Consider the following 72,089-nt stretch of genomic DNA (forward strand, 5'->3'; position numbering starts at 1 on the left):
GACTCCTGGAGAAAAAAGTGGCTAAGTTGAGCTAGGCCTAAGGCCACTCTATCTCTCGGTAGAGCCTGGCTGTCCAAGCCCTCTGTCCAAAGAGCCTCTACCCTCTCTCTGAGTGCTGAGTCCAACAAGACCCGCTTTGGGATGCGAAGCATCGTTCTCCCACTCCTCTGCCTGTCTGCCACTGTGAGGATCACTGGTGCATGGTCCGAGAAGGATGTCCCTGCCAGGATGCCCACTGATCCCCCCAAGTCACTGAAGTGGTCACTACTGTAGAAGCGATCTATCCGCGATAGATTCACTCCTCCCACTCTGCGGTCCGATCTAGAGAAGGCAAGACTCTCTGGAGGCCTCACAAAGCCAGAATGCTGCCATGTATCCCAGACTCTCAAAGTCATACACAACCTCTCCCAAGATGCTAACTCGACTCCATGCACAGTAGCATGGCTACCACCGATCCTGTCAGAGGGGTCCTCCAACATGTTGAAGTCCCCTCCTACACACCAATGGTCAACCTGTGGCAAAGACTCAACAATTTGTGACCAAAACTCTGCACAAGCACTCGCCACATTGGGCGCATAGATGTTCAAGAAGCCCACAAGGCCACCCTGAACCTGCAAAGTAATCCACTGAGCCCTGCCTAGCACAATAATCCCTCTGCCCACAATCGCCTGCTGCAATGAGTCCGCAATAGTCATACATACCCCACCCTGGATGCCTCCAGGTCCAAAAGCAGCTGACCAAAAGGTATCATAACGTCCACGCAAAATCTGACCACATCGCCGAATGCGGCTCTCAGACAAATGGTGCTCCTGAAGCATAAGGAGATCAATCTCTCCTCCCACAAGGCAACGCTGAATCTCCTGACGCAATCGACCCCATTGTCGCTGAAATTGGGGCCCACCTAATCCCTGCACGTTCCACGAGATGATCCTCATGGGGAGCAAGAGAGAACAGATGCTGCCGCAGTAGCAAGACGGGCTATCTTCGAGGCAGGCTTGGATGGGGAGTAATCCGCATCCGAGCGTCCTCTAGATAGGCGAGCTTGTAGTGAGTGCCTGGACCAAGCCCAAGCAGAGTGAGCCGTGCGTAAAGCAACCTCCTCTGTCGAGGAGTCCTCATGTATGTATACATAGCAAGGCAAACACTGCGTATTAGCAAAAAAGTACACCACAATGTGCCTACATCTTGCTGAGTCTGGGGGTGTCACCGCAAACTTGGCCAGTGGCCACAAAGTCTGCAGCAAATCTGTAATGCCAAGTTCTCCCATGTGGTGAGAGAAATCGAGAACCTGTGTATGCAACCATCCCACCACTGAGTCGAGTGACCACTCTGTCTCGGTCCTACCACAGAGGGGAAAGGAGAAACCAACTGCTAATTCCAAGGCCTCTCTCCCCCTAGCGGCGAGGAACAGAGCGTGGACCCTGAAGCAGGCTGCCTCGTGGTCTGCTGTGGAATCGCCGAGAAAGCGAGTGAATCCGTAATCGAAGAAGTCCCAGCGGCATTGGAGGTCAATGCTCGTCAGACCACGAGGGATAGCTGCAAGGGAAGATGTCTGAATCAGCAGAGGGGGCCGCAAGAAGGGCTGGCCCTCTCTCGCTAGGCAACTCGTGGCAAAAGCGCTGCCAAGAGATCTCCTAGCCGCCGGCGAGGGACCAATCTCTTGAGTCGACTGTGGTACTGAAGCAGGAGGAGGGGGAGAAGGAGCTGGGGGGGGCGGAGGAGAAGAGAAGAGGGGTGGGCCACAGAGACAGGGGGGCGAGGTGGGGAGTGGGCGGGAGCAGAGGGCGGGGGAGGGGATGAGGAGGAAGAGGGGAAATCTGAAGGTGGGGGGGCTGGCGAGGGTGAAGCGGAAGTGGAGGCTGGCATAGAGGGCTCCTCTTGCTCAAGAGGACCAAAGAGGTTCCCCCTCGGAACCCATTTCTACTGAGTAGGCACCTGAGGGGCACTCTGAGTGCCAGGCTATCGCTGTGGCGCATGGCGTCGACGGCCACGGGCCTGCTGCCACCCCTCCTCCGATGGAGCCCTAGGCTCGGAGGGTGGCTCAGAATCTGTGTGCTGTGTCGCTGACTGAGGCTGCGGCCCAGCCTTGGTAGGCTGGGGCTGAGGCTGAGGTGCAGGTCGTGGCCTCCTCCATGGAAAGGCCTTCGCTAGGTGGCCCATCTGCCTGCAAATGAAGCACTGGTTCAGGATACCCGAGTACTCCACACTCTGTCTAAACCAACCCCCACTCACCCGAGGTAGAAGGATGACCTTCAGGAGCGTGTGGGTATCTTTGACCAAAACTCAAACTGAAGGGATGCCGGCCGCCTTGGCAGCTACTGATGCTGCTGTACGAGGTGTCTCCAGAACAGTCCCGATGGCGGAGCCAATCCTGGAGAGAAGTGGAAGGTACTCCCTCCGTAGACCCAGAAAGCAGACTGAGATGGGGATGTCTGCCTCCTCTACTAGCACATCCGAAATCGGGTCAAAACCATGCCACCACTGTTGAAAGTGGGCGCGTGATGCTCGGATAGCCAGTGGACTCATAACTATGACCTTGGAGGCCATCTCCGAAGTCTCGAACTTGATCTGGTAGTACCCCCGTCTGAGGATCTGGACATCCAAAATCTTGCCCACCTCTGCGAGAAGACAGCAGGCCTGGAGAAGGTCTCGCAGCTCTCCTCTGCTAGGACGGGTGTCGAGAACCTTGCAGATGACAAATGTCGCCTGCAAGCGCTCTACCTCTGCGGCAAGGCTCGCTTGCTCTGTCGGTGAAAGAGCAAGTCAAATGGTGGGCTCAGCGGGGTCGGGCAAGGGGGATTCAGGCGAGTCCCTCTGTGGCAGAGCTGGAGCCTCCATTTGTGTTTACTACTGAGTCGAAGAAGCGACGGAGAAGAACAATCTGCAGCCGAGTACGCCGAACACTTTTCAGGGATAATGCGGACTAGGGGGGGGGGGGGGGGGGGGGGATGGTGGGAAGGAAAAAGAGGCGAGCACGGGTACAGAAGGCTGCGGGGGGGGGGGGGGGGGGGGGGGGGGGGAAACAGCCATGGAAAGGGGGGGCAGCGGGCCTGCAAGGGGGCAGTTAGGGGGGAGGGCGGCGGCAGCAAGGGGCAGTAGGTGGCGGGCTGGGCAGGGAGGGGGAAACAGCGCAAAGGCGAGAGGGGGCAGGGGATGCAGCGCGAGGGCGAGGGGCGGGGGCAGCGCGGGGGGGGGCTGGGGGCAACACGAGGACGAGAGAGAGAAGGGGGGTGAGGGGTAGCGATGGCGCAAGGGGGGGAGCGTGTAGCAGTAGCGAGCCGTGGGTCAAGAACTCATTGTCCCAACTTGTTAACAGGTATTTCTATAACAAGGTTCTCATCTAGGTTGGGTTGTGGATCTAAGTGTTCCTCCTCCCCAGTTCCATCCATCTGTGCAAATTGTGGTAGCCCAAACTTCAGTTCTCCATTGAGGAAGGCTCAAAGAGCTGATACTAGCTCAGGGTATTTATATAGTTTGGACATGATGGTGGTTCTAACTTCTGAAGACATGAAATCCATCAATTTCGCAATGTTTAACAACACATTTTGGCCTTGAGTCCCTTGACGTGGGGAAGATGGGATCTCCATTTCTTCGATAGGATCAGGTAGTCCCTCTGTAAACATTCTTTCCATCAAGAAGTGAGTACGTCCACTTTCCCATGACTTTAAGTCACTTTCTTCTTGGATGACACTAGGTATGTCCAAGGGTCTATGGACTTGGTGAGGTTGTTGTTGCGTAGGGAACACGGTGTCTGTAATCTGGATCTTCCTAGGTACTGGTTCTAGATCCCTTTGGGTATCTTCTACCAAACTCCTTAATTGCTTGACTCGCTCAATCTCCTCTATACGGTTTGGATAAGTTCCTATCTTCTTTTTGGATCCTGGCCATTGTGGCTCATGAAGATCTTCCTTGTTGGTTTCTATGTTAGTAGTCGTTTTGGTCTCCATGGTTTCATTTGAATCAGAATCTTCTTCAGCGTCGTTCATATATACGGGGTTGTCACTAGTCCCTTTGTTGGTCTTTGAACTGGGGTCTGACTTCGCAGCTTTTTGCGACCTCTTTCTTCGTGTTTTCTTCTTTTTCTGAGATTGGGCAATTGATGCCATGTCTCTTTCCTCAAGAATATAATTTTGTTTTTGGAGCATCGATCGTGTGAGTACGTTTACTGGTACCACGGGTGTACTTGGTGATGGCTCCTCGGTAACTTCAATCAAGTTTAATGGCATGATCTTCGGTGCATTTGGATTATTTGGAAATTGGGCAATCAGATGATCTATGCCACATCGATTACATATGAGTATTGGCATTGTAGACATGCTCGCTTGATTGGTTTGCATTAGTGTGGCGTTCTTTTGTAGCCTAATAGGACACTCGGCTACACGATGTGGACCTCCACACTCATAGCATGGAAGAGGTGGTCTCTTAGCAGTGTAATTGATATTTTGGCCTCTTGCCGCAAGAGCAGCTACTTGATATACAGGTTTGACTTGTCCCCAATAGTCCTCCATGTAGTATTGTGGACTTTCTTCAAGCACATCCATCCCATAGGAAACATTAGGATCTACATCTTCCTCACAGCCTTCCAAACAAGAAATAGATGACTCACAACCCACTTGATTCACAGAAGTGATTCTCGGATGTGGTGGTTGCGGTCCTAGCACTGGAGGCGGTAAGGGTGTTGTTTGAACAACATTTTGGGCCCTAGGGACCATGTGTTGTGATGTTTGTTCAAGAGGTGGGGCCGGCATCAATGCAGGCACTCGAGGTGTGTCTGTCCATGCTAAGGTTGGTCTATTGACCATCGCGCGCATAAATACTATGCAATCCTTAGCTTGATGACCATACCTTCCACATGCATTGTAGTTCCCATTGAATTTTACTTTAAAAGTAGAGCATTCACTGGTACTATGCGGTCCATAGAATACTGAGCACCATTGCTGCTCCCTTCTTGGATACATATGATTGTTTTGCGGAGCACGATTGTCTCTAAGACTCTCTTGAATAGCCTTGGTGAGATCTGCTAAATTTATCTCAGAAATATTTGGCTCCTTAGCAATAGCCTTTAGGGTCATTGGCTGATGCCCTGATGCTTGCGAGCTAATAGATTTAGTCTCAACAGACACTCTTTCTCCTTGAATCATTAAATTATCCTCCAATTGGATCGCATTGGTGGTGACTGCTTCCCAAGTGGTGATACCTCTAATGACTAGGCCATTGTAGATATCCTCATGTCGTAATCCCCTAATGAATCTATCAAGCAATTGGTTATCGTTGAAGTGCTCATTTGGATTACATCGAGAATTCAAATGCTTCAAGCAACTAATAAAGTCTCTCACTGACTCTCCTTCCTCTCGTCGGGCTTTCTGGAGCTGAGAGGCTACACCCCAAAGTACTCCCTCTCGTATGTATTCTTTTAAGAACAGTCTCCTAAGAGTAGGGTAAATCATTTTTTCTTCCACCCTTAGGGTTCTATACCAATCCCCAACCTTTCCACTTAAGGTTAGTCTTAAAGCATTGCTCTTATGTAGGTCATTGTGTTCTCGTAGAGAATCGCATATTTGGTCAAACACTTCGATATGCTTTCTCACATCCCCGTCTCCACTAAATTTTTGTGTGAGCTTGGATATTTGTACTGCCTTACTTCTAGGCTCTCTATCAGGTGCGTATGTTGAGCAAATGTTTGCCAAGTCACCAAAATGAGCAAGCACTGTGGGTGAAGGCGCTCCAGAGACTACATTTGGAGTAGGTATTGGCATTGGGCTTGGCGCATAGGAAGCCCTTGGGTTCCACGTTGGGTACGATGTTGTGCCATGTGGTTGTCCATAGTTCATATGAGTGCCCCTAGGCATAGCAGACGTCGGATGTGACATGCTAATGCTAGCCGGTATAGTCCCATGGAAATAAGAACTAGTGTATTGTGGTTTGTATGTGCCCGGACCGCACATAGCTGCATATGACCACATTAATCACATTGGGAGTGTCTAGCATGTCGTCATGTACCTTCATGTGGGAATAAGCCCTTAGAAGGAGGGGATATCAAGAGGCATAATCAGGAAGGGCTACATGGATATGAAAGGGTGCTCATTATTTCTACATAAGGAGGGGTTTCCTTTGTACGATGTATCGGGCTTTCTCATAATCAAAGGCTATGACATCTGATGTATTCTTATTCTCTCTCTCTCTAATGATGTGTTGTGCTTCTCTCTCTTGCATTTCTATGAGCACAGTCTCGTAATAGGCAGCCACTCCTATTACACTTGGTAACCACGCAGTTGATCGAACCTCCACAACCTTTGGTGATGATGGCCGTGCGAGTAGCAGAGTAAACATCACGAGCAGCCGCAATGTATGCGCTGTCAGGGTGGTACTTGGGACCAAGTCAGAGAAGTTTGTTGGCAGCCTCAGACTCCGTGAGCGACAAAGGATACAACGGGTTGCAGTGCTGCGCCTTGTGGAGCCAAAATGTAAAGTCTGTTGGCGGTTATTTGTGGCCGATGGCTGTTGTATGGCACTGCGATCAAGCGAGGCACTGCTAGCCATGGTGGTGCGGTACAACAAGTGGGCATTGCGGGGTTCCTCCAGCCTGCGCGTGTTGCTGCATTGCGGGGTTCCTCCAGCATGCTTGAACGGAACTGCTGTGGGTTGCAGACCTTTACTATGCAATTTTTGTTGGGTGCAGTGTGCGGCCCAGCAGGTGAGTCAGGGCGAGCCAGTGCGGTATCGTACGCAATGCGTAGCTAGATATGCGGTGCCTATGCAGCCAAGGATAGCAGACGGTCAAATCATTAGCAAAGCTTCAATTGCAGTGCGGGTTCATATGCGTAGCTTTGCCAGACCAATGAGCAAAGCTTGCAAGTTGTGGTTCCTCTATGGTCAAACTCGACACCTGCGACAAGTGCAGGATGGTCGATGACACCGTAATCGTCTTATTATTATCCTGTAGTAGAGGATCCATATCCAGCGAGAGCTTGCAGGCTACTGTTCGCCGCGGAGAAAGAGCCAGGCCATAGCCGCGAGCATGCCAGGGGGGGGGCAATTCTAGCGCCATGCAATACAAGAACTCCGGCAACATGGAAATGGAGAAAAAATCATTGCACTCCAGGGTCAGAAGGAAGGGTTAACTGCATTTTATTTTATTTTTTTAAAGGGCCAACTTGCAAAGTCAGGAGCAATTGCTATTGTATGAGCAATCAAGGAAAGAATTGACTAATACAGTGTAGGATCTCAAAACTAACCTATCAAGTTTAAATTCTGAGCATTCTTGCTCAAAGGACATAACTGATGAACTGAGAAGAATAATTATTGAAAGTAAAGATGTACATGAACAGGCATTAAAAGATTGGGAGATCAAACAACATTTGCTTCAGGAAGAATCCCAAAAGTAGCAACATGAGCTGAATCAATTCTTTTAATTGTACCAAGATTGGTGATGTCCAAGAGATGAAGGTTGACGTGGCATAGGGACATAACGACGAAGAGCGAATGGAGCGCCTATGACCAGGCATCAAATTCATGAAGGGACAACCAAAAGTGTTGCAGTTGCCAATGTACTGCGGCAAAGACATGATTTCCTTTTTTTTCATGATGTTGGAAATATACTTCTTGCACTTGAGGTTCTCTGCCTCGGCTATGCCTAAAAAGATTTGTAAAAAAACAAATTGCACTTGACTTCTAATCAAGGGTCACTTGTGGGTTCGCACAATCCACCGTGCGTGCCAAGTGTATGTGCCCGGACCACACATAGATGCATATGACCGCATTAATCACATTGGGAGTGTTCGGCATGTCTTCATGTACCTTCATGTGGGAATAAGCCCTTAGAAGGAGGGGATCTCAAGAGGCATAATCAGGAAGGGCTACGGGGATATGAAAGGGTGCTCATTATTTCTACATAAGGAGGGGTTTCCTTTGTACGCTGTATCGGGCTTTCTCATAATCAAAGGCTATGGAATCTGATGTATTCTTATTCTCTCTCTCTCTCTAATGTTGTGTTGTGCTTCTCTCTCTTGCATTTCTGTGAGCACAGTCTCGTAATAGGTAGCCACTCCTATTACACTTGGCGACCACGTAGTTGATGGAACCTCCACGACCTTCGGTGATGATGGCCGTGCGAGAAGCAGAGTAAACATCAGGAGCAGCCGCAACGTATGCGCTGTCAGGGTGGTACTTGGGATCAAGTCAGAGAAGTCTGTTGGCAGCCTCAGACTCCGTGAGCGGCAAAGGATACAACGGGTTGCAGTGCTGCGCCTTGTGGAGCCAAAATGTAAAGTCTGTTGGCGGTTATTTGTGGCGGATGGCTGTTGTATGGCATTGCGATCAAGAGAGGCACTGCTGGCCATGGTGGTGCGGTACAACATGTGGGCATTGCAGGGTTCCTCCAGCTTACGGGTGTTGCTGCATTGCGGGGTTCCTCCAGCATGCGGGAATGGAACTGTTGTGGGTTGCAGTCCTTTACTGTGCAATTTTTGTTGGGTGCAGTGTGCGGCCTAGCAGGTGAGTCAGGGCGAGCCAGTGCGGTATCGTACGCAATGCGTAGCCAGATATGCGATGCCTATGCAGCCAAGGATAGCATACGGTCAAATCATTAGCAAAGCTTCAAATGCAGTGCGGGTCCAGATGCGTAGCTTTGCCAGACCAATGAGCAAAGCTTGCAAGTTGCGGTTCCTCTATGGTCAAACCCGACACCTGCGACAAGTAAAGGATGGCCGATGACACCGTAATCGTCTTATTATTATCCTGCAGTAGAGGATCCATATCCAGCGAGAGCTTGCACGCTGCTGTTTGCCGTGGAGAAAGAGCCAGGCCATAGCCGTGAGCATGCCGGGGGGGGGCGATTCTAACGCCATGCAATACAAGAACTCCGGCAACATGGAAATGGAGAAAAACTCATTGCACTCCAGGGTCAGAAGGAAGGGTTAACTGCATTTTATTTTATTTTTTTAGAGGGCCAACTTGCAAAGTCAGGAGCAATTGTATTGTATGAGCACTCAAGGAAAGAATTGACTAATACAGTGCAGGATCTCAAAACCAAGCTATCGAGTTTAAATTCTGAGCATTCTGGCTCAAAGGACACAACTGAGGAACTGAGAAGAATAATTATTGAAAGTAAAGATGTACATGAACAGTCATTAAAAGATTGGGAGATCAAACAACACGTGCTTCAGGAAGAATCCAAAAACTAGCACCATGAGCTGAATCAATTCTTTTAATTGTACCAAGATTGGTGATGTCCAAGAGATGAAGGTTGACGCGGCATAGGGACATATCGACAAAGAGCGAATGGAGCGCCTATGACCAGGCATCGAATTCATGAAGGGACAGCCAAAAGTGTTGCGGTTGCCAATGTACTGCGGAAAAGACATGATTTCCTTTTTTTTTCATGATGTTGGAAATATACTTCTTGCACTTGAGGTTCTCTGCCTCGGCTATGCCTAAAAAGATTTGTAAAAAAACAAATTGCACTTGACTTCTAATCAAGGGTCACTTGTGGGTTCGCACAATCCACCGTGCGTGCCAAGTGTATGTGCCTGGACCACACATAGCTACATATGACCCCATTAATCACATTGGGAGTGTCCGGCATGTCGTCATGTACCTTCATGTGGGAAAAAGCCCTTAGAAGGAGGGATCTCAAGAGGCATAATCAGGAAGGGCTACGGGGATATGAAAGGGTGCTCATTATTTCTACATAAGGAGGGGTTTCCTTTGTACGCTGTATCGGGCTTTCTCATAATTAAAGGCTATGGCATGTGATGTATTCTTATTCTCTCTCTCTCTAATGCTTTGTTGTGCTTTTCTCTCTTACATTTCTGTGAGCACAGTCTCGTAATAGGCAGCCACGCCTATTACATGGTTGTGGAGCATAGGTAGTTGAAACAATGGAAGGGGTAGGGACTACATGAGTGTGATGACCCATAGGTGCATACGATTGGTACACACTTGTAGGTACTGTTGCAGGCATTGAGCTACCATGTAGTGGTGCTTTACTAACAAATGAGGTCCATGGCGTGTTTCTCGGCATGCCCATCATTGGGGTAGGCATGGTAGCCATGGTGTCATCAAGGGAAAGATGAGCTAGACTTGGAAAGGTGAAGCTATCACTTGTGGGCTCAGATTGCACTGAAACCCCTGGAGAAACAACATATGGAGGATCCATTGGACTTACTAAGGGAGTCTCCATTTGTGATAAGGTCGGTTGTTTAGCCTTTCCTGTATCTAAGAATCTGATGAGACCCGTTGAAGGCATGTTGATCCCCTTGTTCTGTCTCTCTAACTCAATGACCCTATGGATGACCTCACAAACTCTTTGTTGTTGATCCTCCACACTAGTAGCACCCATTGTGGATTGTAGGACATCTAACCAACCCACGTGATAGGTGTGACCTGTGTATAGGTTGGTCAGAGTTTCTGTTTGTAATTCGTACTCCTAGTTCTCATTTAAGAACACTCCATCTAGGATTGAGGTGCTAGGGGTGTCCTTTGAGCTAGATGCAATGCTGCTTTCTAGGGGTTGGCCCTTAGCGGTTGCTAAGTCAAGGGCACTCGATTGCTCTCCTAGCAAAGATATTGACATAGACCCTTTCAATTTTAACTCTCTTCATTGCTCCGCCTTGCGTAAGCTCTCAATTTTCTTTTCCCTTGCTGCAAGGATATATCGCTCAACCTCTTGCACTTTGGCAAGGCTTCTACCATCGGGTAATATGACCTCGGAGGGAAATAACTCTGAAGAGTCAGGAGGTGCAGTGAATGAAGTATTCACGTTCACATTATCTAACGATATAGGGTCTACGTTTGTCACGAATGGAGAATTTACTTCCCCACCCCCCTCATTTACATCATTAGCTCCATGTTCGGAGCGAGTGGCTCTACTAAAGGTTTTCTTCAGGTGGCTAAGCACACTCGGCCCGGACCAAGGATCCATGGCATGCATGTCTTGGCTCGAGCTATCGGGATTAGGCATTGGGAAACCCTCCATGATGTCGTAGTCAGAGGAAGAGTCACTAGTAGCCGCTATGTTCGGGTCTTGGTTTGTACTACCTTGGGTCCCCGCCGAGGGTCCGAAACCTAAAGTACGTGGATATTGAGAACTCGCGTAAGCCGAAATTCTCTCTAGTTGCTCCGTCTCTAGCACACGACCAGAGCGCAGATGCATGTGCCTTTGGCACCCTACAAACGTCCGCGAATAACCTCGAAAGTTAACCGCTTACCTTTTTTAAGCGTTCGTTTTAACTCGTGTTTTTTACGTTTTTAATGTTTTTTTAAAGTTTGATCAAAGTGTGTGATAGCTCGAAATGAGCGTACCACTTAGAGGGTCGCTGCGTGCTTTACAAGGAACTGCGTATGTCGCACGTGTCAATGCAAGGAACTTGTCGATACACCGCGTGAGAGCCATAAATGGCTCCAAGCACACAACAAGCCTAAACTAGCAAGCTCAAAGATGGCGTTGGTGTGTCACTCACCGCTCTACGCTTCCTGTCGTGGAGGATTCCTCTCCGCAAAGAAGAGAGAGACGCTGCTACGCTGCACTCAACTGCTTCGCCGTTGTCGTGCCTTTGTAATGCTCGATCGCACACACACACTCCCTCTCTCTCCTTCTCTCACTCTCTCACACATACACACACACACACACAAGGAGATGGAGATGGAGCAAGAGCACTCTTCAATTGCACAAATGAGAGAATGAGTGAATTTTACGTTTAGTTGACTTTTATCTGAGCTTACCCCATTCACACTTGGGCGCCCATGCTTAGCCAACTAATCCCTTGAATGTTCGAGTTAGAGTGCGCCTCTCATCGGCGATCACTCTTACCCTTTTCCTATTGGACCGACAAGCCCGGTACCTGACTCTACCAAGTAAATAATACAATGTCCGTCATAAGTGATAAGGTGTCCGTGAGCCGTGAGGGTTAACAAGTTTTTATAGGTCAACTATATGAGGTTTATCACTTGAAGGATTGGTTTTCTTCTACATGTTTAGCAAGGCCACAATGATGACCTATATAAGGTTTATCACTTGAAGAATTGGTTTTCCTTTAGATGTTTAGCAAGGCCACAACAAACTTTTATAGATATACTGAAGATATACAAGTTTGTATGATGGTCCTTTCACATATATAGTTTTTTGGTACCCTTACCAATATGAAGCAATTGCTAGTTTTTTTATTCAAGTTTCCTGAACTTTTTCATGAACGCTATCCCTTTCTCATCTTTTAGTGTGATTCATGTGCTATCAATGATTTTTCGCTTTGAATGTTGTGTCTTATGTTGTTTTACAAGTTGTCCCCAAGTTGCACCTTGCGATCACACAAGATCTACAGTCACATTTTTGACCCTTTTTCATGAAAAAAGCAAGCACTTCAAGCGTCAATCATGACTTTATATCAATTTACAAGTTACATATGCATACATGGGCATACACACATGTGCACACAAGGTATTGATATAGCCTTGATGAGTAAAACATAGGACAAAGTCTAATCTAAAGAACATCTTGCTTGGCAGAGCTTTGGTTGTCGTGTATTCCAAGTGTGGTGTACTCTTGAAGCACAACCAGTTTTGAATGACAATCTTGATTGACCTTGACATTGCTTTGGTTGAAATTTATGTTAGGTGTGGGACACATGAAACAAGTTGTAGGTCATTGTCATCTGATGCATAGGGATAGACTCTCTCCAAATGCAATTGCATGTTTGTGCTGAGTGTCATGTCCGGGATGTCAGCACTTGGACTACTCTTATTCCATGTCCACCAACATGGGAGGCCAAGAAACTCTAGGTTATTTTAATCGAATATGTAGTTAGGGCCCCTCTCTTAATGCAGTCACGTGCACTTGCATTTTGAAGGCACACGATATAACGCAAGAAGATAAAATGGGTGAGCACATTCATGATGAGATTAGTAGTCAAGGGCTATTGGAAAGTAGCATCATCGTGCTTGGTAGAGCTTTGGTTTTCAAGTTTTTTGTAATGTTGAAAGCACAAGATTTTGACACCGCACTCCCATTTTGAAATGTTGCCTCTTGGATAGGATTGGATGTTGTAGCATATGCTTTTGGAGTGCCCTTTGCCCAGTGAGGGAAACTTGAGGGAAATGTGAGAAAGCTTTGGGTTTTTCTACGGGAGACAATGCCAAGGCTTTGGGATGAGGAAGTTTTGGGATGCTTTTAGACGAGTTGAAGAAAGGGCTTCTTTGTACTGTTGCAACTTAATGGAATTTTCCACTCTGCAAGATTTTGACATGGAGAGATAAATTTATAATGTGATGGTAAGTGGGGCTCCTAGAAGAAAACCTCATTTTTTGACAATGCTTTGGCCAACATGTACGCCAACTGTGGTGATCTTTTGCAACCCATTGATGAGCTCTTATTGCAAAACCTTGTCTCTTGGGTTGCATTGTCTGTTGCAATATATGATCTTCGGTTGCCCTTATTCCAAGCAAGGGAAAGACGAGAGAACAGTGAGAAAGCTATGGGCTCTTTTGAGGGGAGGCAAAGCTAGGGCTTCTCAATTAGCTTTGGGATACTTTCAAAGGAGGAAAAGGAAGGGTTTCTTTCTAAGTCTCATTCCAATGTTTCCTCTAGTATTGCATTGTTTGTCGCACTATATGCTCTTGGATTGTGCTTATGCCAATGAGGGAAACACTGCAAAAAGCTGAGGAAGCTCTTCGCTATTTTTAGGGAAGGAAAAGCAAGGGCTTCTCTTAATATTTAATCAACTATGAACGATGATGAGGAAGGTTTGGGATGATTTCAGAGGAGGTGAAGGGCGGTATTGGCAAGAAGGTTTTATAAGTGTGGCATACTTTTGAAAGTACAATAAGGCTTTGACTTATAGTTTGAGTTTGATCTAGCATCTATTGAACTACATTGACTGCAAGATATGCCCATTACAAGGGCAAGACGAGGAAGATTTATCATAAGCAAATGCAAGAAGATATGCAACATCCAAATCCATTCACCTTTGTTTGTGTCTTGAAGAATCATTCATATGTGTTTGGAATAGTACACGCTATGCAGAACTAAAAACCTTCATAGCTTAAACACCAAGTTTACCATGGCTATACACACTACCTATACACCCTAAAACAATTGTCATCCTAGGAGCTCCAAGTTGTATCTCATGTCCATATCGCTAGCAAACAACATTTGACAATATAAAGAACCATGGGACAATGTAATGGCTTAAAAAATTAGCAATTAATTTTATACTTTAACAATGATAGAAAAATGAGTTGTGCACATGGGTGGCTCTTCATTGGGTTGTCTTTTTGAGAGGTTCTATATGCCACCTCCTACTTCCTACATAAGATCACTATTTAGATGAAGAATCTTATTAGAGCTTTGGATAGGATGATTTATTTTGATAATGACGCACTCAAGATATAATTGGCACTACCTTGTGGATACATAGAGAATGTTTGCACATGTTTTCACCTTGAAGGGGGAGGGGCCTCGAGGAGGGTTACCAAAATTGGGACTTGCTTTTTCTTGGCCGCAACAACGTGCGGGTCCCATACAAGTTTATACTCTATACGGCTTGTCAATAAGAGTAGACATCTAGACACATACGCAAAAGGAGAATTTTTATGTGCCTTCTATGCCCTTTCGCTTTGGTGGCCTGTCTTTTGTACAATTCTTTATTTTGATTCTTTCTCCACCTATCCTTTTAGCTGGCCACCTAATCTGTGCCTTGCGTGATAGGCACACATTACGTTTTATGAAAGCTTGTTGATGTAGACCAAAAAGCTCACCTTAAAAGATCGTTCTTTTATAACATTCACCGGAGTCCGGATTCCCCTCAGTCCGAATTCACACATGGATAATGTTAGGTGTAGTGCTATGGTTGCGGGGAGCATCGAAAAGGGTGTGTTGCAGCTTGTGAGGCTCACATGAGGCGGCATGCACAGGGCAGTTTGGATCATCTCGAGGCTGATCATGTGGATGATTAAGGGGTAGGGAATGGTCCTCAATTGACCATTCCCCATAATCTGTGCGACCACATGGCGACCAGCTCCATTCCCTCCCGTCAAGCGTCCAGGGGAGAGGGGCCACAGAACTGGTCTCTGACACAACTACAAGCAGGTGGAGTCGCACATGCTATCAAGGAGTGATTATGTATGGTGAGGTGTCTTGCAATCATTGGCAATGATTGCCTTGCACCGTATGCATCCTGCAGATTTTCCGCCAGCTAAGGTGTCAGCAGTTGATCGTGTTTCCTTGCGCTGACATGCCCGCGCCTCATTGGATGCATGGGAGTGGGTTCCGGGTGCGGACCTGGCAATCTTCAGACAGTTGCAGGCAGAAATTACGCTCAATAATGGGCAATTGATGGACGCTCCAGATTTCCCGCCCCACGACCCTGGACCTTGACGGGAAAGGGGAGTGGCTCGAGGGGCCAAGGATACCGAGGGAGGGAGGCCCTTGCAATCTTGCCCACCCAGTGTTGGGGAAAACGTGTCTCCGCTTAATATTGTGCCATTTTCAATTCCAAAAAACCCAAAAAAATAACCCAATTTTCCCCTTGACAAATTCAAGGAAAGGACTTTTTGTATGTTTGGAAAATTGATTCTCTCGCATTCTCCAAATTCTTTAGTGATGTCCACCAACCAGTGAGACAGAAAAGCCTCAATAGTGGGGTTAATTTACACAAATGGGGCCTTTGGTACAACTGGTGGTTGGTGGTTGTTGTTCTTGCAAATCATAGTTATTAGTAAGATGGTACGGATGCAACTATGCCAAAATGAGCATAGTTACAAGAGGGCTTGCATAGTTGCATTAAGGATGAGTAAATGGCGCATGTGTGACCATGCATGAGAAACCAATTACTTCAAAAGGTAATTAATAATTATGCATCGCATGAGCACTACATGATGGGGTCGGGAGTGTTGAGGGAACAAAGGAGGAGCATCATTATGCCTCTTGATCAGCTCCAAATCAAACATGTCAATTTTTTAGAAGAGGAGCCCTCATCAGTGTTACAAAAATACCGGGGTCCAGTATATTTTAACCGACTGAAATCCTAAAATCCCGGTTACATTTTGAGCTTGCCTTGAAGAAAACTGGGAAGTTTTCACAAATTTAAGTGTAATTACCGGCAAAAGCTTTAAGTTTTGACCTAAAAACCAAGAGAATTTCAAGCTTGCCCTTATTTTCTTGGGATAGGAAAAATGTATTTTTCTAGCCCTCGCCCTCATGGTAGTTGCAAGTGGTTTTCCTCCTCAAAATGGATAGCTTTTGGCGTCCAGTCAAGATAGAATCTCTCGCTTTGACAACGTTTCCATCACTTAAGTGCATCCTAGAGACTTTTTGCGCCCTTACTACCTATGTCAAAAGTAAAATCATTCTTACTCTTTTGGCATCGATATCTAGAAATGGGCCACCTTATCCATCCTTGGGATGCTTACGTTTTGCGCTTGAATAGAGACTCTCAGGGCTCGACAAAATGATTTCTCGGTGCCCACTTTTGATTCTTTCCACCCTTTATGAGAAGGTGAAAGTTGACAACCATTTACTTTTTTCAAGTAACAATCTTGAAATTTGCATCCGCCAATAGGTTTTGTTGGATAACAATCTTGAAATTTCAAGTAACAATCTTGAAATTAGCATCCCCACCATTGTGAGAGTTCATGGAAAAAGATGTCCTGTTAACTATGCGGTAGGATAAAGGTTTAACCCATTCGGGTGTGTGAGTATGCCTCACCTCAATCCGAGACTAGAAGTATCAATCATCTTTTTGACTTTGGACTTATAAACAGAGAGACAAGACCACATGATAGGTTATAAGTTATCTCTCTCTCTCTCTCTCTCTCTCTCACACACATGAGGAGAGAGAGAGAGAGACATACGCTGAGGTCTCTTTTTTTTTTTTGAGAGAGAGAGAGAGAAACTTACGTTGAGTTTTTTAAAAAAAAACTCATAATCGTAAGTGAATTATACTAACAACCCAAAAGAATCACAAATACTAGTCATGCTAGTGTCGAGCCATGCGTATTCCATCAACCATAATTACATCGGCTAAAAGGAGGGACACCCCTTAGCAAAGACAAGACACATGGCTGAACAAGGAGCATACACGTACCCATGTGGGTCAAACATTGCGGCACTCACCACCTTATTCCACTTATCAGAGTTCCTCCATTTCCCATTGGCAACAATCGCTTCCTTGCTTTCTTGTATGATCTCCGTGAACCTATCTGTTTCAAGAGCACTCTTGAATAGTTGACAGTTCTTGGCCTTCCACACGTGTTTGAAGTAGCAAAATTTGACAATTTGTATACTAATAAGCAATGGTTGGCTCTTGAACACCTTCCCGACCCAGAAAGAGATCATTTTAGAAATATCCAATCTTTCGTGTCATTTGAACCCACTTGCAAATCTTTCCTGCCGCCAGGCCAGAGTTTGTCGGGCATTCGTTAAATAAGTGCCCCAGGGGATATCCTCACTTTCGGTTGAGGTCTTATATCCCTCTATCTCTCTTTTACATGTTTTAAGGGAACTTCACAAGATTATGACTTCATTCGTACAAGAGTTGGTCATGGGTCAAGAGGGAGGCCCACCCTTGTCACTATGATCCCCTTTAGGGGACATGAAGGGCTCAAATTAGGGAGCGTGGAGCGGTTTCAATCTTTGTTTTTTGATCACCACAATGAACTAAGAATGAATTAGGGTGGACTAGGGAGTGAACTAGGAGCAAAAATTGGTGCCCTGAGTTCACTCCAAGCTCACTCCCTTGGTTCATCAATCTCGTGTGGTGAGAGTTGAATTGGAGACCTTACGATTCCCACATGAAATCCATATCACCATGCAATTGCACGCCAGTGACTATGTGGGCTATTGACTAGTCTGGCCCCCATCGCAACCTTTGATGGCAGATTATGGATATGGAAAACGCACCCCTGCAACACCCCCCCCCCCCCCCAATAACACATACAAATGGGCACACACATAGTGGTATAGTTTAAGATTGGGAGGCACAATAGGTGAGATCGTACGTCGCACTATAGGCATATGTCCCAATCTACCCTGCCTATCTCTCAGGGGGGGGGGGGGCAGCATGCCCTAGGTCAAATACCCTATGCTCCCATTGCTTGTTTCTGCATGTGGGGCGAAATGGGTGCCGTGTGGCGCTCAACAGTGTCCACGCCGCTTGGGGCCTTAAACTTTTACAAAAAGTTTCATAAAAAAATTTTGTCAGAGATTTGGACCATTGCCACTTGATGCTCATCGGCTAGGTGACCAAGCCGTAGACTCCCAACAAAAGCCAGGAACCTTGACTCCAGTCTTCCCAGCCCCCGTACTTTTGGTCTCATTGGGCCCGTAAACTGATCCATCCAAAAAACAAAAAATTTTATATGGCATTGCTCTGCAGTCAATTGGCATAAACTTTCACATGCAATATCTTGGCCCTCAGGACTCCATTCAATGAGTCGTCAATTTTGGCTAATCGCATATACTGCACATGACATTCTAGAACTTGGTTGAGGCCCAAAATTCCTCAGCATGCATGCTTTCCAATGCAGGCAAGCTGGCATGTAACTAACCCCGACAAACATTCAGTTGGCCATAACTTCTCCTGTGGAGCTCTGATTGACAATCTGAGAAGATAGGCATGCTCTACAACTTGAGCTCTTCAGTTCTATTTGCTTACATTAGCTCTAGTCATGTGTCCCCATTTGCTCACAAAAAGCTTATTTGAGGGGGCATGCCCTAGGTCAAATACCTCGTGCTCCCATTGCTTGTTTTTGCATGTGGGACAAAATGGGTGCCATGTGACGCTCAACAGTGGCCACGCCCCTTAGGGGCTTCATTTTTCACAAAAAATGTTCATAAAAAAATTTTGTCCCACATTTGGAACATTACCACTTGATGCTCACCGGTTATGTGACCAAGCCGTAAACTCCCACCAAAAGCCGGGAACCTTGACCTTAGTCTTGCCAATCCTCGTACCATTTTGGTCTCATTGGGCCGTAAACCGAGCTGCCCAAAAGACAAAAAAATTATATGGCATTGCTCTGCAGTCAACTGGCATAAACTCACATGCAATATCTTGGCCCTCGGGACTCCATTTGATGAGTCGTCAGTTTTGGCTAATTTCAAATAGTGCAACGACATTCTAGAACTTCTTTGAGGCCCAAAATCCCTCAGCATGCATGCTTTCCAATGCAGGAAAGTTGGCCCATAACTGACCCTGACACGTCAACTGGCCATAACGTTTCCTCTCGAGCTTCGATTGACAATCTGAGAAGGTCAACATGCTCTACAACTTGAGCTCTTCAGTTCTATTTGCTGAGATTAGCTATACTCATTTGTCCCCATCTGCCATGCCTGTCTCTAAGGGGGGAAGCATGCCCTAGGTCAAATACCACGTGCTCCCATTGCTTGTATCTGCATGTTGGGATGGAATGGATACCATGTCGCACTCAACAGTGGCCACGCTCCTTGGGGCCTTCAACTTTCACAAAAAGTTTCATAAAACAATTTTGTCCCAGATTTAGACCATTGCCACTTGATGCTCATCGATTAGGTGACCGAGTCGTAAAATCCCACCAAAAGCCACGAACCTTGACTCCAGTCTTGCCAGTCCCCGTATTTTTGGTCTCATCGGGCCCGTAGACCGAGCCGCCCAAAAGACAAAAAAATCGTGAATTTTCATTGATCGCATATACTGCACATGACATTCTAGATCTTGGTTGAGGCCCAAAACCCCTAAGCATGCACACTTTCCAATGCAGATAAGTTGGCCCGTAACTAACACCGACAAACATTCAGTTGGCCATAACTTTTCCTGTGGAGCTCCGATTGACAATCTGACAAGATCGACATGTTCTACAACTTGAGCTCTTTAGTTCTATTTGCTGACATTAGCTCTAGTCATATGTCCCCATTTGCTGACAAAAAGCTTAAATGGGGGGGGGGGCATGCCCTAGGTCAAATACTCCGTGCTCCCATTGCTTGTTTCTGCATGTGGGATGAAATGGGTGCCATATGATGCTCAACAGCGGCCACGCCCCTTGGGGCCTTCATTTTTCACTAAAAGCTTCATAAAAAGATTTTGTCCCAAATTTGGATCATTGCCACTTGATGCTCATCGGGTAAGTGACCAAGCCATAAGCTCCCACCAAAAGTTGGAAACCTTAAATCGAGTCTTGCCAATCCTCGTACCATTGTGGTCTCATCGGGCCCGTAAATCGAGCCGCCCAAAAGACAAAAAAGAATCATATGGCATTGCTCTGCAAGTCAATTGGCATGAACTTTCACATGCCATATCTTGGCCCTTGGGACTCCATTTGATGAGTCATCAATTTTGGCTAATCCCATATAGTGCAATGACATTCTAGAACTTGGTTGAGGCCTAAAATCCCTCAGCATGCACGGTTTCCAATGTAGGCAAGTTGGCCCATAACTGACCCCGACACACATTCATCTGGCCATAACTTTTCCTTTGGAGCTGCGATTGACAATCTGAGAAGATGACATTCTCTACAACTTGAGCTCTTTAGTTCTATTTGTTGACATTAGCTCTAGTCATATGTGCACATTTGTTGACAAAAAGCTTAATTGGGGTGGGGGGGGGGGGGGGGGGGGGGGACATGCCCTAGGTCAAATACTCCGTGCTCCCATTGCTTGTTTCTGCATGTGGGATGTAATGGGTGCCATGTGATGCTCAACATTGGCCACGCCCATTGGGGCCTTCATTTATCACAAAAAGCTTCATAAAAAATTTTGTCCCAAATTTGGACCATTGCCACTTGATGCTCACCGGTTAGGTGACCATGCGGAAAGCTCCCACCAAAAGTCGGGAACCTTGACTCCAGTCTTGCCAATCCTCATACCATTTTGGTCTCATTGGGCCCATAAACCGAGCCGCCCAAAAGACCAAAAAATATATATGCCATTGCTCTGCAGTCAGTTGTCATAAACTTTCACATGCAATATCTTGGCCCTCGGGACTCCATTTGACGAGTCGTCAAATTTGGCTAGTCCCATATAGTGTAATGACATTCTAGAACATGGTTGAGGCCCAAAATCCCTCAGCATGCATGCTTTCCAATGAAGGAAAGTTGGCCCATCACTGACCCCGACACACATTCATTTGGCGATAACTTTTCCTCTGGAGCTCCGATTGACAATCTCAGAAGATTGATATGCTCTACAACTTGAGATTTCAGTTCTGTTTGTTGACATTAGCTCTAGTCATCTGTCCCCATCTGCCCTGCTTGTCTCTTGGGGGGGGGGTGGGGGGGATGCTCTAGGTCAAATACCTCGTGCTCCCATCTCTTGTTTCTGCATGGGGGACCAAATGGGTGCCATGTACTGCTGGATAGTGGCCATGCCCTTTGGGGCCTTCAACTTTCACAAATAGTTTTATGAAACAATTTTGTCCCAAATTTGGACCATTGCCACTTGATGCTCATTGGTTAGGTGACCGAGCTGTAAACTCCCACCAAAAGCCAGGAACCTTGACTCCAGTCTTGCCAGTCCCCGTATTTTTGGTCTCATCGGGCTCGTACATGGAGCTGCCCAAAACACAAAAAACTTTATATGGCATTGCTCCATAGTCAATTAGCATAAACTTTCACATGCAATATCTTGGCCCTGGGGACTCCATTTAATGAGTCAGCAATTTTGGCTAATGGCATATATTGCACATGACATTGTAGAACTAGGTTGAGTCCCAAAATCCCTCAGCATGTACACTTTCCAATGTAGACAAGTTGGCTCGTAACTGACCCCGACAAACATTCAGTTGGCCATAACTTTTTCTATGGAGCTCCGATTGACAATGTGAGAAGATCGACATGCTCTACAACTGGAGCTCTTCAGTTATATTTGTTGGCATTAGCTCTAGTCATATGTCCCCATTTGCCATGTGTGTCAAGGATCTACAAAGCTTTCCAATTTTGAACTTCAATATTATTCACATCGTGGCTTTGTTTGAGGAGTTGTTTGGACCGCGGCTTCTAGAGAACTTTGAACACTACATCCTTAGTGACGGGGTTCATACAGTGCGTGGGGATTGGGAGGGACACCAAAACATCATTTTACTACATAAATTGCTTGTTATGCACATGGATCAAGACAAAACTTTACTCAAGCTGATAATTTTATTAGTTTCAAAGATACATTGAGACGTGCAATGCACGTGGCTAAGATAGCCTTTTTACAAGCTCAATGAAAGCATCTTGACCTAGACTCATTAAAGCTAGATATTTACCAATGTGTGACACAATATCTTCCTTGCTTGTTATTTCTTGCCCGAGGCAAAGGCTGCAATATCCTAAAAGGCTTCTGCCCCCTTTCTCACCAAAACTATGGATTGTTGCCTCTCTATTTACAAGAATACATTTGTGGGCATTTAGAGCTATAGGAAACTTGGACAAAATAGAGCTTAGTACTCTACACTTGTACATCTCCATTGATGCATAGTCCATATACGCATTGTGGATGACATGGATCATCTCTTCATTGAAGCTTGGGAGATAATGCCACAGGGTGGCGTCCTTTGAGTCACCCTCCATGCAAGAACGACCTTTTCACTAGGAAAACCGATCCAGCTCCAAAGAGGAATGAAAGGAGAAACAACGGATTATGATTCTAAGAAACAACAATGAGAATTGAGAAGAATTAAGTACTTACTAGTGTCACATCATCTTGCTCGCAAAGGTTCTTGTTGGTTATGTTGATTGTGCCAAGATCAGTGCACTCCAAGCACATGAGACATTTGTGGGGAGAAAAGCTATTATTCGGAACACTCTTGTAGAAATATTTCTTCTCATCAATGGTTTGTAGAGCTTCCACCATGAGGAAATCCATGGAGTTATGTCCACTTGGAACTCGGTCTTTTAACTAGGTTCTCTGTATCACGAACCCCAACATATATTTGAAGAACGGAGAGGGCTTCGTCTTGATTCATTTCAAGGGAGTGGGTAATGTTGTCAATGAAGAGAAATTCTTGACTATCCACTATAATTGGATGAAGGGTGCACAATTATCCACTATAATTGGATGTAGTGTGCACAAGAGTAGCTTTGGGATCTCATCTTTGACATCCTCCCCTTCTAGGTCATGGCCAACTTCTTCCAAAGGAGTCTCCCCTTGAAGACATAGGAGGGCCAACAAAGCCTCTTCTTGGCTAGACATCTTCTCCTCTTTGGGCTATGCCTCCTTTACAAGCATCCTCTGGGACAGCTTATAATAGTCACTTGTTTTACAGTTTTCCTTGTTGTTTTTAATTTCCTCCATCACCATCACAGAAGCCTCCATGTCCCACCTCTTAAATCCCGTGCCAATGTTGCCCATGCCAAGATCTATGAGGTTGTCCTCCTCTTCCTCTTGATAGTGTTCCTTGGTGAGCCCTTTGATCACCCTACCCAATCTGAAGTGGAAACTACTTTCTTCTTTGAAGGTGTGCTTGAGGAGATCAACAGGCATCCACAAACCTTCTTCACCTTCAAAATTGATGGATTACTTTTCTATATGTGTCTCCACGTAGGATGTAATCGCTTCAAATGCATCAGCATGCAGTTTGATGGTAGCCTCCATCTCAATGGATACGTGGAACACGACACTAAGATTCTCCACCATGTATCCTAGGTCATGTGCAAGGAGCTGGGCAATAAGGGCTTGATTAGCAGCAACCATTCTTGCTAGCGGAGTACAAGGGACAATGTCACGTGCTTGGAGATGGATAGATCAAGGAAGCAATGGAGAAGATGACAGAAGCTCAAAAATAAGAAAGTGACTTTAGAATGGGCCTTGCAAATCACTTATAAAGGAGACAATTACAAATAGGACACTTTTAGAAAACTTAAAAATTCAATAGTGATTAAATTTTAACGTTCTCTTTCGCAAAAATCCCGGGCTATAATACATAGTTTTTCCATCCAAACACCACAATTTGAAACATTGTAACTTCACCACCCACCGACTGTAAAGTCACTTAACGCCTCTAAAATTGAAAATTAGGCATTCTGGGATCACACAATTAGACAAAAATGTATCGTGTCAATATATTAATGAGGATGAAGGGGCATTTTTGGGGCTAGCCACTTTTTGAGGGTGGCCCATTTACTCCAACTAGCAAGATTTAGAATAAAAAATAGGCCCATAATCTTTTATTTTTAAAGACCTTGCAATTTTCATGTCCATTTACAAAAAAGAAAAGCCTACACTCCAAGTTTGACCCCTAGAAATTAGGGATTGACAAACCCAACATTTTTGTCCACATGGCTACCTCCTTTTGCTCCACTACTTAGACATTGTCAGTAGGCTTGGGGCAGATTAAAGGGTCCAAGAAGACCCCAAACAAGTCCTAATGAATCCGTTTCTTCCGTTGCTTTATATAATAGTCTGTTGTTGTCTCCATGTTCTTTTGTAAAGCTTCAAGATTGACAATTCGATCTTGTAGCATTCCTTGCTATGTGGCATTGACTTGACACATCCCCTTCAAAGCACCTAGCTATGTATGCACTAGCAACACTACCTCCCTACCATAGACCAACTTGAATGAAGTAAAATTGGTCGCCGCTTTGTAGGACTTTGTGTACGTCCATAAGCATTTTTAAAGATTTACTTCCCACTTTGCCAGTATCTTAATGATTTGACCATTGGCACCCTCCACTAGACCATTGCATCATTGAGGATGATAGGTGAAGAGAACCGGTGTTAAATGCCCAGTTTCTCCACCAAAGCCTTCATAAGTTTGCTTCTAAATCCCTGACCTCTATCAGAAATGACCACCCACGGTACTCCAAAGCGACACCAAATGTTATAACAAACATTTGGAGAGAGTGCAGTGCTTAAGATACACATGCACTGGAAGTGTCAAGTTGTGGTCCCACAACATCCCATACATACTGCAAATGTTGAACACAAGGATGTATTCTAGGCTTAAATCAAGGTATTTTTCCTTGACGGGATGACAGAAGTGTGCATCTTTTCTATTTTCCACCAATTTTTTGGGATGCAACCCGTGAAAAGGATCATCGACTTGCTGGATAGGTAGCATAGGCTACAAAATATAGAAAAGCTCTACCTCCTTGGAGTGCTTGCATTGCCATGGTGAACTCCCAGATATGTAGTAAGTGCTACATGGAATCGGGAAATTCTATCACAATGAGTGCTTTGAAAAGCTGCATCCCACCAAAAATTTGGAGAGGTCACAATGCTTAAACTACACATGCATTGGAAGTGCCAAGTTGTGGTCCTACTACATTTCATACTTGCTACAAGTGTTGGATACAATCATACATTATAGGCTTAATTCAAGGTATTTTACACAAAGGGTTGTATCTTTGCTATTTTCCACCATTTTTGGGGATGCAACCTGTGAAAAAGAGCATTCAAATGTTAGACAAATAGCATACACTACAAAATATCAGATAAATCTACTTCCTTGGAGTGCTTGCATTGCCATGGTGAAGTCCTAGATGTGTCATAAGTTTTGCATGGAACTATGAAGTCTCAACACAATGAGTGCTTTGAAGCCATGTAGACACTCGGTGGGATGAGGCTCTAAGAAAAAGGAGAAGAAATAATATGCTCCTTATAAATTTTGAAAAAATATGGATGTCTATGTGTACTGTGTGACCCATGCATTGCTACGACTAAGAAAAGCATGGAGATTGGGTCTCTCTCTCTCTCTCTCTCTCTCACACACACACACACACATGCATATTTGTAGGTGTTTTGGTATGCACAAGTGAGGAGAATAATTCGTGTACTCACTCTAAGAAGATGAAAATTCTCTCTCTCTCTCTCTCTCTCTCTCTCTCTCTCACACACACACACACACACTCTCACTCTCACTCTCACTCTCTCTCTCTCTCTCTCTCTCTCTCTCACACACACACACACACACACACACACACACACAAATCCACTCTTGAATTAAAGACTTGTCAAGTACGTAGAGCTTTGATATCTATTCTCTTCTTCTCTCCTCCCCCCCCCCCCCCCCCCTCTCTCTCTCACACACACACACACATTAGATTTCGAGTTTAATATTTGTGTAGATCTCTGAGATCTAAGCTTAGTGGATAAGTCAAGGAAACTACAATAACATTTGAGTGTGGTAGATTGGTTACCACAGTTCCCTTTTAAGTACCAAACGATAAGCACTAGGTTAATTTATATCCTTAGACACTTCTATGTTCTATTTAGTTATTTAGTGACCATTTTGCTTGAATTTTTTGAGGAGTTTCAAAAAACGTAATGCAGCGTATCCACAAAATTGGCTTGCGAGCTCAAAAAAACTCACCATCAGTTCTCAATCTAAACTTTGTCAAAAAATGTGTCTTGTATTTGGAATTTTTCCAAAGTTTTGAAACTAGTATGAGAAAGAATCTTCGCGTCTAATTAATAAATGGGTTGCGCAAAGGCCCAATATGCACCTCTTTTCATATACGATATGAAACTAGAACGCTCTATCACTCATATTTGTGAGGGATTTAAATTACTAGACAGTCAAACTTAATTGCTCTCAACATGTTTTCATACTGAAGGAATAATCAAATGTTGAAATTGAAAGTTATGACCAAATTGCAAGAAGTTTGCAATCCTTTTTTTTTGCCAAATTTTACACTCAATTGTAGGAGGATTTCATAACATACATCTATTTTCCTTTATTTTTGGGACAAATAATACCCATATAGCATAATATACAAAGATAGTTGAGTTTTACAATGGAGCAAGAATAATAACCATTCTAGTATAGCAAGTATAGTGAGAGGTATTGCGCCGCCCCCCCCCCCCCCCCCCCCCCCCAAAAACAAAACAACACACACACACAAATCAAGGGGTCTATGCAAAAAATCATACAATTTACATTTTATACAATTCAACCTACATCAAAGTTGCAAAAGCGTTTACACAGGGAAGGATTTCCTAGCACCTGACTTAGCATGAAGTTTCAATTATAGCTAGACTACATCCAAAGGTACTAGTGAGTAGTGCTACCTTTGAATGTGTGAATGAAAGTGTACTCACAAAATGACCCAGTGCAAGTGAATATATGTGTACACCACATTGCAAGGGGGGGGGGGGGGGGGGGAGAGAGAGAGAGAGAGAGAGAGAGAGAGAGAGGTATTCTTGGACCTCCTTCACTGCCTTGATGGTTTTAGTAAGGGAGGCTTTGATGATTTGGGTTTTTGCGAGTAGAGCTTGGCTCTCTTCTTTCTTTGTCTCCTCTAGCTTAAGTAGGCGTTGCTCGAGTTTGTCATTCTAAGTCGGGTATAGTTTAGGCCCACCATGGTACCCAAATCCACCATTTTACATGTTACTTACCTTACACATCATTTTGGCTAGCATGTGTGGCAAGGCCCCCTTGCAGAAACAAGTTAAACTACGAGTCTTAACTATGAGAATTTTAAAAAGAATTATGCTATAAAGTTTTCTATTCCTCATGTGAATGAAAAAGAGATCCTTGTAGTACTCCATCACGAACCAGTAACTTGAAAAAAAATTGGGATAGAAAAAAACCCTCTATCACATGCAGCAGGGCCAAGCCCTGTTTCATCATAATTAAAAGCCACTATTGCCCATGTAAATATCAATATGTGGCACTTCAACCAAAATCTGGAAACAAAACCAGTAACGTCATGGAATGCAGTTGGGGCAATTCCCATACCAATTAAAATGATGTCAAGTATCATTGCGCAATGGATCAACCCCTATCTATTCACGTAACCAACCTTAGCAGTGGTCGGCACAGTAAACCAAAATAATTATCAAGCATCAAAGGGAACAACATCCACCAGTGAGCAAGTAGAAACTGACCATAAAGAAATGTTCAATACCAGTGTGCAGAGGGTGGGACAACACCACCCCCTTTCCAGCTCACACCACTTATTCAAAACACAAGGTTTATCCTGTCATAGAACAATAACCCATGCAAAAAGCAACAGTAACAGGCCAACCTTCAATCATATTAGTAAGCACCTAGTACAATGTTTGGTTGTACTCGTTAACCGGGAAAAGCTGCCGCCAAACCAGCGGTCAAACATTAGCTAGTAGGTTAAAACCAGAGTTAAAAGCGACAGCAGGTAGTAAGCCATACCAACAAACCACCTATATAGAAACCTCATCCTTTAGAACAGAAATAACACGAAACTGATAGGAAACCAAAATCCTAGTAATGGAAAAACACCATTGTTTCTTACTATACTATGTGAAAACCACTCAAGGTGCCATGCAATTTTTAAAAGAGCACACTAATACTACCATAAATACATAGGTGCAAAATGAAAAACTCATAAGTAAAAGTAGCCAACCTGAGTTATTTTAGTTGTGAGCTCCATACTTCGGTGAAAAAGAGACACAGACACGCAGTACTATTTCATGCAAAAAATGGAGCACTAACAAAGCTAAGTGAGGGGCAGAGTTGCACCCTCACCTTTTAAATAGAGGAGTGAGGGAGGTTGCTATTACTGCATAGCGCACAGATAGACATGAGTGGAGAGATCCCCAGATGAGATGGTGAGGCAGCCTACAAGGTGTAATGAAGAGACTACACTAGTGCTTTCACGACCAGGTTAACCCGAGGTAGTACCACGATGTAATACTTATGTTTTTTGAAAGGGCCATGCCCCATGGTGGAGACCATAGGAGGTAGGTTTTAGTAGAATCCCAAGTGCCAAGTCAGCTAGCGATTACTCTGTGTGTGTGTGTGTGTGTGTGTGTGTGTGTGTGTGTGTGTGTGTGTGTGTGTGTGACTATTAACCAAGGTAGAAAACCGCCACCCCTCTTTTTTTGAAACGACATATCCCTTGTATTTCAAAAGCGCCAAGTCTCATGGTGGAGACTCAAAAAATTGAATCTTAGAAAGTGTGTGACTAATAAGTTAGAGGTATTAAAGTACTACAATGTGTGTGTGTGTGTGTGTAGTTGTTTTAATCTTAGATAATAAGACATAATTGAACTTTTACATTCAAAAGACAACTGGCAAGAAACAAAGAACATATAAGTACAAAAACAATTGGGTATTAGAATCATTTAAGTACAATGTTTGTAGAAAGAGATCCCCTTTTAGTATATAGATGGTGAAAGAACATCCCAAATCATGAGTGTTCCATCCAGTGTAAGACGGCTTGCCAAAGTCAAAAAAAAAATTCCAAGATAAGATAGAGTCCTTACCTGCATCCAAGACAACAATTCTAAAAATGGAGTCTAATTTCAAATGGAGTCTAGTTCTAAAAAAATCACTATCTCATAGCTAGCTAGAAGGTAGAGGCATAGCCTACCTAATTGTTTTGGAATCCAAAAGCAACGACTAAAAGTGAATACAAATAATGCATTGCAAAATAATACCGATCAAGTCTATACATAGAATGCCACGGAACCATATTCTCTCCAAGTTTTAGAAACAGTTGAGCAACTTACTCTTGTACATGGGACAAAAAGTATATGGTTTTAAAAAGTTCAATAAGCCGTCTTACATGGAGGGTTTTAATAGATTGTCGAAGCATCAAACCACATAATACCCAATCATACCAACGACAATACCAGTAGTAGGAATAACTACTCATCAGGGGTGTATCCCCTTTCCAAGTCCAAATTGGGTACTTACCATACAAATGTCAAGCCAAGCGGCCTTATACTTACCTTCCAATTCAGTGCACCAAAACTCATATTTTTAAACTATTAGTAACCCAGAATGGTGGGTTTTTCCAAGCATATGGCTACAGTAACCTCGATGCCAAGTAAAACTGATAGTTCCCACTCAGATGCCTAGTATCACATAGTCCCTAGTGCTTCTGGTGTTTAAAAAAGCCAAGAGAAACCCCCAAAAAGAAACAACACAGTCTGAAGGGATGCACCACCTTTATTAAAAAAAAAACAGTCAGATGGGATGTACCAACGCAGTCTGCAGACGGTATAAGCCTGCAGAGGCTAAACAAATACCAAAGTACCTTGGTAATCTCAAGACCACATACCATTTATAGGAGTAACTTTGAATCATGCTGTGTAGTGCTAAAAAGAGTGATAGTAGAAAAAACAAGTTAACGACAGTCCCCCTTTTCTTGAGAGGTCAAAAAGCCAAACCTTATACCCAATATGATAGCAAGCAGTTTGATGTCAGCGGAAAAGTAATTTGAGCAAAGTACACACTACTACCATGCCATTGTTTGACATCCGATATATGCTCAATGTAAAACCATAGGAAAATATAAACAAAACCAGTAGAGACGTAAGCAAGGGCAGAGAAAAACCTGAGAAAGTTGAGTGTGTGAGCTCCATAGCTCCTTTTTTGAAGCAAGCAGTAGATTTTTCAGAACAAAAAGATAGACCAACCCTGGCTAAGTGAGGGGCAGAGATGCGCCCTCACCCGTTTATATAGTGGAAGGAGGAGGGATTGCTAGTCCTATGAGCGGGAGCCATAAGTGATCCGAGGGCCACCATCCTGGAGACTATGTGTGTGTGTGTATGTGTTTTCTCTGTTCGGCGTGCAGATATCCATGAGTGGGGAAATCCATTGGAGAGGCCGCCTTCGTGGTGTGATGAAGAGGGACTCCCGAAATGCAGTAACGCTTGGCCATGCCAGAGCTTGTGATATTTAATTAGAACCTAGGTTAATTACAAGAGCAAATCCCTATGGTGTAAATAAGTAGTAGTGGCATTTAAGTAGCATCCCGAGTGATTTTATGCTACCCAACTGGTCCTGGGTTAGATCAGTATGTGTGTGTGTGTGTGGGGGGGGGGGGGGGGGGGGGGGAGAGAGTTTTAAGAATTTTGAGAAATCAAGAATAATACAGTATCACAGTGTGTGTGTGTGTGTGTGTGTGTGTGTGTGTGAGTGTGTGTACCCGCCCTAACCGAGGCACCATACACAATGGGTTGGTAGTAGGCCCATTGTGTATGGGCCTACTACCTAATTAGAGAAATGAGATTCTATTGTTTAAAGTGTAACCCAAGCCAATTATGCTAGGTAAGAGCCTCTGTATTAGTGTTGCAGATCTGGTTTCTAGTAAACCCATTAAGGTAATTTTTCTTGATTAGTAGATTAACCTCCTCCCATGCAAGAAAATAAGAAAAAGATGAATAGAAAATTAGGTGTAGCAGACTGATGCAAGAGCTAATAGCAGCCTTGTGAGGCCTATTGCTATTCTTTTTTATGAACTCCACAAGTGGTAGTTTCAGGAGATCCCTTTTCCAAACAAACCTTAGGTCATACCCAGTGACAAACTGGATATGAAGGGAGATAGAAAGGTTAAGGAATTGGACTGATGTGCAAAAGGCCCCATTGGGTGAGATGATCTTATGGAGAGATGTGGGTTCAATTTTAAGGCAGTGAGGATAAATCAGACAAATTTGTTTGAGGAAGTCTCTATTGTTGATACTAAGTAAGTCATCCATATATCTATAGGTATGCCTGAACTATGAAAGCTTATTCTTGTATGATTCCATGGTTTTGAGACACCACTTGTACTCAAAGAAAGCAAGGTAAATATTACACATGAGTGGAGAGCATGAGGATCCCATGGGGATGCCTAGGCATTGGTTAAATCAAAGACCACCCGAAACAATAGTACAGTGACAAAGCAGCCAAGAGATGTAATAGCAAAGCTTAGCTTCATTAAAGTGTAAGGAGTGAGTTAATTTTATCCACCCAGGTTTTTTGGACAGAGAGATGTAAAAATGTTTCTTCTTTCCAGCATTGGAGAAGGCCATTTTAATCACCTTGGCAAGAATAGTCTTCAGGCCAAGATCCCCTTCAAGGGGAGTGTTTTTGTAACATTGTGTAATGTCCGCAGTAAAAATGTGGAAGATTTGCTGATGAAGATTAAGTGAGACTTCTGTACAGTTTTTGGCAAGCCAAAAGGGATTGTACTATATATGTAAGAAATCCTAACAGATTTTTTGTTTAGTGGCACAAATAAGCTCAAATTTGGTTAGTATGAGGTTGAGGCATAACGTAATATCCTTAGTGATATCAGTAAAAATACTATTGGAGGCATCAGATATCCATTTGAACTTATGCTTATGAATTCTATAAGTGGGAAATAATACAGGTCACTTAGTGTTCAAAATAGGGTAGCTTAGATTCCCCAAGTGTTTTGAAATATTATTGGTGGTAATTGTTTGTAATGGAGAGTTAATACTAAAAAATTCCTTCCCAAACACTTGATTGTGAGCGGTCTTCGAAGCGAGGTATTTGCATAAAATAGTGGGAAAGTTAGGGCTTTTGTCAAGCCCGACAACAAACCATTCCTTAGAGATTTTCTAGAATTTGAAAGTTAGCTTAGATGTAAGCCAAGATTCATCAAAGGATAACCATTTTCTAGGTAGTTGTGATACTTTTTGAAGGAAGCATTCCTTCACAACTCCCTTAACTTCGGTAGGACTGTCATCTCCAGTTGGAGAGCACTGACAAGGTCAGTGAGGCAGCTTAGTATAGCTGATAGAGCAAGGTAGGGGTTTTTGGGAAAGTTAGGTATATGATTGATCCCTTTGGACAAAATTCTACATATTTTTGTATTTTCAATAATACTAAGATCACAGGTACAAACATGGTTACCATAGGACTCAAAATTCCTGCAAAAGGTGGTAAACTGAAAGCATGTACAAAGGAAAATAGAATCCTACCACCGCAGAAAGTCATTACTGTAAATTAACTTCTATATGGGATGTTGATACTTCCATCCTATGCGTATATTGTCGAGCAAGTTGTGATTGCCAAAAAACATATCAAAGCACTCACAAAAAAAGAAAATTGGTTGAATCCAATCGAGGAGTACATTGTGAAAGAGATAGTGTATGTAGATGAATCCATTGTCCGGATCAAATCTGTTGAGAGTTATTCTTCCGCAAGGGCTTGTAGTAACCTACAATATCACCAAGGTTTAAATATCAGGGAAGTTCCTGATGGGGGGAAACCTCCCTCTACCCCTTGTGTAGCTACGAACTTTCCCCCGATTAGAGGATGAAGTAGGTGTTAGAAAGGAATAAAAGGAGTTGGGGGTAATCAAAGAGTTGGATCTTTTGAGATTAGGGAAGTCGTCCTCATCAATACAAGGTTTAAGTAAACTAGTGATGATCTTAACACCTTTAAAGTTAGCATAGGCAGCTAAGTAAACTCTAGGCTCATCAAATTTCAGCTCCTTCAAGATATCTAGCATTAGTCCACGGAAGATTTTGAAGGCAATCTGCGCAATTACAATTTTCTTAGCGTGTCCACCTAACCAAGAGCAAATGGGGGAGAGGTGAAAATCCACAGGTTTTTTGGGAAGAGTAGGTCTAGATGGTTGAAAATAAACCAAACGGTATGATCAAACCACATGATGCTGGATTCACAAAAGGCTTTAGAGTCAAGAAATCTGCAGGCACATTTTACATACGGTCAAAAGACATTCCAGATGGATTCAGTGTAAAAATCCGGATTACTCTTTGCAAATTCCATGTTTTCTTTGGTACGGATGTAGAGGTCCGAATTGGAGGGGCATTTGGAGTGGTCAATAAGATTGAGATTGAAGGGTGCTTTGATCAGCTCCCCTTTGTCTAAAAATTTCCCTCCTTTTAGAATCTTGAGTCTGCATTTTTCCACAGTAGAGGTAGGGAGGTTAGCAAGGTAAACCCATGCTTCACACAAAATGGGTGCCAGGAAAGCTTTGTTGGGCATGACCCAAAGCTGATGGTCAACCCCAAGGGATTCAATTTCAATTTGTCTAACAGGTAAGACAAGAAAAACTTTGGATATTTTAGGCACCATCTCTAGGAGGTTAGAGTCATTGAAGGAGCAAAGATTACTCTGAAATTACTTAACTGCTTCAAGGGCTGCACTATCCCGACAAAAGATTCCACCAGTTTGTGGAATAGTTGGAGTGGCAGGTGTACAGACAAAAGAGGGATTGAGACCACATAACTTCCTAAGAAAGTTAGATAGATTAGCACCAAAGGAGGAAAATAGGGCAAGCTCTTGTTGGTATTGTGAGGAGATTAGGGGAAGCTGGGCTATGTATTGGGTAATTAAATTCACCCCTTCCATGGAGTCTTTATCTGGAGTAGCCAAAACCTTGACCCAATCATTAAATGATAACATATGTAATACATATAATTTTTTGTCAGAGGTAAGAGCCGAGTCATATACTAGTTGAGAAGCATCCAAGCTGCTAATACATTTGATTACAAGAGATGTGGCCACTGAGAGGGTATCCCAGGACAATTCCAATCCTTGAGAGAGAGCAAGAGTCTGCAATTTTTCAAAAAAGTGTGGTGAGGTTCACTTATACTTACCATAGTAAGTAATACAATCTTTGGCCTTCCTAGAGAGGAAGGGTCTAGTTCTAACTGCCAAAGAATTCTTTGGTTTACGGTCCTTAAGGTATAGCTTAATCTGTTCGAGAATCTAGTAGATAAGTGTGTCATCACTTCGGTAGGTAGACCAGCTCAATGTAGTCTAGTTGTAGTATCACTGGCAAAGATATGCGTATCCACCAAGGCATGCTAGTGATGATGATTTTTATGGTAGTCATCCAGGAGTCGTACATGTTGATCTTGACATCTCTACACTCCCCCTCAAGATCAATGCCATCTCTTGCATACCAAAGAATCACTCCAAGTTGTTGTAGCTTTGCCGGTCCAAGGGCCTTTATGAAGACATATTCAACCTACTCATCCGTTGCCACATACTCCAGGTTGATGTCACCTACTAAGACCCTCTCTTTGATGGAGTGGTAGTGCAACTCAATGTGCTTCTTGGTATGACACACTGGGTTTCATGCCAACTGTATGCTCCTAAGATTGTCGCAATAAATGACAACCGTCCTCTATACCTATACTCCAAAGTCGTGAAGTAGGAATCCCAGCCATGCTACCTCACATGCCACCATTGCAGCACCCCTGTACTCTACGTCTATACTCAAAAGATAAATCATAGGTTACTTCTTTCTGCTCCATGTGATAGCAACACTCCCAAGTGAGAACATGAATTTATTGGTAGACCTGCAATTTGTATGTACTACCAGTCCAATATGCATATGTGTAGCCATAGAGCTGCAACTCCACGTCAACACTAGTGGTAACTCTAAAAGGTCTTCAAAAAACACATCGTCAAATTTGAGTAGCCATTGAGGTTCATGTGTTTTTGACTTGTTCTCTACTAGGTTAAGCTATATTGCATCAATCATTTCATTCTTTTTGTAGATTCTCATTAATTTGATGAATTTCACGAGTTGAAGCTTAGGTTGTCCACGTTTTTTTGATAATAGTAACCTTGTAATTATGCTTATTTACAAAAGTTAATGATGCATTTTTTAGATGTAATTGAGCATCATTTACCTTAAGCTAACCCATCCCTAAAATTCCATCATGAACTCCTATGGGTAAAACTCTAAATGAGATGAAGTGTTGTGGCCAGCCCAAAAAATAATTCAAGTCCCCCACTGAAGTATAGAAGATTTGACTTTTTTCCCCTAGAGTACTAGAGTGTGAGTCAAGGAGAGAAAAGGTGGAATTATCCCACATGCAGTTGTGCAAGGCTATAGAACTACTTAAAGCTCATTTCATGAATGAATAAAATGTGGGACGCATGTCTAACCTCACCATCCTATCTTATTGCAGTATTAGCGAGAACCACGACTAATTGGTCAAACCATGGGAAGAAGCTGACTCGACTAGAGCATAGAGTCTACAAGAGGTTGTCAATCTCTCAGAAAACAACTAACAAGTCGCATCTAACTCAAGCTACACCTCAAGTGACTAAAATCACCAAAAGCAAATCGGTCATCGGCAAGAAAATCACATCCGTTACATCATCAAATGACATCCAAACGTAATGAAACTTATAGGACAAGTTTATAAGACCTAAGCACACATGCTTATGGTCTCAAACCTCACTTTAGGTCAAGTTCCAAAATTGCGATTATTAATAGCAGTGGATTTTTGACCTAGTCGTTTTCGACCCAGAATGCATCTAAATGCTTAGCAATGATGCCCCAATACCCCGCCTATGCTTAGTTTTTGATTTGAACATGTAAATTCCTAGTTATGATCAAAATTAGGCCGCGGGTCGGCGACGCCAAAAGCTACAAAATACTGTGAATGGATTACGTCAATGCGTAGAGCTCTTACATGTGATTGCAATGCAACAAACGCAATCGCAATGTGACAACCGAAGAGGGAGTAGGAAGCGCGAGAAGGAGAGAAGTGAGCGCTATTAGATCACCCTGTGTATTTCTTATCTAAAAACTTATAAAAAACTTACAAAAATTGGCTTTTATACCTTTTCCAAGGTTTTTGGGTGGTCAAAACTAATAATCTGGAGTTCTACCAAGCTGGGTAATGACTGGCTGATACAATCTGGAAGCTTGTAGCCTCGGCTCATTAATTACAGAGTTTATCCAAGAAAATAGGAGTTACAATATTCTCGATTTGTCAAAATAATAAATGTTTTACAAAGAGAACTTCGAAAAATGGTGTCCATGTTAGCTTGCTGCTAACATTCCCCCCCTCCTTGCCTGTTTCGTCCCTTGACACAGCTTTATGGACTGAAATAGTCTTCGGGTTGACGGCTGGCGAGGCGGTCTTTCGTCGAGTGCCTTCTGGTATCCGATTCTTCTTTCTTTGTTGGGCACTTGCAAAAATTGCATTGCTACTTTATTCTTCAAGTCCACCGCTGAGTAGCCTACAAACCTAGATGTTAGGTTGCTGATCATCGGTGCAAATATCTTCCTTCGCCAGGTGAAGAATCTAGTGTAGAAAGCTTCTTCAAAGGCTAGCATATTATTAGATGACAGGAACATACATCTGGCATAGAATTCGTAAAGGACTTCTTCTGAAGGTTGTCCGCTCAGATCGTAGCATAAGCCTTTGTTTCCTTCCAGAAATGATAGCCATGGGGCTCCTATTTGCTCAGGCTCATTAAAAACTTGTATATATGTTAGCAACATTTTGCAGATCTTACATAACATGGCGCAGGAGAGATCTGGTAGAATCTTGAAGAAAGACATGGAGCCCGTTAGGGGTTTCACCATGTATTCTTATGTTTCCTGTCCTCTCTCTCTGGAGCTGGCAGCCTGGGGAAGTTAAGCCAATTTGGCCTCTTCTTTTGCAGTTCTTCATGCGCTTGCCATGTCCTTACTCTGGGTCAGGACAGAAGGTTGGATCTCTTTGAAGGGCTGTAGGTGATCTTGTGAACAAAATCAAGGTATCTTGGATTCTTGTTCAGCCATATTAACCTCCACTTTGGGTGGTCTGTATATGCACCATCTTCTTGCATATCTTTGTACAACCTCTCTTTCACCTGTAATAATTCTACTTTGATGAGAGGGTACGGCAGGGATTGTTGATGCCATTGCGCATTGATCTGATTGGGAGTGAGTTGAGTGACGTTGACAGAGTGTAAAACTCTCAACTCCTAATCCATTGCGGCTTTCCAGTGCTCATCCACCTCTAGGGTGATCTTCTCCTTCAGTGCATCTTCTTCAGCTTTTGACAGCTAGACCATTGGCACTATGTCTTCATCCGCGATGTTAATCTAAAAATCTTTATCACCACTTGGCTCTGTTGTGGACTGTGTCTCAAACTCAACAAATGAGACCGAGGGTATGTCTATCTGTGGCGGCTCTGAAGTGCCTACCTCTTCCTGCATGTCTAGTTTCCCATCTCTGAGGAGTTGATTAATTTGCTTCAATTTTGCTATCTCCTTTAGAAGCTCCTCCTCTCTCTGAACCCGCATCAATGCCAGGTCCCTATGTTGTGATTGTTCTAGTTTTAATTCCAATTCGAGGTCTTCATTTTTCTTCTCAATTGCCTTGTACACTTTGTCAGTTCCTTTGATCAAGGCCACGGCTGGATTTTCTCTGATTTGCCGTAAGAAAATGGCATGCTCATTAATCCTATGTTCAAAATACTGCAGAGAATCATTGGCAACATCTAATTGCACCTAAATTTTCTGAGCTGGCAGAGATGTCGTAAGAAGTTCATTTGTAACTTTTGTCAGCTGCTCGTCTTTTGCTTTGCAGGCATCAGACAATTTGGTGAGTAGATCACCTAACTCCTCCATTTCTTTTTGCTGCCTATCTCTGGCTAGCTGATGTTGTTCTGCTTCTTCCTGCAGCTCTTGCACCTGCCTTTGAAGATCAATGATGACAGTCATCCTGTCTTCTAACTCTCCTTCAAGAGCGTCAATCACCATCTCAAGTTCCTTAGCCTTTGAGCTGCTGTTTAGTGCTGCTGAGCGGAGACTCTCCATCATTCCTTGCATCTGCCATGCATATTCATTGGCTTGGATTATTACCTCATCGTTTGACTGCCACTCATCTTGACCTGCCAGCTGAGATGTGCCTGCAGCCTCATGTGTGGCTTCCTGATGCGTCGTAATTGCTGGTGGTTCTTGTGTAGAGGTAGATGGTCGGTTTTCTTCTTGGGTATCCTCAGGCTTTGATGCCTCGGCAGTTTTTGGCTGAGTAGAAGTAGAGGGTGTTGGCTCCGACCTTGCCATTTCTTCAGGTGCTGATCTTTCTTCCTTCTCTGGCTCAGGTTCTGTCTCATGTGTAGTGGTAGACTCTTTTTCCGCATCTGCTTCTTTATCAGACTCTTGTTCAGATCCACTTGCCTTTTTCTCTTCATCCTGTTGAGTATCTTTGGCGGCCTTCTCCTATTCTGGCTCGGACTCTTTTTCTTTTTGTTTGTCGTGCTGGTCAGCTTCTTGTGCGGATTTTGTTTGTTTGGTGGACTCAAAATCTTTGTCTTTCTCAGGCTCCACTTCTTCATTGGTGTCTTTGCTCGCCGGTGATGGTGGTGGCCTGGGCATGGGATGGTCTTGTTTTTTTGTAAACGGTGAGGTGGGTCGGGGAGATCCATAACTTTGTTCTTGTCTAGCCGTTTCCTCGGCTTGCCTTTGGTCTTCCGCCTCCTTGGCTTTCTTAGCAGCTTCTTCTACCTCCTTCAGCTTTCGAGCTTCAGTCTCTTGGCGTTCTAAATGATTTGTTGGATCTTCAACTTCTTTTCTTGTATGATGCTTTGTTCGAGGGCCTTCAAGTCCAGCAGGTACCCATTTTTTTGGGTCCTTCCCTTGTGCTTGCCTACTGCACTGGTACACCTGTTTCTCTCTTTTAAAGCGCACTTGTTTTTGAGCTGGCTCTTCTTGGTGTGCGGCCGCAGATTTTCTTTTCATCTCTTCTCTCCGAGCTCTCTTTTCTTCTTTGTCAGAGCCCTCGCTACTGTGCCGTTCCGACTAGCTATCAGCTGACTCTTCATCAGATTTATATGATCTTTTACCTAACCTTGTAGCTCTTGGAGAGAGTTGTGCTGCCAATATCCATGTGTTCTGATCAGGGACAGGTGGTAGTCAAGACCTCTGGTGCACCAAGTACATGATTTTTCCTTTCTTTTTGGTGCCCTTCAAGGTTGTCAAGACATACTACGCATGGTCCATTGGTTGTCTTGTTGTCGACTTGAGAACCTGAGTGAATGTGGTGGCCACGGCGTGATTTGGTGTAGTGTACCTTGGTGGCCTTTTTGCCAAGAAATGGAAGTGCTGGTGGTACAAACGGGATGGCTCTTCCACTTGTTTGTGAATGAGGTCGGTGAATGTAGCCGCGGCTGTCTCTTTGGTAAATGTGCTTGTGGTTTTTTTGTCTCTTGCTCGCATGGTCATTCCTTCTGTGAGCAGTCTAAGTGCCTCTACCACTATCTCTTTTGTGATCACTACTTTGACCTTGTTCCCCTGGGTGTTGGATATCTGTGCGGTTCCATCTTCTTTGATTGTGGATAGAAGCTCGTAAGCTTTCTGAAAGTCCACTCCGCAAGGCGTCTTGTTTGTAGAAATCCCTTAGCCCTAGCCTGCGGTTAGCTTCTTTGGTTTCTGGTTTGGCAGCTACATTATAGACTTCTTTGGGCAGGAGCTGCAACTCCACTTGATGCCCTTCTTCACTCTTGAATATGCCATTGAAGACTGTAGTGTGGTGTTCTTCCAGCTATTCTCTAGAGAGGTATGATGCCTTGGCTTCTTTGACTGACTCGGGGTCTAGTTGATACACGGGCAGTTCCTGTAGTTTCTCTTTTTGGTTGAGCTTCTTTTTAGCCCTCTCCGTTGCTTGCATGGCTCCTATTCAGTGAATAGAGTGCAAAGTTAGCAGATTTGCCGGAATCTTCTCTGAAATGTCCTTTAGGCTGAAATGCTGACAATTTGGTCCACTTTGCTTCAAATCAATTTTTGAACAAGCAAAGATGCATAAAAACATGCAAGGAACAAAACTATGTGGTCAAAACAAATTTTTGCAACCAAAGTAAATAATCGCGATTATTTACAGCTGAGGTAAATTTTCAACTTTCTGCAAACTTGGCTTTATAGGCTTGAAGTATATACCAAATACATGCTTTGAGTGAAATATGGGCTCATTTGGATGCATAGGGTGAAAATGGTACCAGATTTTGGCTTTAGGTCTCTGAAACAGTAGATATAAAGGAAATTTGAGATTTTGAGCTCCAAATTGATTCAAAATTGGCTACAGGACTTAACACATCATGTACTTTGGATGTATGATGGCAAAGTATCAAAATTCTCCAATTTTGACCAAAAAGTAAATAATCGCGATTATTAACGTTTCTTCCAAAATTGACATTTTTTGGTACAAATTGGTTCTAGGCATTGTATAGACCTTGGGTACGAGATATGAAGTGATTTGGATCAAGAAATGTGGTCCATAACCCAAATTTTGGCTTGCAAAGACTTCTTTGCGTTTTTTGGCAATTTTGGCTCATACTTGATTTTTGGCATGTAATAGGTGTGTAAACATGATACGTAAGGTGAAATGACAATTTCCAAGAAAAACTAATGCAAAAGTAAATAACTTGGCAATTTTGGCTCATACTTGATTTTTGGCATGTAATAGGTGTGTAAACATGATACGTAAGGTGAAATGACAATTTCCAAGAAAAACTAATGCAAAAGTAAATAACCGTGATTATTTACAACAGTGTTAAAATCTTTACAAAACCTACCAATTTTGACCTAGACATGTTCAATAAACCTAATACAAGTCCTAAATTTAATTTGGTCAAGTTTGGTCATGTCGGCATCACTTTGTGCTTTGTCGACTCTGAAATCACCACTTTTTGTGACTACACTTCCTGTTGGGTTGGTCGATCAACTTTGAGGCTTTGGCCTTGTCCGCAACATAGTCGTGAAGCAACCTGTTCAATTCTGGCTCATTTGGACTTTGTTTAACGATGTCGAATTTGACGCTTTGTAACCTTCGAGCCATTTTCTACTGTTTGAGGGATTTTCTTAATGGATTTCACCAAACCAATCCTATACATTGTATATGGACCTCATTAGCAAGCCATTTGTGGAGTCGGGTCGGAATTCTGGCATTTGCCAAAAACCTAACTTTTCTACTGGGGACCCCCTCGACCCCAGTCGAATGGTCATCTGATGGTATAGAAAGGTTCAATTATGTTAGGGCATGCTATGGTTCAAATCCCATCTGATTTGATCAAGCTGGCAGGTTGTTATGGTCAGTTCTAGGTCGTAGGTCTTCGTGCATTGCTCGGTTTCTAGGGTTTTTTCTAGGGCTTTAGACTAGCTACCGGCCGTACAAAATGGATCATTGTTGAGTAAAGAACTTATCCCTCATGTCTCGTGTGAGATGGCGCTGAAAATGGTCAACTGTGGGCTCCAGAAAAGTCGCGCAAAGGAGGCCAAAATCTCTCTCTCCAAAGGCTCCAAGTGGAAATGAGGTGGTTTTAGCTTACCTTGGATATCTATACCCGAACTTCCCGAACCAAATTTCCCCAGATTCCCCGTTAGTCCTACTAGGCCGTGAAATCTATGTTAAACTTAAAAATTCCCTGATCGAATTCCTGTAGCTTATTCTACAAGAATTTTACAAAAGTAGGCCTGGCCGCCTAATTTAGGCTTTCCGCTTCCAACTTTGATTTCATTAAAAAAAGTTGTGCTTGTCCGCGTTGTCTTTCTGATCACCATCGTGTCTTCCATAATTCCATCTGGGCTTCCCTGCTATTTATTATTAATTTTTGACCTGTTTATTTGAAAAAATCAAAGAAAACAGAAAAATGCTTTAAAAAAGTAAAGTAAAAATCCAATACTTAAGAAAATCCCTTGAAAAACATAGCTTTATTGTTTTTTGTTGGATTTTTTTATCTTTAAGCCTCATTATCAATAAAAATGATGAAAAATATCCAAAAAGGACTATTTTTTATGATTTTCTAATAGTATATACACTATTTACACTCATCGGAAGATATTATCAATGAATTTTCCATCGATGATAAATTATAAGGGCATTATTAGGTAATATTGCAAAAAAGTACACATTAATATCAAACTTTTTTCTCCCTCTTCAAATATTGCCCTTAATTACTTAGTGTTTAGTACTTAGTGCCCTTCCACCCCTCCTAGATGGCGTACTCCGGGACGACTGTGTGCACGTTTGGAACAATTGTGTCTATGCATAGCCATGTTTGGATCTATCATGCTATGAAGATCAATGCAATTCAAACCAATATGCTGTGCAAGAGCTAGGTCTTGAGTAATTAACTCAAGGGTTTCCGATGTCGAGGTTTGCTGTTGATGTCTTCCAAAGAGCAAATCTTGTAGCTTGTGTGCTCTCTGCTTGATTGTACCATCAGGATGCTTTAGCACACTGATTGCTTGAGCTGTTGGTAGCACTTTTGACTGTTGTCGAGCTTTTTCTCGCCATTGGTAGCTTGGCCCGCGTGGTGCTGCATGGTGTGGTGGAGTCCGTTGAGACTTAACTTGCCAATGCTTGATTGGTTTTATGGTTTGTGGAGAAGATAGGTGCTCATTTTTCTTCCAAACCATTTCCATGTTAGGTTCCTTGCTCGGAGATGCTCGTCTCTGTGTTTTAACCCTTGGAACCTTCTTTTGTTTTGTCGGTGAAGTTTTAGGCACCCATATCTGAATCGGCTTATCCTTAAGCTGTGCGTTTGGTATCCAAATTTGCCTGACTCCTTGCATGCTATATGTAGCATTTGATTGTCGAGGGGATGGAGAAGATTGACTTTGTGGTTTGGTCTGCTGATTTCTTCTTTTCCATTCCTCCTCGCTTGGTGCAATTGGGACAATGAGTTGCCCTCCTTTAGGTGATAGCTTCAGTTGATTTGTATCCCATTCTCGGACTGCTTTGTATGTTCGCATCCAGGGAATTCCATGAATCATCGTTTCATTCATGTGTTTATCTGGCAAGCATACAAACTGATGAGGACATGAACATCCATGTACTATCACATTCAAGTTGACTATTCCCAATGTTGGAGTTGGGTTCTTGTTGCATCCTTTGATTGTTGCTATTCCTGTCGTCAGTGCTTGACTTGTGGGCCTTCTTGTATGTGGAATAAATGATTGCATTTACTCTAGCTCTTGTGTCGATCGAAGCATTGGTTCTATGATTGTTGAGCTGTACTTTGATGTGCAGGTCCATTCCATCTCACCAGTCATCATCTGTTGAAACTGCATCTTTAGGTAATTCCCATTGTCGATCATCTATTTCCAGAGTGTTGATGGGAATCGGTATTTGTTGATTCTTGAGGGCAGCTTTTCACTTGAGTACCCAAAGCCGAGATTCCTCTTGGGCTTCATCAATAACCTGCTATTGTTTGATCTTCCTTTGTTTGGCTGCATGCACTCTTTCTAGCAATTCATTGGTTAGTGGAAAACTGTATTTCTTTAAATGACATTCACTAATCCAATTAGCCATTGGTTCACCATCTAGGGTGGACAATTTTACTACTCCACTTGGAGATACATCTTCAATGATAAATGGTTCGTTTCCCTTTTTCTTAAACTTGGGAATGTGTTGCTTAAGGGAATAAACTAAAACTAAGTCCCCTTTCTTGAAGATTTTTGTGGTTAAGTGGGAATCGAAAAAGTGTTTTTGTTTCCGCTCTTTTTCATAGATATGAGCTACAACAGTTAGCCTTTGCTCATCTAGCTTTTCCAAATCTTCAAGTCTTTCTGACAATTCATGTCCAGTCCACTCAAGATTCTGTGCTACCCTTAATCTTGGCAATAGAAATTATATTGGCAGTATGGCATGAAGATCATAAACAAGGTTAAAGGGTGTAGCATTTAGAGCTATTTTGAATGAAACTCAATAAGCCCATAGAGAAGCATGGAGATTCATTTCCCAGCCTGTCCTTCCTGAACTAACCACTTTAGTCAATACCAAGCTAAAAATTTTATTCGTATGCTCAGCTTGTCCATTTTCTTGTGGGTGATAGGGAGCTGATATGTTATGGATTACCATAAACTCATTAAGCAAATACTCTATTAACTCATTGAGGAAATGAGTTCCCGATCACTGACAATCTCTATTCGCAGCCCATACCTCGTGAATACATACTCATATAAGAATGTAGCAGTGGTTCTGCCATCATTATTTTGAGTTGATTTAGCCTCGGCCCACTTGGTCAAATAGTCCGTAGCTACAATGATGTATTAAGCTTGGGTTCTATAAGCAGGTGGCTGTATTGGTCCAACAAAATATATACCCCATTTTGCAAAAGCTCTATCCCCTATCATTGGTCTTAAGGGCATGCTATCTACTCGTGTTGGAATTTTTGCTTGTTGACAAGCATCACATCTTCAAACATATTCTTTAACATCTGCAAAAAGTGTTGGCCACCATATTCCTGCCACCAAGATTTCTCTTGCGGTGGTCTCACTAGAAAAGTGACCTCCAGTTAATCCAGCATGTGCTTGTTCTATAATAGGAATATACTCATTTTCATTTGAACAAAGATGCAAATGTTGATCTTTACCTCTCCGATACAATTGGTTCCCAATAAGAGCATAGTCTCTTGCTTCAGTTTCAATTTCTCTTTGACGGCATTTACTCATATTCTCAGGAAATGTTCGGCTCGATAAGTAAGTAACCAGATAATTACTCCACTTAGGAATAGGAGACATTTGAAACAATGTTACATGAGTTATTTGACATTGAGGGAAATCCTTTACAAAAGATCAAACATCTCTCCTCATAGTCGGCCAAAATACTCCAAGTCTCAAGATTCGTTGCATAGTTTGGTCTTCCGCGAAGTAAAGTCCTACTTTGGTAACATGTGCTTGACTTAGGTACTGTTCTTTTTCTTCAAAGTTAATGCATAAATGCAATATCCCATCCCAATTTCTTTTGTATAGTCTTCCAGCTAGTAATTGATACATAGCCAATTGCTCGATTAATCCGATTGTGATAGGAAGCGATATTTGTGAATCCACTTGAGCTATTGTCTTTAATGACACAATGTTTTTCGACCATCTAGGTATCATTTCCACGGAGAACAAATAGGCATCTGGTAAATCATCTTTCACCCCTTTAGGTGATTCTCCTGAAACAATCCTTGACAAATGATCTGCTCCTTGGTGTGTAATGCCTTTTTTTACAACCACGGTGAAATCAAATTCGAGGAGAATGATGAACCATCTCACTATTCTCCCTGTGCTGCATGGCTTGTTGACCAAATACAACAAAGCTTGGTGGTCCACAAAGAACACAAACCTGTTGGCTAATAGGTAATGTCTATATTTTTTAATGGCATAGATCATTCCTAGTCCTTCTCTTTCGGTGGTGGTGTAATTCTTTTCTGCCATGTTCAATTGTTGGCTAGCATAAGAAATAGGAAAGTCAATTTTCTCGTCTCCTTGTTGAGCTAGTATACAACTGATAGCAAAATTTGAAGCATCTACATGTACGTGGAATACCTTATCCCAATCTGGTGCTTTCAATAGTGGAGCTGAGGTGAGGGCTTGCTTAAGCTTCATGAAGTATTCTTCACACGCCTCGGTCCATTCAAAGTGCATAATCAAGCTATACATGGGTTTTGCAATTATAGCGTACATGTAGATGAACCTTCGGTAATATCCACAATGTCCCATGACGGCTTGTACCCCCTTTATTGTTGTTGGTCTAGGCAAATTAGCAATGACATGAATCTTCTCAATATCAGTAGCTATGCCATTTTTAGACACTATATGTCCAATAACGTTTCCTTGTCTACCCATGAATGTGCACTTTTCAAGATTTAAGCAAATCCTATAAAGTCTATATTTTTAAAATACCTTTTTGAGGTGTTCAAAATGATAAGCCCGGATTGATGAATGTACACATAGATCATCCATATATACTTCTAAGAATTTCCTAAGATATTCTTTGAAAGCATGGCTCATCAACCTTTGAAATGTGGCTGGAGCATTAGTTAACCCAAACGGCATAACCCGATAGGCAAATATACCCCATTCTGTTGCAAAAACAGTTTTATGCTGATCTTTTGGGTTAATTAAAAGTTGATTGTATCCGAAAATCCGTCTAAGAATCTGTAAGCTGCTTTTCTTGCAACCCGTTCTAAAACATGCTCAGTCATCGGAAGAGGAAAGTTGTCTATGATGGTAGCTGCATTCACCTTTTTGAGATTAACACACACTCGTAATTTTCCATTCTTCTTGGCTACTACCACAATTGGAGACACCCAATCGGTGTGTTCAATTTTGTAAATGAATTTGGCTTCCTTCAGTTTTTTAATCTCTTTTTTTATCTTTCTAGAAAATGTTTCGTTATACGTGTATGGTCTCTGTCTACTTGGTTTCGCGTCATCTCTCATGGGTATGGTATGTTGACAGATTTTTGAATCAACACCCTTGAGATCCTTGTAAGACCAAGCGAAGATATCTCGGTATTCCTTTAACAAGCTCAGCAAAAGCTTTTCTTCTTTGTCTGCTAGGTCATTCGCAATGTAAACCGGTTTAGGCTCTTCTCCTGGTTCAGTCAGGTCTATCCTTTTAGCATTTTCAGGCCCTTCGTAGGACTCGCCCTGTTTCCGTAGTTCCCTAATAGGTTGTTCAACTATGATTTTCTGATCTTAAAGAGTATACTTTTTGTAATGGGATGGAACATGCATTACATCCTTACCATCCTCTTCTGTGGCTTCCATTTCGGTTGTGTATATCTCCTTTAGGGCTTTTTTCAACTCTTGATATTTCTTTTGCCACTCGACTTTGGTCATGACTGGTTTCTTTTCCTGTGATTTTTCTTGAGTACCCTTCCTGGTCTTTCTCGATGTCCGAGACATTTTTGAGTTTTTGTTTGAAGGGTATCTGTCAACTATTTTTTCCTTGATGCAATCATTAGTATCTATCTGTATTAGGAACTATGTTTTACTGGATACTGATGGCGTAGGTCGTGTTTTCACAATTTTGGTATCTCTCTTTTGTCTGTACCACTTTTGTCTTTTTTATTTTTGGTTTGGAAAGTCAAAAAACTTTTCCTCCCCTCATTTTAAGAGTAACTTAGCTCTCATATGCTCTTTTTCTGACCCCGAATCTTCTGAGGTAGCTTAATGCTCATCTAACTCATCAGTTGCATCGTAATAGAGGTCTGAAAAGACTTATTGAGCTTTCATTAAGTCCTTGGGTTCCTCATTTGCGTTTTCAATGTTGAGGATTGAAATCATTTGGATGGGAATTATGTCATAGCCATCCTCATTGAAAAATTGAGTAGGCATAGACGTATTCACACATACATCCATTGTCACTAAAATTTGAGTCCACTCGAATGGCTCAAATAAATGCTCTGGAAAGGGTTTAGGTACGTAGGCTTCGTCTGTGAAGTCCCTTTCTAGGATACATTCTCACGTCTTAAGCTTTCGTTTTCTGAAGCTCCATACATTCAAATACGAGTATCTTTGTTTAACCGGGATGGGAGTTTGGTTTCAGCCGAAGAGACTGAATCAAACTTTTGGATGGGTGTTTTTAAGACATCCATATAAGTGTGATCTTTTAGATTGACTCTTGTTATAGATCCCACTTGCTTCAAGTACAAATAATTGTTTCTCCAATGTTGGATAAGCTGTACTTGTCGCATGAAAGGTCTTCCCAATATGATTTCATAGTTGAGTTTTTTCCCAAAGTCTACTATGGCAAAAGTGTGTTGATATTCAATTCCACAAGAATTGACTATCACTTTTTCAAGCAGCCCTAATGGTCTCTCAATGTGTTCGTCAGCCAACTGCAATTTCATTCGAGTTTGTCTAATGGCTGGTTGTCCCTAGGATTCCCATACTGGTTTAGTGGCTACGGCTATGCCAGCTCCACTATCCAGTATTGCCATGGTTTCAATGTCATTATATTTCATTGGGAGGGTGTTGTTTCCTTCTTCCCCTTCATAATATTCTCTAACCTTGTTCATAGGAACTGATTGAATCACTTTTGTTTTCCATTTTATTTTTCAATTTTCCCAAATCCTTTGAGATTAAATCCATTATCCCCACCTTCTCTAGGATTTTTTGTGAATCATTCCATAAGTATGGCCTGAGTTTTAATAGTTCTTCAAAGGCAAGAGTACATTGGATGGGTGTAGATATGATTGAATGAATGTTGTCTACTTCTAGGGTTTGTTCAGCTCTTTTTACTTGTGTGGTCCTGCATACGATGGATTCATCTTCGTTATCTCCCAAGTAAGAAGGTAATGTTTTCAAGGTCAATGGTTTCAACATTCCTGAAGCTTCCGATCCGCAATCCCCGTACAAGGATTGTACATCCATATTCATATCAGAAGGTAGGTTATCAAACCAGACTTCTTCTATAGGAGCTGACTTTAGAGTTAGGCTCCCATCATTGATCTCTCTTACTTTTTTCCATAAGTGTCATGGCCGGTCTTCCTCTACGAATGGAATTCCGTCTAAGGCATCTTCGTTGTCCGGCACTATAAGCTCTGGTTTGTTTGTTTCAAGGTGGGGTTCTGCCACCACATTGTATTTTGCTTTCATTTCTTCTATCACAAGCTCTTCATGTTTTGCAATACTTTCAAGTTTGGGGTTTTGTTTTTCTAGCATTTCTTGCAAGATTCTTACCAAATTTTGATAAGCTTCTAGCTTAGCTGCTTCCATGTCTGGAGATGGATAGTTTTTTCATTTGTTTTCCATGTTTTGGCTTGCTTTAAGTCTTGCTTGGTAGGCTTACAAGGTGGCATTAATAGGCTCAAAAATTTTATCAACCAGAATCGATCCTCCAGATTTCACGGTTCTTTCATTGAATTCACTGCTAGCTTCTTTCAACTTGTCCTGGACTAGCTTCTTTCAACTTGTCTTGGACTAGCTTCTTTACTTTCTCCTCAATTTCAACCCGTTGTTTTTGTTTTCTCATCTCATATCTTTTGCTTCTGCTCCTTTTGATTCTTTGAGAAGAAACTTTTGTATTTTTTGAATCATCAAAGGAGTTGGGTTTGTTTTTCTTGGCCTGGGCTCTAGTGGTTACCTTGATTGGAACAATCGGTTCACTCTCTGATGAGCTATTAAGCATCACTTGGACTACGTACTATGGTTTTATCCTTGTTCAAAGGATTTTTAGGACAATCTTCTGGAAAGTGTCCTCCCTTTTTGCAACATTGTATGCAGTAGGCTTCAATTGGTTTGAGGTTTTTGTCAAGCTTTGGGCATTCATTTTTCCAATGATCATCAACACCACAGTTATGACAGTTTTCTGTCATTGGCTTCATCATGGGTCTTCCCATGGGAGGTCTGACACCTTGATTAGCTACATAATATATTTTTGCTAGCTCTGGTAAAGCATAAGTCACGGTTTTGTCCATTGGTGGTGGATGTGGATTATATCAATCTCCCTCTACCATTATTGTAGATGGACTAGGCTCTGCATAGGGTGTAGCAGGTACTAATGTTTGTTCATCTATGACTCCTTCAAAGTGCATGTACTTTACAAGCACTGCATTATGTCCTGGTTATGGAGGTTGTTGTCCCAACACAGGTTGAGGTCTTTCCATACCCATTGGTGGTCTTTGAGCTTGGGCCATATTAGGCTGATATCTATACATGGGTTGTCCTTGTGGCCTCATGGGCATGTACTGAACATTCCCATCATACTTTGGCCTGAAGTAGCACTTGTGGGTTCATGGTTGTTCCATTTACCCTTGATTGCACACCATTTTTGTGGCCTAATTGGTTCTCTGTGGAGGTATCCCTTGTCCTGGTCCTCTCAAATGTGCTTTTTGCATGTTGTTTATCATGTCGTTCATCCTTTTTAGTATATCTTCTATGGATGAGAGTGATGCTGCAACAGCCGTTCCCCCTTGTGTTGGTTCAGTGGATGATGTTTTCTCACTTTTGTTTTCCTTAGGGACATCTTCTTTGTTGAAAATCTCTCAATTCTCTCCTAGGTCAATAGCATCTGACACACACGCTTCTAGGGTTGTATGCTTTTTACTATAGAGTATAGCATGAAGCTCTTTGTTTAGCAGTCCCTCCAAAAACAAAGATACAAGTTGTTCTTCTGCAGGTATCTCCATCTCTGGGCATCTTGCAATGTATTGTTTCATTCAAGTTGCACAATCCCTAGTTTAAAGCTATAGATTTGAGCTACCGTATTATGTTTGATCCCCGTTTTGGAATAAGCAGCTACAAATCCTTGACCTAATGTGTTCAAGTCCATGATTGACCATGGTGGAATGTTTTGGAACCATGTCAATGCTTTACCTTCTAATGTCATTCCAAACCCCTTGAATTGAGTATGGAAATCGAATATACGCTCTGCTCTTAGCACTTGCTTGAATCTTGCTAAGTGGTCGTATGGATCCCCTGATCCGCTGTATTTTTTGACCCATTTCTGAAAATCACCTGGTCTGATGCGTTTGTTTGGTTCAACTCCAGGTCTTCTGGGAGTTGGTCCTGTTTTGAGTCCTGCAAACCAGTCTGCTGAAAATAGTGACTCATGTAGCCCTGGATTGGCCTTAGTGTCACCCAGTTTTCCATGTGATGAGGTGGTTTCTGGTTTCTTCACATTACTCTCTAATGATCTCTCACGGTGTTCATCCTTGGAAATTGTTTCTAGTCCCTGTTCCAATATCCAATCCCGTATGGAATACCCTTGGTATTTCGTTTGTTCTACCTCCTCATGAGTCATCATAACAAAGTTGTGTAACATTTAATGGCCTAAAAACTTATGTGTAGTGGAAATTAGCATGAACATAGTGGGAATTTCATTAGAATAGATTCCTAATAAGAATTACAAGAGTGCTTGGGTGGAGAGAGCAACAAAAAGCATAACACCTAGTTAGATAGCATCGACAATACTTTCAAAAGAGAGAGAAATTAAGCTATTGACAACAGTTGAGGACCGGATTTTCATGGAGCCGGTCCCCCCTCCAAAAGGCTTTGTATTATGGTTTCTCCCATCAAGAGAGACATTGTACAATACAATTCTTTGTGTTCCTTCAAGACTAGCTAGTGCAATGAAGACGAAAGCTTCATGCACTAAGAAAAACACTTAGAAAACACAACATCAATTATCCCCGTTCTCAGACCCAAGACCTCACACACCTTCGAAGATGGTGAGAGCTAGCAAGGTATGAGAGTAGATTGAGAGGAAGGAGTATTTTACAAGAAATATGTACATCTCCTCACACAATCACTCATATTAGCATAGCTTAGCTTAGTAATTAGCTTGGTAGAGGAGATGAGCATGCATTGAAGCTTGACTCTTGGTTGGATTTGCATCCACATGCCAAGAGTATGTCAATGTAGGCTTCTATCTCACCAGCTTGGAGTAGGTGATGAGCTCTCCATTAAAGCTTGGGAAGAGATAGTCTTCTTTACTTCTCACATAGACTGTGTGAGAGTGTGTGTGTGATAATGCCTTGCAAAAATCAGCCCTCTCTCTCTCTTGGGCGAGTCCTCTTGCTATTTTTCTCTTGATATACCCTCATTGGACCTCCCCAAGTCAAGCCAATGTCTATTCAACAGCATAAGTGATAGCCTTCTAACATGTGTCCCCCTTTCCCCTTTTGTGAGAGCTTTAGGTAATTTAATAATTCAACTAAACTCTCATTGGACCCCTTTGCCTCCTGGCCAATAGGAATCAGGCAAGCCATTGGGCTGGTGAATGCTCATTGGACCCCTTGGGAGACTGTCCAATAGTCTTATAGAGGACTTAATTCTCATTGGTTCTTTTATTAAGTGTTTTTAAATTAATTAAACTAGATATACTATAGCCTAATTCTCATTGGTCCACCTCCAAGGCCATCCAATAGGAATTGGGAACACCTTGTGGGCATCTCGCCTAGGGAGCTGACATGTGTCCCTCATTCCCTCTGTTTAAAGGGAGCTTGTGTGTGTGTGTGTGTGTGTGTGTGTGTGTGGCTTTCTCTCTCATCCCCTACATGCAAGGCTTGCCCCCTCCCAAGTAGGGATTGCAAAGACCTTTTTGGTCACACACAAAGCAGCCAATTCCCTTAAGGTTGACCTTTGGACACAACCTTTGAATTTTGGAACCTTAGCATTTTGGAAGTCTTAATGGGCTGAACCTTAGGGTCTTTTTAGCCCATTGTTTCACATGGATCTTTTGCAGATGGCCCCTCCTTTGGATCCCTATTTTCCCTCCTTTGGATCCCTATTGTGGCCGGTCTGCTAGCTTAACCAATATTCTATCTTTTTCCCCCCTAGCACTTCCCCATATCAAATGATCAGTTTAACCTGAGAAAATCATTTAGGAGAATTAGATATTGATTATTATGACATTACCTCTCTCTTGAAATCATACTCGTCCTCGACTATGGTGTAGAGAAGATAAAGCATATTCATGAGTCCTTTTCTTAGCAGGTAGAGGATCCCTATGTTACCCTACGACATCATTCCACAATGGATGACTAGTCCATTTGGTGCTTGAGAGCCTGAGGCTGCCGCAAGCATGTCTGCACATTAGTCCTATTAGTCTTCCATAGTAGAGTGACAAGCTCTACTTGGTGTTCGGGAGACGTCGTCTCCGCAAACTTGATCTAAGCATGCATACTACTTCATTTTTGTGCACAATAAAGAAAAAGAGAGTATTATAAGACAAAAACTTTGTTCATTTTTCACATTTTGTACATTTTCTTACTCTTGGGAATCATTGTAAACATTGACAAGGTTTAGGTTATCCTTTAATTGTATGCCTTGCATCCATCTAGCATCTTCAAAAGGATAATTCTTAAACTCAATAAGAGATCATCAGATAGTCTTACCGCCTCTTAGTACCTTGTCTTCATGTCGGAGAATGGACTCGGGCTGCAGCACCTCCTCTTGGTCCTCGATCTCCGGTGGGTCTTCAATAGTTGGTTCTTGAGGTGGCTCTCCTTTGTAAGGCTTTAATAGGCTCACATGGAAAGCATTGTGTATGAGGCAATGATTGGGAAACTTGAGTTGATAGGCCATCTCATTGATTGGCCTAAGAATTAGGAAGGGACCATAGTACCTTTTTGCTAGTTTAGCATAGTACTTTTGGTGGCACGTAGGATTCTTGCCCGTCGTGTGCCTTAATCGAGCCTAATGAATTAGAGTAGATGATAATATCAATAAAGAACACTCCAGTGAAGGTTCGATGAGGCCTGAACAACTTCTCCATCAAGCGGTTGAATGTGGCTGGTGCATTGGTCAAGCCAAAAGGCATGACAATGTATTTGTAAAGACCAAATGTGGTGCAAAATGCGGACTTTACAATGTCTTGATCAACTATCCTTATTTGATGATAGCCACTTTTTAGGTCAATCCTACTGAAGTAGGTCGATCCTTGTAGCTTATCAAATAGGTCTTCTACCCGTGGAACGGGAAACCTATTCTTGATAGTGATCCTATTTAGTGCTCTATAGTCGACACACATACGATATGTGTCGTCTTTCTTTTTCACTAATAGCACAGGTGAGCAAAATGGAGATGATCTAGGCCTAACCATACCCTTCTCAACTAACTCATGCACTTGTCACATAATCTCCTCTTGTTGAGCTTGAGAAACTCTATAAGGAGGTTTGTTAGGCGGTGAACTTCCTGGAAGAAGTTCACTTGCATGGTCATCATTACCTCGTTTAGGAGGTAGCTCACAAGGGATGTCGTCAATAAAAACATCTTGAAACCCCTTGAGAAAATTGGATAACCCTAATTCCTTTTGGTTTCTTTTATTTTCTTTTGCTAAAGCATTAGGTTCATTTTGAGAATCTTTAACAAAAATCATGTACACGGAAATAGAGCTCTTTATTGACTTGTTGAAAGCGGGTGTATGTACAATGGGGATAGTGTTACCCATTTCCTTAGCATCTATATACATGTCTTTTTCCCTGAACTTAAAGGAGATTCTCCTTTCAGGGAATTTAACATTGGCAGCCAGGCGATCAAACCATGGTGCCCCTAGGATTACATCCTCATGCTTGAGAGGAGAGATAAAGAAGTCCTCTTTGTCCACATAGCTTTGAACATGAAGCCTCAATTTCCCGATTAAGGGAGTGACTGAAGCTTCTTGCTCCTTGAAAGCACTGTCTGCGGGTAGGACATCTCCCATCTCGTAGGCTTGTATGCCTAACTTGGTGGCCAACTCTATAGATATAAAATTGTGAGTAGAACCAGGGTCAAAGAGAATAAAATCATCATGGTCTCTTACCTTTCCCCAAGCATGGCATAGAGGAGATCCTTTGTGGTGAGTTTGGTGAGTCTCCTCCTCTTGGATTTCAACCAAGGAAGCTCTAGGAGGATCTTGGCGGTTGTTCTTTTGGGGACAAGCGTGGTATGCATGCCCTTGTTCGCCGCACTTGAAACACCGGTTATCCTTGCGATAACGCTCAAGCTCTTCAGGAGAGAGTTTGTTTTTACCTTTGTAAACTCCCTTCTCTTTAGCTTTGTTGGAGTTGCCCTTAGGGGACTTTTGGACACTGTCCTTCCCCTTAGGCTCGTTGGAACCCTTATTTTCTATGGGCTTATTATTTCTTTTAGCCCCCGTTTGGAAATTGATTCGAGAGGCCACCATAGTATGGTGTATTACCGCCGATATGGTACGTGGCATTTGGGAGTTGACATACTCTGCCATTTCTTCGGTTAAGCCCGCACAAAATTGTTGCTTTTTCTCTCCAAAAATCCAACTTTTTGAAGATAGTGGCTTTGAGTTGTAGGTCCCAAAACTTGTCTACATATTTGTGGATGGATTCATAGGGAGAGAGCTTTAAGCTTCGCCATTCGGTGAGTACTTTGTCTTTGGCATCGGTGGCCAAAAACTGCTTCATAATGGAAGCTCTTAAAGCTTTCCATGTTCGTGGAGCTTCACCGTTGGCTCATAGGGTAGACCAGCATTGCCTGGCGGACTTTTGAAAGTACATAGCTACATGGCGTAGCTTAGAGGACTTCATGAAGCCCTCATCTCCAAACGCCGCATCAAATTTCTGGATAAAGGCCAAGACTTTGTCCGTAGCACCAAAGGTGCCATTATAGGTAAGGAAAGAGATGCTCTTCCCTCCCTCTTTGAACTTCTTTAGCTTGGATGACCTCTTCCATGCGGCATAGGATTTCCTATGGCCTCTTCTTTTTTATGGTTCAAAGGTTGCACCATCACTTTCTTCAGAAGGTGAAGAATTTGAAGAAGGTGGAGAAGAGGGTGACCTCTTTCTCGCCTTTTTCTTGTCTTGATCTTCATCGTCTTTACTATCACTTTCATAAGAGGAAGAGGATGAAGAAGATGGAGAAGAGGGTGTCCTCTTTCTCGCCTTTTTCTTCTCTTTCTTTTTATCATCCCTCTTTGAATTATGGTGTGGAGAAGAGTGTGATGGTCTTCTCTGCTTTGGTGGTGATGGAGAGCGTTTAGCCCGCCGTCTTCGTCGAGCCATCTCCGCCGAGGTGGCGGGAGACTCACTTCTTTCTTGTTCCTTCAATGGAGGCTCTTGAGTTCTCCTTTGGGAAGGAGATGCATCATCAAGAAGTAAATTCTTGAGCCCTTCGTACGGGTTTTCTTCTTCCCGAATCGGAGAGAGACCTCTTTTGGGAGTCTCACAAGGAGGCTTCCTAGGTGTTCTCTCGTCATGGTGATGAGCTTGGAGAATCCCGTGAGCATGCAGCTGCCGTTGCACTTCACTTTGGAGAGATGGATTGCCCATGGCTTGTTGAAGCCTAGAAACAAGATAGTTAACAAGCATCGGAGCATCATTAGTAGCTTGCTCATTAGCAAAATCAAAGTTATCAACATTAATTTCACTCTCTTTACTATTGTCATCCATTCTAACAACTTTTAGGTGTAAACTTTTTAGGTGTACTTTGGCACTTCAAGCCCTAGTTACTACTCCTCTTTACCCCTTTAGAAAAAGCACTCAAGATACTGTACCCGCGGCTCGAATACCATTAATTGCAAGGAATAGAAGAGAGGGTCTTTCAACACCAAAACAGCACCGGCTCCTGTCAAGCTTCTAATAGCTCAATAGTGGTTAAGCCGTAGGCAAGCCCCGTAGGACTCCAATATTAAGACCATAGCTCTCAACGGTGATGCCCCGTTAACTGCACGAAGGCAGGTGCACTTCAAGGCTGAAAAATCCCTATTCTACTTACTCACAGGTAATTAATAATACCAACCATTTATAGCTAGCTTGAGGACCTCCCTTCTTGAGCAAGAAAAGAGAAACCTTGTGCTCTGATACCAATGTAACATTTAATGGCCTAAAAACTTATGTGTCGCGGAAATTAGCATGAACATAGTGGGCATTTCATTAGAATAGATTCCTAATGAGAATCAACCCCCTCTCTCTCTTGGGTGAGCCCTCTTGCTATTTTTCTCTTGCTCTACCCTCATTGGACCTCCCCAAGTCAAGCCAATGTCTATTAAGCAGCATAAGTGATAGCCTTCTGACATGTGTCCCCCTTTCCCCTTTTGTGAGAGCTTTAGGTAATTTAATAATTCAACTAAACTCTCATTGGACCCCTTTGCCTCCTGGCCAATAGGAATCAGGCAAGCCATTGGGCTGCTGAATGCTCATTGGACCCCTTGGGAGACTGTCCAATAGTCATCCAAGAGACTTAATTTTCATTGGTTCTTTTATTAAGTGTTTTTTTTTAAATTGATTAAACTAGATTTACTCTAGCCTAATTCTCATTGGTCCACCTCCAAGGCCATCCAATAGGAATTGGGTACACCTTGTGGGCATCTGGCCTAGGAAGTTGACATGTGTCCCTCATTCCCTTTGTGTAAAGGGGGCTTGTGTGTGTGTGTGTGGCTTTATCTCTCATCCCCTACATGCTAGGCTCGCCCCCTCCTATGTAGGGATATGCAAAGACTTTTTTGGTCACACACAAAGCATCCAATTCCCTTAAGGTTGACCTTTGGACACAACCTTTGAATTTTGGAACCTTAACATTTTGGAAGTCTTAATGGGCTGAACCTTAGGGTCTTTTTAGCCCATTGTTGCACATGGCTCTTTTGCAGATGGCCCCCCCTTTGGATCCCTATTTTCCCTCCTTTGGATCCCTATTGTGGCCGGTCTGCTAGCTTAACCAATATTCTAGCTTTTTCTCCCCTATAACTTCCCCATATTAAATGATCAGTTTAACATGAGAAAATCATTTAGGAGAATTAGATATTGATTATTATGACAGTTGTTGTTATAACAATCCCTAAACAGATAGGTTGGTAGGTCTATTGATCCCTTATCTTTGATCTTGAAGATATAGATTATCTTCATTGCCATTAATTGTCGTGGTTTGGTATGAGAAGTCCACAGAAGATCTTTTATGTTTCTATCTTCCCAACAATAGACTCCGATCCGAGGATTATCCGTACTAAGCCGTTTCAAAGGCTTCAAGTCTACTTGATCGTATCCCTCGAATTCTAAAGTTGGTGGCCCTTCTTTTCTAACATATCTGGGATTATGGTGTTTACTTCTAACCCCCATTTGTCTATCACGTTAGGGTTTTTGACTTGTGAATACTGAGTTCCATTTTGATCCAAGTACATTTTTCCTTGTTGTTTGCCCTAACCTCTTCTTCGAACTCAATACCATGGTCATCAATGCGAATAGCATAGTCCTCGTTAGGGTCCAAGTAAACCTGGGCTCCATGACGGTCAGTCTTGTTAAAAGATAGTATATGCTTATAGCGCACTGTCATCCCGGTTTTCGAGTGAGTCGAGTAAGAAGACATTTCGGATGTTGAATCTGAAAAAGTGTCTGAGACTTCTTCAGGAATTGTGTGCAAGGAATTTCCTTGATTCATGTTTTCTTTGGTGGATACTCTATTGGAGGTTTCTCCGTGTATGCCCCGATTTCCTAGTACACGACCAGATCTAAGGTTCATATAAACTTATGAAGCCCTGGATAGAGTACTCACCTTTGGATTGACTTGTCGTCAATTTCCACCTCATTCAATTAAAACTTTTTGTCAAGCTTGATCAAGTTAGCTATTCTTCTATAAACAGTAGAGTTTTGCTACTCTCATGATTGGTCTCTGTGTATCACTTCAAATCGAGCTATGAGAGTCAAAATTTGACTTTGATTCGGCTTCAGCAAAAAATCAAAGGTCTAATCTGCAACTTGTAAACTGAGTGTACATGTATCAATTTTGATCCGGTTGAACCCAAAATTGCCCTGTGACTGTATATTATGTTGGTCTATCACTGTATAAGTTCAAAAGTCAAAATTGATGTCTCTGGATAGCAGAAGTAAATAATTGCAATTATTTACTTTTGTCAAATTTTTGCACTTTTTTTATTGGTTTAGCAATTATACAACTTGTTAAAGTCCCTCAACAAGTTTCAACAAGTTTGGACAAAATATGATCAAGTGTATCAACTGTTTGATGTCCACAAACTCTGATTTTGAGAATCTGGCTTAAGTCTTACTTTTGGGATCCAAATTTCACCAAAATGGATTTGTGAGGTCTACTTGATGTGCTTGACCTTGTGGTATACTCAGCTTTGCAAAATCATCAAGTTTTGAAGCAGCTTTAAATAATCGCGATTATTTACTCCAACTATATTTTTGCAAGATTTTGCCCCAACTTTGACAAAAATTTGTTAAGCACCTTTAGTTAAGGTCACTAGCCAAGTTTCATCAAGTTTGGACAATTTTTGGTCAAATGGTCATCAATTATCTGTCCATAGACTAACTTTGCAATTTTAGTCACAATTTTCAATCCAGTGATCAAAATCTTACCAAATTTGGTTTGTGGGCTTATTACAACATGGTGAAACTAGTGGTATGCAGACTTGGTCAAAAAAGTTGAAAAATAGGACAGAAGTAAATAATCGCGATTATTTACTTTTCACAAATTTTTAGAAATTTTTGGTCAACTAAGCATGTACACATGTTTATCACATCGACATAAGACTATGAATCAAATTTTCATAAGTTTGGATAAATTTCCCCAATTTATACTCAAGATTCAAAAAGTGAGTATAAACTTTAGTTTTTACCAAGTTTTTTGCCAGTTTAGTGGTCCAAACTCTTGGGCCTTTACAAAAGTTGTTTGTACACATGCAATGAGTCAATGGTATGAACCTTGGCCAATTTAGAGCAGAAAGTTAATAATCACGATTATTAACTTTAGACTTGAAATGAACACTTTTTTGTAATTTTTTCAAAGACAGACTTTATATGAGCTATTTTAAACCTATGAATCAAGTCAAAACTTAATTTGGCCTAAAATGTCAAGAAAAAGTAAATAATGTGAGTTTTGGTCAACTCTTGAAATTTTTACCTCCAAGTGTCTTTGAGCTTCCCAACTGGTTCAGACAACTCTTATGCTTACTCTCCAACAGGATTGAGTGGATTCAAGTCTTTTTGTGCTATTTCTAGCCGTAGACCTGAAATTCTGCAACTTCCAATAACAAGTCACACTTGATTCTTTCAAAGAGAGAAATGTTCTAAAATCCACCTCGGATTCTACTTACCCTACTCCTAGATTCTCATGAAATGGGGTTGTGAAAAGTGTCCACAAACACTCGTTTTCTTGTGTTTTTAATGTTTTTTAGAGCTTTGATCTTAAGATTTGTCTCGTCTACCAAGTATTCTCCAAATCCTAATCTAATTCTAAAATCCTACAATCCTAAAGGCACTCAACAAGTACAATTACTTCCAAGCTACCTCTACACAGCAAAATACGACAATCTTAAGCTGTGCGGTTTCTACAAGAGAGTTTTGAACTCTAGGCGAACCCAGAGGAAGTTCAAGGACAACTACAAAAGACGCTCGTATTTTTTCCTAGTTTAGGTCTCTTCGATCCCCGACAATGGCGCCAAATGTGGGACGCATGTCTAACCCCACCATCCTATCTTATTGCAGTATTAGCGAGAACCACGATTAATTTGTCAAACCATGGAACGAAGCTGACTCGACTAGTGCATAGAGGCTACAAGAGGTTGGCAATCTCTCGGAAAACAGCTAGCAACTCGCATCTAACTCAAGATACACTCAAGTGACTGAAATCACCAAAAGCCAATCACTCATCGGCAAGCAAATCACATCTGTTACAGCATCAAAAGACATCCAAATGTAACGAAACTTCTAGGACAATTTTATAAGACCTAATACACATGCTTATGGTCTCAAACCCCACTTTAGGTCAAGTTCCAAAATCGCGATTATTAATAGCAGTGGATTTTTGACCTAGTCGTTTTCGACCCAGAATGCATCTAAATGCTTAGCAATGATGCCCAATACCCCGCCTATGCTTATTTTTTTATTTGAACATGTAAATTCCTAGTTATGATGAAATTAGGCCATGGGTCCACGATGCCAAAAGCTAAAAAATACTATGAATGGCTTACGTCAATGCGTAGAGCTCTTACCTGTGGTTGCAATGCAACGAACGCAATCACAATGTGACAACCAGAGAGGAAGTAGGAAGCACGAGAAGGAGAGAAGTGAGCGTCGTTAGCTCACGCTGGGTTTCTTATCCAAGGTTTTTGGGTAGTCAAAACTAATAATCGGAGTTCTACCAAGCTGGGTAATGACTGGCAGATACAATCTGGAAGCTTGTAGCCCCGGCTCATTAATTACAGAGTTTATCCGAAAAAATAGGAGTTACAATATTCTTGATTTATGAAAATAATAAATGTTTTACAAAGAGAACTCCAAAAAATGGTTTCCATGTTAACTTGCTGCTAACATAAACACAATTCTATTTTGCATTACATCTCCCTTGTTTATGGTGAGCTTGTGATGGCTTAGCAAATAGTCAAGGTCGTGTTTATGAGTCTAAGTTAATTGATGTGGAAACTAGCCTCTTCTTCTCTTCCCTACTCCATCTAGTCATAATGAGAAATTGAACGTCTAAACTATTTGCTTTCTATAGCATTTTTGTACTACGCTCTCAAAGTATTCGTAACTACACACTATGTGGACACTAGCGTCTTCTTCACTGCCATGTTTTGTCTAGTCATAATGAGACATTGCACATCGACTCCCATCTATAGATTCTCTTAGCTATCAACTATCAAAATATGTTTACCCATATCATACAAGGTAAGATGTCAGTCATCTACACACACTCCCCATCACTCAAGTTAGTCAAAAATTGGTAAAACTTAGGTTAGAACTAAAATATTTTACCTTTACCTTAAAACGATTCAAATCAAACCAAAATTAAAATTTTCCAATTTTAAATGGTGAAAGATTACATACTAATTTGAGAAAGGTGCATAAATGCATAAAGGTCCAATAAACCAATTTTTAGATCCTATGCTTGATGTTCTACTTTTGTACCTACTCCCATCTTGGGTTTGAAAATTCAAAACTTCTACTTGGTCACGGTTTATATCCTCTTCTTTATACTTAATACCATTCTTCTCCATGAGAAATATCTGTTGGTGGTAATGCATGAACGCAACTTACATGAGCATGACGTTTTTATATCTTTCCTATAGAAATACTAGATTCGGTTCATTACCTTAGGATACGCTTGAGTAAAGTCCAAACACATCTTGGCTTCTCATATTCATCAAAAGTGACAATGACATTGTGAGGATTTCACTTAACTTGGATATGGCCATAGAATTTACTAAATGAATCTCCAGATAAGTAGTAGAATCAATTCTCATTGTTTGATTTCTATCATATTCTAAGTATGACCTTTTCACAAAAGCCATATCTTTGGTTGAGCATGAGCGCTTTCTTGCCAAGAATAAAATTGGCCATGTATTTGACAGGTACTTGCATTCGATACTCCATGTTGTGTAGGAATTTGGAAATGAGATAATCTCTAGTCCCTTTTAAAGTCCGTATCACTTCAACTCCTAAAAAAACATTAGACACAATAGCACAATTGAAAAAGACATTTCTCGCAAAGTCACTTGGAATTTCATCTAAACAATTAAGGAGATCCATCTTTAAGTAAGACAAGGAGGAAAAAGACATAGTACACATGGATACCAAAATCTAGTCTACGCTTTTTATGCATTGAAATTTGACTTTTATGGGTGCTTACAATACTATGGATGTTGCGGAGCTAACTCTCTAAATACCTCACTTCAAATTCTCTTAGACCTTGCATGACACTGTGATCTATAGTTATCTTTCCTTCTCTATGAATGCAGCAAGTTCTTTAAATTTCTTGGCAACTTCAGTCATCCTAAGCATCTATGTATGCATTTTTAGGTAATGGTACATGTCTCCTAGGCCTAGCCACATCCTAAGTTGAAGTAGCCTTAGGTTAGCAAAACAATCCTTTATGATATCATCAATATAGATGAAGAATTGACAAAAAGGCTCTTTATTACAAGTCAAGTAACTATGATCAACACTCTTCCAACAAGCAGTGGTCCCTAGAATTGCAAAAATCATACAATTTATACTTCTATAAAATTTCAATAAACATCAAAGTTGTGAAAGTGTTTGCATAAGGGATGAGTCTGTGGTGCCTGACTTAGCATGGAGTTTAAGCCATTAGCCAGACTATATCCAAAGGTTACTAGCAACTAGGGCTACCCTTGAATGTGTATAAATAAAAGATACTCAAAAAATGACTAAGTGGAGGTGAATATAAATGTACACCACATCGCAGGAGAGAGAGAGAGAGAGAGAGATATGTAAATGAAATAGGAAAACCATGAATTAATCCAATAACAAAATCTGGGTATGCCATAACTTCAACATATAAATGACTAGTAGAAGCAATGGACCTTGTGCAGGGATCGACAGGTCCACTCATCCAATTCTCCCCTACTATGGATAGAGAGAATTTCACTTCATAGGGAGATATCTATAACATCTCCAACTTACTTAAGCTAGACATAATCCGAGGCCACTTTTCCTCCCTCCATGATCCCAAGCTTTGAAAGAATTCCATGTACTAGCAAGTGGTAGGAAATCAACAATGTGATGGTACAGTGGATGGGTGTTGATATTATTGATTGAAGATTTTGCACATATAAGATTTTCTTTTCTTGACTCAATTTCATGGTTTAACACACAAAAAAATATATCTTTGTTCTAACTTAGGTATGAGGGTTTTACTCAACTCAATTTTGTGGTTTTACACAAACACACACAAATTCTTCATTCTCACCTAGATATGAGGGTAGAGTTTTGAATATTTAGGCTTTGGAGCAGCGTGACCGTTTTGATCCCCAATCTCTATACAATGATTTTCAGTCAAGTTCTATGTGATTGGTCCAGCCATACTCCCACAAGTGTTTAGTTCAACCTTCCTCCACTAGGAGAATTCCTTCTAACCCTTCTTCACTATCCAATATTATGATTTCAATTTTCTCTTTTTCAATTGAAGACTCCCATGGTTCTTTAGTGTCTCCTATCTTAGCTGGCCCCAATTTTGTTTTTCCTTTTATTGGATTTCCAATTGTTTAAACTTTTGGTTTTTGTGCTTCAAGCATTGTTTATGTGATTCTCATTAGGTTCTATTAGGCTTCCATTTAAAAAGAAAACTCAAAAAGAAAATTAAAAAACCTTATCTTAAAAGGAAGGATCGGGATCATTTTCCAAAACCCAAAACTACGGGCTCGGGCTTGGGCCTGAGCCCCCCGAGCCCAGGACTTAGTCCTCAGTACTTAATAAACCTAGCCCTCTCCCCACCTAGGAAAAGACTAGTTTTAGTATTCTGAGGGCTGTACGTAGCCGAATCGGGGGCTTGTAAAGCAGAGTACTTCCCCCTAGCCAAGAGACTCATTTTAAGCTATCACACGCCATATTCCGTGGCTTGGTTAAAAAAAGGGACCAAAAATACAAAAAATTTGGGTTGTAAACACCTAAAAAACTAGGTGAACGGCTCTCAAGGGCACTCACCACAGCACCTCTAGAGTGTTGAGATCACATGCACCTACGCTCTGGTCCTGTGCTAGAGGCCGAGAACATCGAGAGTGTCTTCGTTCACGCGAGCACTCATTATTCTTCCACCTTAGGCTCTAGGCCCTCAGCGAGAACCCAAGGTAGTACCACTCAGGACCCACATATTGCATCTAGTGACTCTTCCTCTATCTATGACGTCATGGAGGGTTACCTGATGCCTAATCCCAATAGCTCAAGCCCAGACATGCATGACATGCGTCCACAGTTCGGGCCGAGCGTGCTTAGCCGCTTGAAAGAAACCTTTAGTAGAGCCACTCGCTCCAAACATGGAGTTAATCATGTAAATGAGGGGGGTGGGGAAGTAAATTTGCCATTTATGACCAACATAGACCCCATGCTCTTGCAGAGTGTGCACATGAATACTCCATTCACTGTACCCCCTGACTCTTTAGAGCTATTCCCCTTATTATCTATTAACTCAATAAATCATTTTTCTTCACTTTTGATGATATCCACTGATTAAGGATGTAGTCAAAGAGCTCTAAATCAATGTTCAAAAAAAAAAAATTGGACAAGTTCTGTATAAATTTTCACCGGTTTCAATAGTTTGCAAGTTCTGATGCAAAATAAGTATCAATCTCACTCAAAACTATTCCAAATCACTTGAAATTTACACGTGCACTCTATTCTATCATAGATCAAGGTTCCTTTAAAAAAGTTTAAAAATCTCTTATTTTGGCTCAAAATAGAATAATCTCAAGTTTTGTCTTCTCGATTAAAATAAAGATTTTTTGCAAGTTGTTTGACATACACTAGTGGCACATATATATTTAGGTCAATTAACAAGTTTCATGAAGTTTAAATGAATTTTTGAGTTTCTAGCTCCCTTTTTGTAGCTAATGTTGACTTCCATCGAAATTCGACATAAATAGAACTAAATAGCTTCAAATGACACCAAATTTGAAACATAAGCTCAATATGCAATGGTCTAACGTGCTCCATGTGAGTGTCACATACTCAATTGATAATAATTGTGCAATTTTGAAGCTGGAATTAATAAGCTCAACTATTATCTACGTGTCCAAATTTGCAATGCTTTCAAATTTCAATGGTTCTTACAATTAATACAAGGTATTTTAAGGTCTGTCAAGAAGTATCAAAAATACTGGATCAATTTTAATGTACTTATCTTCACTTACGAGTTGATATGAGATGGAAGTAGATCTAAATGAGATCAAACTTCTTGAGCCTTCACAAAACTTCACCTTGGAAATCCTAAGCCTTGATCTAAAGCTCGATTCGAACCTTAGACCAAAAAAAAAAGGATTATGTCTTTTGGTCTAAATTTGCACCTTTTTTAAAGTTTGATGCTAGACACGTATTTTATAGTGTCTTTCAAGCACTTATAGTCTAAAAAGAGCAAATTTGTATGAAAATATAACACTAGAGAGAATAATCTTGATTTTTATAAACCTTTGAAAATTGTCTCCAATACTAGCTTTAGCTTACAACAGCTCCTACAGCTACTTTAGGATCAATTTTTGACTTGAAACATTGTTTATTTGCCTTACAAACTTGCCTTAGGAGTCCAAAAATTTTACAAACCTTTGAAAATTTTCTTTGATGCTGGTTTTAGCTTGCCATGGTGCTCCTACAGCTCCTCTAAGATCAGTTTCTGGCCTAAAACGCTATTTAGTGGCCTTTCAAACTTACCTTAGGAGTCCAAAACTTGAAACTGTGAAAATTCACAAAACAAATCATTGATGGTCTTTTAGAGAGTGAGATAGGTCGAAAGTCCACCTTGATGATTACCTAACCTCCTCCTAATCAAAACACAACATGGGTAGTGGAAAGTGTCCACAAACACTAATTTTTTCTTGTTTTTTTTTAATTGAGTATCAACTTTCATATTCTAACATACTCTAGCTCACTCAAACACTCAAATACACCCTAATATATGCCTAAAAGATCCTTGGTAAGTAAAACTACTCCAAAGTTACCTCTATATAGCTCAAGATGACACTCCTTAACTATGCGTTTTCTAAAAGATGATTCTTTTCTCCAAGTAAACCCAGAGAAAGTGATGAATATTGATATCCAAGCACTAAACTTTTTCCTAGTTTAGGTCACTTCATCCTTGGAAATGGCACCAAATATCTGGTGGGTTGTCAAGCCTCAGTCTTGCAGATATAGCCACAACCATGCACATAATTGTCAATTGAAGGAACGTAGTTGGCACGACTAGTGCATGGAGGCTACAAGAGGTCATCAATATCTTGGAAAACACACTCAATCCTATTCTACTCAAATGCAACCCTCAGTTGTATGTTAGAGAACAAAAGCTAGTTATCACATCGACAATCAAATCATGACAGTTCACTAAGCTACCAAGCTCCAATTGGTACCAAAATTTTAAGATAAGTAGACAAGGTCTAGACATACATGTTTAAGACCTCAAACCCACTTTTTGACCACTTGAAAAAAAAACAATTATTATCAGCAAGGCATATTTGACCTAGTCCATTTTGATCTAGAAAGGACCCAGAAGTGACGTGGGACTGGAGATTACATTTTAGTTATGAACACTTACAATCTGGAATCTCATGGCCTTTATTACACATTTTAAATTTTTAAATGGATAAAGAAAGGCACAAGGTTTACACTTGACACAATTTACATTCATAAATAAAAATGAAATTACAATTTTTGGGCTCAATATTATTGGAATTAGTAGCTTTGTTAGATTGGGTTCTAAAAGTTTTCACATGCTTCCTGGCTCCTCATGAATGTAAAGGTCCAAAGGGACCTACAAAAATATGTATTTAGTAGTAGTAATGGGCATGGCTCTATAAACTTTGACAATGGCACAACAAAATGGCAAAAACATCATTTTTTTTTTTTTGCAAAACTCACAATGGTGAGTGGATTATATTAAACAGATCCAAAAAATTACATATTCCTCGCATGCTCAGGACAAGCCATGATCACTTCAACAAATCCTAGATACATTGGCTGATGAGGAACCACCCCTTCACCATAGATGATCCCACGCATTCACCTTTGCACATCCGTTAATGAGGCCCCTAGGGTCCTGGTCCACTCCTCTGAGTTCCTTTTCTTTCTAATGGCAATGATCATTATTGTGATTTCTTGGACTATCTCCGCAAACTTAGCTACCTCCAGGGAGTTTTTGAAGATCTGATCGTGCCTTGTCTTCCAAATGTGTTTAAAGTAGCAATACCTCATGATTTGTGTAGCAATGAGCACTGTATGGCTCTTGAATATCTTCCCTCCTAAGAAGAGATCGTTCTTAAACAATCCTATTTTCCTAGTCTTTTGGACCCATTTGCAAATCTTGCCTGCAAGACCACAGATTGTCGGACACTCCTTGAATAGGTGAGAAAGGTCTTCACAAGCCATTCTACATTGCGAACATCTATTTGGACCAATTCCCCTAGCAAGGACCTTCACTCTAGTTGGCATGGGTTTGTTTTTGCAAAAACATGACTTTTTTGTAGCTAATTCTAATGTTCAAAACAAAAGTGAGTCTAATCACGTATATGTTTTGATCAATCGACCATAAGAAATGGCTAGCTAAATTATCAATTATCACTTCTCATGTCCCTCAAAATAACCACACTTTGCTTTGTTTTGTGCCTCAAAATAACAACCATAATAGCCAATAGTGTAACCATCTCAAACCACCATAATAGCTTGGGGCCTCAAATGAACCACATTTTGCTTTGTTTTGGGCCTCAAAAATACGACCATAATTGCCAATAGTGTAACCATCTTAATCCACCATAATAATTTCACCCTCTTTTGGTGTATTTCATCCAATTTTGGGTCCTTCAACTGTAATCTAGACTCTATCAACGTAGATCAAGATATTCCATCTTCCCCTTTTTCTCGCAAGTCTAGGATGCAAGATGGCTGGAAGCTAAAGCCAACTTGTCTGAGAAACAGCTCAAGGACGTCAAGAGGTCCATATTGGTATCTAGGGAGACCCTCCTTCAACCTAAGGACACTATTGAAGCATATTTCCTTAGGGCCTTGAAAATCAAGAAAAACTGGGGCTATATCCACTCGCTCACATATGAGAAGGGGATGCTACGCGAGATCAAGATGAAATGGCTAGGATGATGCTAGAGCATTTAATCGAAATCATTGGCCAGCCAAAGACCCTCTCTCAAGGAGTGGATGAGGCCAGAGAGATCTTTCTTGAGAGTATCAATAGGAGAATAGACCAACCAAAAGCCAATTTTCTTGAGTTGGCCTTCTTGAAAGATGAGTGCACGCTTGCGTTACATGCTCTCAACAAGGAGAAACCCCCTAGTTGGGATGATCTGACCACTTAATTTTTCAAGGAATTATGGGATGACCTCAAGGGCGTGATTACATATATGACTAACCAAGCTTTTTTTCAAGGGGTGGTTGGATCCTTCTATACAAAGAGGGCTCATTAAGCCTATTCCTAAGCAGGTGTTTTTCTTGCATCTTAAGTACTTACACCCTATAACTATGATGTCTACAGCATATAAAGTCATTGCCAAAGCAGTTTCTCTTAGAATTTCTCCCCTCCTTGACAGGGTAATCTCTCCCATTAGCACTGTTTCATCAAAGGAGGGAGGTCGATATATGACAATATCTTGGAAGCAATGGTTGGCATTGAATATGTGGCCTTCACAAAGCAGCAGTGCATCTTGCTTCAGCTCAATCTAGACAACACATATGATAGGATTATGTGGTCCTTCATTGAAGATGTCATGAAAGCTCTGGGCTTTGGGCATCGCCTTTGTCGGCTCATTCACACTCTGGGCGCAGGCGCAATCTGAGCTCTTGTTCAATGAGAGAATTGTGAGCTCCTTTGAAGCTAGGAGATTGATTAAGCAAGGATGTCCCCTAGCCCCTCTTCTTTTTTCCATTGGTTCGCATCCCCTAATAACGATGCTTGAAGCTAATGCTGCGCGTGGTGAAATTCAAGGTTTAACTCTACCTGGCAACAATCGAATCATGTCCAAGATGTTTGTAGATGACTCCCTCCTTTTCTTGAAAGCCTACCCTCAGGTTCTTAGGAAAGTCCTAGAGACATCGTATAGACATTCTCTGTAGTATTGATAAGTCGAGATTAATCTTTCTTTTGCAAAAAATGACTCATTTGACCCATCAGACGGGTCAAGAGAGATTATATCTAAAGATAAATTTTTTTGACATTTGGGCGCACCCTTGGGGCTGGACATCACTCACAAGCAAAGGGTCTAGTGGCCCTTGGAAAAGATCCAAAAGAAAATGAGGAAGTGGTAGTTTGTGTTGCTTCCCTTCCTGAGTCAGATAACTGTGATCAACTCATTCATGCTCCCTTACATTGCCTTCACTAGCCCTCTTCTCAAAATTTTAGAGTATAATTGAAAGGAGTTTTTGAAACCTATGAAAGTATTTGTATGGAAGAATAGCATTAAAGCCTCATCAACATGGCAGTGGGAAAAGTAAGAAACTATAGCTCATCCTATTATCCAAGGTGGCTTCAAAATCCTCAACCCTACTGTCCATGTTGAGGCTCTCTGAATTTGTGGTCTCTATAGCTAAACAATAACAAGCATGGGCTATCATGACCAAGGACATGATTAACAAGTCAAAGATTTTCTTTGAAGGTGATCAATGGAAAGGGATTGAGGTGCACAACAAACTATTAGCCACGGGGTGGTCTAGTCTGAAAATGGGTGGCACAAGGAGGGAGCTGGTGCAAAAGTGCAATAGAGCAACATGTGTTCTATTATATATTTTTAGAACTCCAGCTCACATTGGTCCCTTTGGCTGACAAAAGAAACTGGAGTCATCCTCAATTTTTACTAGAGGGAAATTGCTAGAAGGCTGAATAATAAAGGACTCCAATGGGCGATCCATTTTTGGGATGAAAACAACAAGCACTGGAAATCTTTTGACTTTCTAGCTGACCAGCTTCAACTAAATGGCATGGAAAAGGTGCTTATATGCAAAGCGACTGAATGCCTGAATGACACTTTGATCCCAATTCGGGAATCCACTTTTGCATGGAAAGCTTGGAAATGGCCCAAGAGCAACCTTTTCTTTAAACCTCACAGCAAAAGCATCTATCAAGAGCTCATGCACAAGGATGATTGGTTTTCCCCCTTGAACAAACATTGGAGAAAACAATGGTCGAAAGCTCGTTGGGCTATGGTCACAATGAACATTTGGGGGCCACAGTGGCCCCATTATATGAAGGTGTTTCTATGGAAGGTGTTATGGGGGGACTTGCCAACGGGCATCAAGATTCTAGCATGGAACATAGGATCCAATAGGTGCTCAAGGTGCCGAGGGGCTAGAAATACCTTGCACACCTTTTCATAAATTGTCCGACTATTAGAGGAATGGCAGAGAAGGTGTGCAAGTGGATACAAAAAACGTAGAAGATAGGTTTCTTCAAGAAGGATTTGTGTCTAGGGGGAAACAGTTTCAAAGTCCTGCCCTTCTTGTTGGTACCCAAATATTTGGAATTTTCTTCTTTTATAACATATGGAAGGTCAAACATTTCCACATCTTTTAGAATGACCCTTCTGTGGCTAGCTTCTCTGTGATTGTACAAGGAAGTGAGGAGCTTATATATGTGATAGGTAGAAATCACAACTTGGATGATTGGCTTAGGACAACCCATGCCATTCAGGCGAGCACTTGACAGTGCTCTTAATAGTACGTTAGTTTAAATCTGATGTAATTTCACTACCTCAAGGCTCGGCATGAGCTTGAGGGTGATTTGTAATTTTGTCTTGGACACTCTAATACAAGAGTAGAGGTATGGAGAGAGTTTTTTGAGGAAGCTTTTTAAGAAGTTTTTTTCTAACGTTTACTTGCACTAGCAAAAATTAAAAAAACTTATTAAAAATCTCCCTCTTGGGGAGAGATTTAGGATCTCTCTCTCTCTCTCTCTCTCTCTCTCTCTCTCTCTACCTCCCAGGACGATAATAGAACTATCTATCTATCTATCTATCTCTCTCTCTCTCTCTCTCTCTCTCTCTCTCTCTCTCTCTCTCTCTCTCTCTCTCTCTCTCTCTCTCTCTATATTATATATATATATATATATATATATATATATATATATATATATATATATATAGATATATATATATATAGATATATATATATATATATAAATATATATATATATATATATATATATATATATATATATATGTATATATAATCCCCTTAAAGGGGGTTTGTAGCCGAAGGGCGCGTAGAGGGACACTATAATTCTTTTAAAACGACTATACACGCCATTCGGCTACAACCCCCTTTAAGGGGTTTATAAATATATGGTAACAAGATGAAAGTTTCTACTATGTAGGTGTGTATATATATTTTATTTTTTATTTTTTATTTTTTATATATATAAATATATATATTCCCTTAAAGGGGGTTGTAGCCGAATCACACACAGAGGGACACTATAGTTCTTGTGAAACGACTCTGTCTTGTGGAAACGGCTCTGTGCACCGTTCAGCTACAACCCCCTTTAACGGGTTTATAAATATATAAAAAAACATAAATATATGTTATATATATATATATGTGTGTGTGTGTGTGTCTATATATATATATTTAGATATATGTATGTATGTATGTATATATATATATATATGTATATTTTATGTGTGTGTGTGTGTGTGTGTGTGTGTGTATATATATATATATATATATATATATATATATATATATATATATATAGTAACAAGATGAAGATTTTTGCTATGTGTGTGTATATATATATATATGTATATTTATTTATTTATATTTATATAATTATATATATACTTGAGTATATATATAATCCCCTTAAAGGGGGTTGTAGCCGAACGGAGTGCAAAGGATAATTCTACATCTTGTGGAATGGCCTCTACGAACCGTTCGGCTACAACCCGTGGTGGATTATCCCCCTACGTCCCCTTTAAGGGGTTTATATATATATATATATATATATATATATATATATATATATATATATATTATATATATATATAAATATATATATATATATATATATATATATATAAAACCCTTAAAGGGGGTGATGTAGAATGCCC

Source organism: Adiantum capillus-veneris, chromosome 5, assembly GCF_014529385.1.
Source record: "Adiantum capillus-veneris isolate H3 chromosome 5, ASM1452938v2, whole genome shotgun sequence".
Taxonomy (NCBI): domain Eukaryota; kingdom Viridiplantae; phylum Streptophyta; class Polypodiopsida; order Polypodiales; family Pteridaceae; genus Adiantum; species Adiantum capillus-veneris.